We start from the raw sequence: 72,089 nt of genomic DNA on the forward strand, positions 1-72,089 counted from the left end.
TGCAAATTCCACAAAAAGAGAGTTTCAAATCTGCTCTCTCTGAAGATAGGTTCCACTCCGTGAGCTGAATACACACAACACTAAGAAGTTACTGAGAATTCCTCTGTCTAGTATTATATGAAGGAATCCCGTTTCCAACGAAGGCCTCAAAGAGGTCCAAATATCCGCTACCAGACTTCACAAACAGAGTGTTTCCTAACTGCTCTATGAAAAGGAAGGTTAAACTCTGTGAGCTGAACGCACAAATCATTAAGTTGTTTCAGAGAATGATTCCGTCTAGTTTTTATACGAAGATATTTCCTTTTCCACCATTGGCCTCAAATCGCTTGAAATCTGCAATTGCAAAATCCACAAAAAGAGAGTTTCAAACCTGCTCTGTCTAAAGAAAGGTTCAACTCTGTGAGCTGCATACACACAACACAAAGAAGTCACTGAGAATTCTTCTGTCTTGCATTATATAAAGAAATCCCGTTTCCAACGAAGGGTTAAAAGAAGTCCAAATATCCAGTTGCAGACTTTACAAACAGAGTGTTTTCGAACTGCTCTATGAAAAGAAAGGTTAAACTCTGTCAGGTGGATGCACACATCACAAAGTAGTTTCTGAGAATGATTCTGTCTAGTTTTTAAACGAAGATATTTCCTTTTCTGTCATTGACCTCAATTCGCTTGAAATCTCCACATGTAAATTCCACAAAACGAGTGTTGCAAATCTGCTCTGCCTAAAGGAAGGTTCAGCTCTGTGGGTTGAATACACACACACAAAGAAGTTACTGAGAATTCTTCTGTCTAGCATTTTATGAAGAAATCCCGTTTCCAACGAAGGCCTTCAAAGAGGTCCAAATATCCACTTGCAGACTTTACAAAGAGAGTGCTTCCAAACTGCTCTGTGAAAAGAAACGTTAAACTCTGTCTGCTGAAGGCACACATCACAAACTAGTTTCTGAAAATGATTCTGTCCAGTTTTTAAACGAAGATATTTCCTTTTCCGTCATTGGCCTCAAATCGCTTGAAATCTCCACATGTAATTTCCACAAAAAGAGAGTTTCAAATCTACTCTCTCTAAAGAAAGTTTCAACTCTGTGAGTTGAATACACACACACAAGGAAGTTACTGAGAATTCTTCGGTCTTGCATTATATGAAGAAATCCCGTTTCCAACGAAGGCCTCGTACAGGTCCAAATATCCGCTGCCAGACTTTACAAACAGAGTGTTTCCTAACCGCTCTATGAAAAGGAAGGTTAAACTGTGAGCTCAACGCAGAAATCATTAAGTTGTTTCAGAGAATGATTCCGTCTAGTTTTTATACGAAGGTATTTCCTCTTCAAACACTGGCCTCAAATCGCTTGAAATCTCCAATTGCAAAATCCACAAAAAGAGAGTTTCAAATCTGCTCTCTCTAAAGAAATGCTCCACTCTTTGAGTTGAATACACACAACACTAAGAAGTTACTGAGAATTCTTCTGTCTAGCATTATATGAAGGAATCCCGTTTCCAACGAAGGCCTCAAAGAGGTCCAAATGTCCGCTTCCAGATTTTACAAACAGAGTGTTTCCCAACTGCTGTATGAAAAGGAAGGTTAAACTCTGTGAGCTGAATGCACAAATCATTAAGTTGTTTCAGAGAATGATTCCGTCTAGTTTTTAAAAGAAGATATTTCCTTTTCAACCTTTGGCCTCAAATCGCTTGAAATCTCCAATTGCAAAATCCAGAAAAAGGGAGTTTCAAATCTGCTCTGTCTAAAGAAAGGTTCAATTCTGTGAGCTGCATACACACAACACAAAGAAGTTACTGAGAACTCCTCTGTCTTGCATTATATGAAGAAATCCCGTTTCCAACGAAGGCCTCGTACAGGTCCAAATATCCACTTGCAGACTTTACAAACAGAGTGTTTTCAAACTGCTCTATGAAAAGAAAGGTTAAACTCTGTCAGGGGGATGCACAAATCACAAAGTAGTTTCTGAGAATGATTCTGTCTAGTTTTTAAACGGAGATATTTCCCTTTCTTCCATTGGCCTCAAATCGCTTGAAATCTCCAATTGCAAATTCCACAAAAAGAGAGTTTCAAATCTGCTCTCTCTGAAGATAGGTTCCACTCTGTGAGCTGAGTACACACAACACTAAGAAGTTACTGAGAATTCCTCTGTCTAGTATTATATGAAGGAATCCCGTTTCCAATGAAGGCCTCAAAGAGGTCCAAATATCCGCTACCAGACTTCACAAACAGAGTGTTTCCTAACTGCTCTATGAAAAGGAAGGTTAAACTCTGTGAGCTGAACGCACAAATCATTAAGTTGTTTCAGAGAATGATTCCGTCTAGTTTTTATACGAAGATATTTCCTTTTCAACCATTGGCCTCAAATCGCTTGAAATCTGCAATTGCAAAATCCACAAAAAGAGAGTTTCAAACCTGCTCTGTCTACAGAAAGGTTCAACTCTGTGAGCTGCATACACACAACACAAAGAAGTCACTGAGAATTCTTCTGTCTTGCATTATATAAAGAAATCCCGTTTCCAACGAAGGGTGAAAAGAAGTCCAAATATCCAGTTGCAGACTTTACAAACAGAGTGTTTTCGAACTGCTCTATGAAAAGAAAGGTTAAACTCTGTCAGGTGGATGCACACATCACAAAGTAGTTTCTGAGAATGATTCTGTCTAGTTTTTAAACGAAGATATTTCCTTTTTTGTCATTGACCTCAATTCGCTTGAAATCTCCACATGTAAATTCCACAAAACGAGTGTTGCAAATCTGCTCTGCCTAAAGGAAGGTTCAGCTCTGTGGGTTGAATACACACACACAAAGAAGTTACTGAGAATTCTTCTGTCTAGCATTTTATGAAGAAATCCCGTTTCCAACGAAGGCCTTCAAAGAGGTCCAAATATCCACTTGCAGACTTTACAAAGAGAGTGCTTCCAAACTGCTCTGTGAAAAGAAACGTTAAACTCTGTCTGCTGAAGGCACACATCACAAACTAGTTTCTGAAAATGATTCTGTCTAGTTTTTAAACGAAGATATTTCCTTTTCCGTCATTGGCCTCAAATCGCTTGAAATCTCCACATGTAATTTCCACAAAAAGAGAGTTTCAAATCTTCTCTCTCTAAAGAAAGGTTCAACTCTGTGAGTTGAATACACACACACAAGGAAGTTACTGAGAATTCTTCGGTCTTGCATTATATGAAGAAATCCCGTTTCCAACGAAGGCCTCGTACAGGTCCAAATATCCGCTTCCAGACTTTACAAACAGAGTGTTTCCTAACCGCTCTATGAAAAGGAAGGTTAAACTCTGTGAGCTGAACGCACAAATCATTAAGTTGTTTCAGAGAATGATTCCGTCTAGTTTTTATACGAAGGTATTTCCTCTTCAAACACTGGCCTCAAATCGCTTGAAATCTCCAATTGCAAAATCCACAAAAAGAGAGTTTCAAATCTGCTCTCTCTAAAGAAATGCTCCACTCTTTGAGTTGAATACACACAACACTAAGAAGCTACTGAGAATTCTTCTGTCTAGCATTATATGAAGGAATCCCGTTTCCAACGAAGGCCTCAAAGAGGTCCAAATGTCCGCTTCCAGATTTTACAAACAGAGTGTTTCCTAACTGCTGTATGAAAAGGAAGGTTAAACTCTGTGAGCTGAATGCACAAATCATTAAGTTGTTTCAGAGAATGATTCCGTCTGGTTTTTAAAAGAAGATATTTCCTTTTCAACCTTTGGCCTCAAATCGCTTGAAATCTCCAATTGCAAAATCCACAAAAAGAGAGTTTCAAATCTGCTCTGTCTAAAGAAAGGTTCAATTCTGTGAGCTGCATACACACAACACAAAGAAGTTACTGAGAACTCCTCTGTCTTGCATTATATGAAGAAATCCCGTTTCCAACGAAGGCCTCGTACAGGTCCAAATATCCACTAGCAGACTTTACAAACAGAGTGTTTTCAAACTGCTCTATGAAAAGAAAGGTTAAACTCTGTCAGGTGGATGCACAAATCACAAAGTAGTTTCTGAGAATGATTCTGTCTAGTTTTGAAACGGAGATATTTCCCTTTCTTCCATTGGCCTCAAATCGCTTGAAATCTCCAATTGCAAATTCCACAAAAAGAGAGTTTCAAATCTGCTCTCTCTGAAGATAGGTTCCACTCCGTGAGCTGAATACACACAACACTAAGAAGTTACTGAGAATTCCTCTGTCTAGTATTATATGAAGGAATCCCGTTTCCAACGAAGGCCTCAAAGAGGTCCAAATATCCGCTACCAGACTTCACAAACAGAGTGTTTCCTAACTGCTCTATGAAAAGGAAGGTTAAACTCTGTGAGCTGAATGCACAAATCATTAAGTTGTTTCAGAGAATGATTCCGTCTAGTTTTTATACGAAGATATTTCCTTTTCCACCATTGGCCTCAAATCGCTTGAAATCTGCAATTGCAAAATCCACAAAAAGAGAGTTTCAAACCTGCTCTGTCTAAAGAAAGGTTCAACTCTGTGAGCTGCATACACACAACACAAAGAAGTCACTGAGAATTCTTCTGTCTTGCATTATATAAAGAAATCCCGTTTCCAACGAAGGGTGAAAAGAAGTCCAAATATCCAGTTGCAGACTTTACAAACAGAGTGTTTTCGAACTGCTCTATGAAAAGAAAGGTTAAACTCTGTCAGGTGGATGCACACATCACAAAGTAGTTTCTGAGAATGATTCTGTCTAGTTTTTAAACGAAGATATTTCCTTTTCTGTCATTGACCTCAATTCGCTTGAAATCTCCACATGTAAATTCCACAAAACGAGTGTTGCAAATCTGCTCTGCCTAAAGGAAGGTTCAGCTCTGTGGGTTGAATACACACACACAAAGAAGTTACTGAGAATTCTTCTGTCTAGCATTTTATGAAGAAATCCCGTTTCCAACGAAGGCCTTCAAAGAGGTCCAAATATCCACTTGCAGACTTTACAAAGAGAGTGCTTCCAAACTGCTCTGTGAAAAGAAACGTTAAACTCTGTCTGCTGAAGGCACACATCACAAACTAGTTTCTGAAAATGATTCTGTCTAGTTTTTAAACGAAGATATTTCCTTTTCCGTCATTGGCCTCAAATCGCTTGAAATCTCCACATGTAATTTCCACAAAAAGAGAGTTTCAAATCTACTCTCTCTAAAGAAAGGTTCAACTCTGTGAGTTGAATACACACACACAAGGAAGTTACTGAGAATTCTTCGGTCTTGCATTATATGAAGAAATCCCGTTTCCAACGAAGGCCTCGTACAGGTCCAAATATCCGCTTCCAGACTTTACAAACAGAGTGTTTCCTAACCGCTCTATGAAAAGGAAGGTTAAACACTGTGAGATGAACGCACAAATCATTAAGTTGTTTCAGAGAATGATTCCGTCTAGTTTTTATGCGAAGGTATTTCCTCTTCAAACACTGGCCTCAAATCGCTTGAAATCTCCAATTGCAAAATCCACAAAAAGAGAGTTTCAAATCTGCTCTCTCTAAAGAAATGCTCCACTCTTTGAGTTGAATACACACAACACTAAGAAGTTACTGAGAATTCTTCTGTCTAGCATTATATGAAGGAATCCCGTTTCCAACGAAGGCCTCAAAGAGGTCCAAATGTCCGCTTCCAGATTTTACAAACAGAGTGTTTCCTAACTGCTGTATGAAAAGGAAGGTTAAACTCTGTGAGCTGAATGCACAAATCATTAAGTTGTTTCAGAGAATGATTCCGTCTGGTTTTTAAAAGAAGATATTTCCTTTTCAACCTTTGGCCTCAAATCGCTTGAAATCTCCAATTGCAAAATCCACAAAAAGAGAGTTTCAAATCTGCTCTGTCTAAAGAAAGGTTCAATTCTGTGAGCTGCATACACACAACACAAAGAAGTTACTGAGAACTCCTCTGTCTTGCATTATATGAAGAAATCCCGTTTCCAACGAAGGCCTCGTACAGGTCCAAATATCCACTTGCAGACTTTACAAACCGAGTGTTTTCAAACTGCTCTATGAAAAGAAAGGTTAAACTCTGTCAGGTGGATGCACAAATCACAAAGTAGTTTCTGAGAATGATTCTGTCTAGTTTTGAAACGGAGATATTTCCCTTTCTTCCATTGGCCTCAAATCGCTTGAAATCTCCAATTGCAAATTCCACAAAAAGAGAGTTTCAAATCTGCTCTCTCTGAAGATAGGTTCCACTCCGTGAGCTGAATACACACAACACTAAGAAGTTACTGAGAATTCCTCTGTCTAGTATTATATGAAGGAATCCCGTTTCCAACGAAGGCCTCAAAGAGGTCCAAGTATCCGCTACCAGACTTCACAAACAGAGTGTTTCCTAACTGCTCTATGAAAAGGAAGGTTAAACTCTGTGAGCTGAATGCACAAATCATTAAGTTGTTTCAAAGAATGATTCCGTCTAGTTTTTATACGAAGATATTTCCTTTTCCACCATTGGCCTCAAATCGCTTGAAATCTGCAATTGCAAAATCCACAAAAAGAGAGTTTCAAACCTGCTCTGTCTAAAGAAAGGTTCAACTCTGTGAGCTGCATACACACAACACAAAGAAGTCACTGAGAATTCTTCTGTCTTGCATTATATAAAGAAATCCCGTTTCCAACGAAGGGTTAAAAGAAGTCCAAATATCCAGTTGCAGACTTTACAAACAGAGTGTTTTCGAACTGCTCTATGAAAAGAAAGGTTAAACTCTGTCAGGTGGATGCACACATCACAAAGTAGTTTCTGAGAATGATTCTGTCTAGTTTTTAAACGAAGATATTTCCTTTTCTGTCATTGACCTCAATTCGCTTGAAATCTCCACATGTAAATTCCACAAAACGAGTGTTGCAAATCTGCTCTGCCTAAAGGAAGGTTCAGCTCTGTGGGTTGAATACACACACACAAAGAAGTTACTGAGAATTCTTCTGTCTAGCATTTTATGAAGAAATCCCGTTTCCAACGAAGGCCTTCAAAGAGGTCCAAATATCCACTTGCAGACTTTACAAAGAGAGTGCTTCCAAACTGCTCTGTGAAAAGAAACGTTAAACTCTGTCTGCTGAAGGCACACATCACAAACTAGTTTCTGAAAATGATTCTGTCTAGTTTTTAAACGAAGATATTTCCTTTTCCGTCATTGGCCTCAAATCGCTTGAAATCTCCACATGTAATTTCCACAAAAAGAGAGTTTCAAATCTACTCTCTCTAAAGAAAGGTTCAACTCTGTGAGTTGAATACACACACACAAGGAAGTTACTGAGAATTCTTCGGTCTTGCATTATATGAAGAAATCCCGTTTCCAACGAAGGCCTCGTACAGGTCCAAATATCCGCTGCCAGACTTTACAAACAGAGTGTTTCCTAACCGCTCTATGAAAAGGAAGGTTAAACTGTGAGCTCAACGCAGAAATCATTAAGTTGTTTCAGAGAATGATTCCGTCTAGTTTTTATACGAAGGTATTTCCTCTTCAAACACTGGCCTCAAATCGCTTGAAATCTCCAATTGCAAAATCCACAAAAAGAGAGTTTCAAATCTGCTCTCTCTAAAGAAATGCTCCACTCTTCGAGTTGAATACACACAACACTAAGAAGTTACTGAGAATTCTTCTGTCTAGCATTATATGAAGGAATCCCGTTTCCAACGAAGGCCTCAAAGAGGTCCAAATGTCCGCTTCCAGATTTTACAAACAGAGTGTTTCCCAACTGCTGTATGAAAAGGAAGGTTAAACTCTGTGAGCTGAATGCACAAATCATTAAGTTGTTTCAGAGAATGATTCCGTCTAGTTTTTAAAAGAAGATATTTCCTTTTCAACCTTTGGCCTCAAATCGCTTGAAATCTCCAATTGCAAAATCCAGAAAAAGGGAGTTTCAAATCTGCTCTGTCTAAAGAAAGGTTCAATTCTGTGAGCTGCATACACACAACACAAAGAAGTTACTGAGAACTCCTCTGTCTTGCATTATATGAAGAAATCCCGTTTCCAACGAAGGCCTCGTACAGGTCCAAATATCCACTTGCAGACTTTACAAACAGAGTGTTTTCAAACTGCTCTATGAAAAGAAAGGTTAAACTCTGTCAGGGGGATGCACAAATCACAAAGTAGTTTCTGAGAATGATTCTGTCTAGTTTTTAAACGGAGATATTTCCCTTTCTTCCATTGGCCTCAAATCGCTTGAAATCTCCAATTGCAAATTCCACAAAAAGAGAGTTTCAAATCTGCTCTCTCTGAAGATAGGTTCCACTCTGTGAGCTGAATACACACAACACTAAGATGTTACTGAGAATTCTTCTGTCTAGTATTATATGAAGGAATCCCGTTTCCAATGAAGGCCTCAAAGAGGTCCAAATATCCGCTACCAGACTTCACAAACAGAGTGTTTCCTAACTGCTCTATGAAAAGGAAGGTTAAACTCTGTGAGCTGAACGCACAAATCATTAAGTTGTTTCAGAGAATGATTCCGTCTAGTTTTTATACGAAGATATTTCCTTTTCAACCATTGGCCTCAAATCGCTTGAAATCTGCAATTGCAAAATCCACAAAAAGAGAGTTTCAAACCTGCTCTGTCTACAGAAAGGTTCAACTCTGTGAGCTGCATACACACAACACAAAGAAGTCACTGAGAATTCTTCTGTCTTGCATTATATAAAGAAATCCCGTTTCCAACGAAGGGTGAAAAGAAGTCCAAATATCCAGTTGCAGACTTTACAAACAGAGTGTTTTCGAACTGCTCTATGAAAAGAAAGGTTAAACTCTGTCAGGTGGATGCACACATCACAAAGTAGTTTCTGAGAATGATTCTGTCTAGTTTTTAAACGAAGATATTTCCTTTTCTGTCATTGACCTCAATTCGCTTGAAATCTCCACATGTAAATTCCACAAAACGAGTGTTGCAAATCTGCTCTGCCTAAAGGAAGGTTCAGCTCTGTGGGTTGAATACACACACACAAAGAAGTTACTGAGAATTCTTCTGTCTAGCATTTTATGAAGAAATCCCGTTTCCAACGAAGGCCTTCAAAGAGGTCCAAATATCCACTTGCAGACTTTACAAAGAGAGTGCTTCCAAACTGCTCTGTGAAAAGAAACGTTAAACTCTGTCTGCTGAAGGCACACATCACAAACTAGTTTCTGAAAATGATTCTGTCTAGTTTTTAAACGAAGATATTTCCTTTTCCGTCATTGGCCTCAAATCGCTTGAAATCTCCACATGTAATTTCCACAAAAAGAGAGTTTCAAATCTACTCTCTCTAAAGAAAGGTTCAACTCTGTGAGTTGAATACACACACACAAGGAAGTTACTGAGAATTCTTCGGTCTTGCATTATATGAAGAAATCCCGTTTCCAACGAAGGCCTCGTACAGGTCCAAATATCCGCTGCCAGACTTTACAAACAGAGTGTTTCCTAACCGCTCTATGAAAAGGAAGGTTAAACTGTGAGCTCAACGCAGAAATCATTAAGTTGTTTCAGAGAATGATTCCGTCTAGTTTTTATACGAAGGTATTTCCTCTTCAAACACTGGCCTCAAATCGCTTGAAATCTCCAATTGCAAAATCCACAAAAAGAGAGTTTCAAATCTGCTCTCTCTAAAGAAATGCTCCACTCTTTGAGTTGAATACACACAACACTAAGAAGTTACTGAGAATTCTTCTGTCTAGCATTATATGAAGGAATCCCGTTTCCAACGAAGGCCTCAAAGAGGTCCAAATGTCCACTTCCAGATTTTACAAACAGAGTGTTTCCCAACTGCTGTATGAAAAGGAAGGTTAAACTCTGTGAGCTGAATGCACAAATCATTAAGTTGTTTCAGAGAATGATTCCGTCTAGTTTTTAAAAGAAGATATTTCCTTTTCAACCTTTGGCCTCAAATCGCTTGAAATCTCCAATTGCAAAATCCAGAAAAAGGGAGTTTCAAATCTGCTCTGTCTAAAGAAAGGTTCAATTCTGTGAGCTGCATACACACAACACAAAGAAGTTACTGAGAACTCCTCTGTCTTGCATTATATGAAGAAATCCCGTTTCCAACGAAGGCCTCGTACAGGTCCAAATATCCACTTGCAGACTTTACAAACAGAGTGTTTTCAAACTGCTCTATGAAAAGAAAGGTTAAACTCTGTCAGGGGGATGCACAAATCACAAAGTAGTTTCTGAGAATGATTCTGTCTAGTTTTTAAACGGAGATATTTCCCTTTCTTCCATTGGCCTCAAATCGCTTGAAATCTCCAATTGCAAATTCCACAAAAAGAGAGTTTCAAATCTGCTCTCTCTGAAGATAGGTTCCACTCTGTGAGCTGAATACACACAACACTAAGAAGTTACTGAGAATTCTTCTGTCTAGTATTATATGAAGGAATCCCGTTTCCAATGAAGGCCTCAAAGAGGTCCAAATATCCGCTACCAGACTTCACAAACAGAGTGTTTCCTAACTGCTCTATGAAAAGGAAGGTTAAACTCTGTGAGCTGAACGCACAAATCATTAAGTTGTTTCAGAGAATGATTCCGTCTAGTTTTTATACGAAGATATTTCCTTTTCAACCATTGGCCTCAAATCGCTTGAAATCTGCAATTGCAAAATCCACAAAAAGAGAGTTTCAAACCTGCTCTGTCTACAGAAAGGTTCAACTCTGTGAGCTGCATACACACAACACAAAGAAGTCACTGAGAATTCTTCTGTCTTGCATTATATAAAGAAATCCCGTTTCCAACGAAGGGTGAAAAGAAGTCCAAATATCCAGTTGCAGACTTTACAAACAGAGTGTTTTCGAACTGCTCTATGAAAAGAAAGGTTAAACTCTGTCAGGTGGATGCACACATCACAAAGTAGTTTCTGAGAATGATTCTGTCTAGTTTTTAAACGAAGATATTTCCTTTTTTGTCATTGACCTCAATTCGCTTGAAATCTCCACATGTAAATTCCACAAAACGAGTGTTGCAAATCTGCTCTGCCTAAAGGAAGGTTCAGCTCTGTGGGTTGAATACACACACACAAAGAAGTTACTGAGAATTCTTCTGTCTAGCATTTTATGAAGAAATCCCGTTTCCAACGAAGGCCTTCAAAGAGGTCCAAATATCCACTTGCAGACTTTACAAAGAGAGTGCTTCCAAACTGCTCTGTGAAAAGAAACGTTAAACTCTGTCTGCTGAAGGCACACATCACAAACTAGTTTCTGAAAATGATTCTGTCTAGTTTTTAAACGAAGATATTTCCTTTTCCGTCATTGGCCTCAAATCGCTTGAAATCTCCACATGTAATTTCCACAAAAAGAGAGTTTCAAATCTTCTCTCTCTAAAGAAAGGTTCAACTCTGTGAGTTGAATACACACACACAAGGAAGTTACTGAGAATTCTTCGGTCTTGCATTATATGAAGAAATCCCGTTTCCAACGAAGGCCTCGTACAGGTCCAAATATCCGCTTCCAGACTTTACAAACAGAGTGTTTCCTAACCGCTCTATGAAAAGGAAGGTTAAACTCTGTGAGCTGAACGCACAAATCATTAAGTTGTTTCAGAGAATGATTCCGTCTAGTTTTTATACGAAGGTATTTCCTCTTCAAACACTGGCCTCAAATCGCTTGAAATCTCCAATTGCAAAATCCACAAAAAGAGAGTTTCAAATCTGCTCTCTCTAAAGAAATGCTCCACTCTTTGAGTTGAATACACACAACACTAAGAAGCTACTGAGAATTCTTCTGTCTAGCATTATATGAAGGAATCCCGTTTCCAACGAAGGCCTCAAAGAGGTCCAAATGTCCGCTTCCAGATTTTACAAACAGAGTGTTTCCTAACTGCTGTATGAAAAGGAAGGTTAAACTCTGTGAGCTGAATGCACAAATCATTAAGTTGTTTCAGAGAATGATTCCGTCTGGTTTTTAAAAGAAGATATTTGGCCTCAAATCGCTTGAAATCTCCAATTGCAAAATCCACAAAAAGAGAGTTTCAAATCTGCTCTGTCTAAAGAAAGGTTCAATTCTGTGAGCTGCATACACACAACACAAAGAAGTTACTGAGAACTCCTCTGTCTTGCATTATATGAAGAAATCCCGTTTCCAACGAAGGCCTCGTACAGGTCCAAATATCCACTAGCAGACTTTACAAACAGAGTGTTTTCAAACTGCTCTATGAAAAGAAAGGTTAAACTCTGTCAGGTGGATGCACAAATCACAAAGTAGTTTCTGAGAATGATTCTGTCTAGTTTTGAAACGGAGATATTTCCCTTTCTTCCATTGGCCTCAAATCGCTTGAAATCTCCAATTGCAAATTCCACAAAAAGAGAGTTTCAAATCTGCTCTCTCTGAAGATAGGTTCCACTCCGTGAGCTGAATACACACAACACTAAGAAGTTACTGAGAATTCCTCTGTCTAGTATTATATGAAGGAATCCCGTTTCCAACGAAGGCCTCAAAGAGGTCCAAATATCCGCTACCAGACTTCACAAACAGAGTGTTTCCTAACTGCTCTATGAAAAGGAAGGTTAAACTCTGTGAGCTGAACGCACAAATCATTAAGTTGTTTCAGAGAATGATTCCGTCTAGTTTTTATACGAAGATATTTCCTTTTCCACCATTGGCCTCAAATCGCTTGAAATCTGCAATTGCAAAATCCACAAAAAGAGAGTTTCAAACCTGCTCTGTCTAAAGAAAGGTTCAACTCTGTGAGCTGCATACACACAACACAAAGAAGTCACTGAGAATTCTTCTGTCTTGCATTATATAAAGAAATCCCGTTTCCAACGAAGGGTTAAAAGAAGTCCAAATATCCAGTTGCAGACTTTACAAACAGAGTGTTTTCGAACTGCTCTATGAAAAGAAAGGTTAAACTCTGTCAGGTGGATGCACACATCACAAAGTAGTTTCTGAGAATGATTCTGTCTAGTTTTTAAACGAAGATATTTCCTTTTCTGTCATTGACCTCAATTCGCTTGAAATCTCCACATGTAAATTCCACAAAACGAGTGTTGCAAATCTGCTCTGCCTAAAGGAAGGTTCAGCTCTGTGGGTTGAATACACACACACAAAGAAGTTACTGAGAATTCTTCTGTCTAGCATTTTATGAAGAAATCCCGTTTCCAACGAAGGCCTTCAAAGAGGTCCAAATATCCACTTGCAGACTTTACAAAGAGAGTGCTTCCAAACTGCTCTGTGAAAAGAAACGTTAAACTCTGTCTGCTGAAGGCACACATCACAAACTAGTTTCTGAAAATGATTCTGTCTAGTTTTTAAACGAAGATATTTCCTTTTCCGTCATTGGCCTCAAATCGCTTGAAATCTCCACATGTAATTTCCACAAAAAGAGAGTTTCAAATCTACTCTCTCTAAAGAAAGGTTCAACTCTGTGAGTTGAATACACACACACAAGGAAGTTACTGAGAATTCTTCGGTCTTGCATTATATGAAGAAATCCCGTTTCCAACGAAGGCCTCGTACAGGTCCAAATATCCGCTTCCAGACTTTACAAACAGAGTGTTTCCTAACCGCTCTATGAAAAGGAAGGTTAAACACTGTGAGATGAACGCACAAATCATTAAGTTGTTTCAGAGAATGATTCCGTCTAGTTTTTATGCGAAGGTATTTCCTCTTCAAACACTGGCCTCAAATCGCTTGAAATCTCCAATTGCAAAATCCACAAAAAGAGAGTTTCAAATCTGCTCTCTCTAAAGAAATGCTCCACTCTTTGAGTTGAATACACACAACACTAAGAAGTTACTGAGAATTCTTCTGTCTAGCATTATATGAAGGAATCCCGTTTCCAACGAAGGCCTCAAAGAGGTCCAAATGTCCGCTTCCAGATTTTACAAACAGAGTGTTTCCTAACTGCTGTATGAAAAGGAAGGTTAAACTCTGTGAGCTGAATGCACAAATCATTAAGTTGTTTCAGAGAATGATTCCGTCTGGTTTTTAAAAGAAGATATTTCCTTTTCAACCTTTGGCCTCAAATTGCTTGAAATCTCCAATTGCAAAATCCACAAAAAGAGAGTTTCAAATCTGCTCTGTCTAAAGAAAGGTTCAATTCTGTGAGCTGCATACACACAACACAAAGAAGTTACTGAGAACTCCTCTGTCTTGCATTATATGAAGAAATCCCGTTTCCAACGAAGGCCTCGTACAGGTCCAAATATCCACTTGCAGACTTTACAAACCGAGTGTTTTCAAACTGCTCTATGAAAAGAAAGGTTAAACTCTGTCAGGTGGATGCACAAATCACAAAGTAGTTTCTGAGAATGATTCTGTCTAGTTTTGAAACGGAGATATTTCCCTTTCTTCCATTGGCCTCAAATCGCTTGAAATCTCCAATTGCAAATTCCACAAAAAGAGAGTTTCAAATCTGCTCTCTCTGAAGATAGGTTCCACTCCGTGAGCTGAATACACACAACACTAAGAAGTTACTGAGAATTCCTCTGTCTAGTATTATATGAAGGAATCCCGTTTCCAACGAAGGCCTCAAAGAGGTCCAAGTATCCGCTACCAGACTTCACAAACAGAGTGTTTCCTAACTGCTCTATGAAAAGGAAGGTTAAACTCTGTGAGCTGAACGCACAAATCATTAAGTTGTTTCAGAGAATGATTCCGTCTAGTTTTTATACGAAGATATTTCCTTTTCCACCATTGGCCTCAAATCGCTTGAAATCTGCAATTGCAAAATCCACAAAAAGAGAGTTTCAAACCTGCTCTGTCTACAGAAAGGTTCAACTCTGTGAGCTGCATACACACAACACAAAGAAGTCACTGAGAATTCTTCTGTCTTGCATTATATAAAGAAATCCCGTTTCCAACGAAGGGTTAAAAGAAGTCCAAATATCCAGTTGCAGACTTTACAAACAGAGTGTTTTCGAACTGCTCTATGAAAAGAAAGGTTAAACTCTGTCAGGTGGATGCACACATCACAAAGTAGTTTCTGAGAATGATTCTGTCTAGATTTTAAACGAAGATATTTCCTTTTTTGTCATTGACCTCAATTCGCTTGAAATCTCCACATGTAAATTCCACAAAACGAGTGTTGCAAATCTGCTCTGCCTAAAGGAAGGTTCAGCTCTGTGGGTTGAATACACACACACAAAGAAGTTACTGAGAATTCTTCTGTCTAGCATTTTATGAAGAAATCCCGTTTCCAACGAAGGCCTTCAAAGAGGTCCAAATATCCACTTGCAGACTTTACAAAGAGAGTGCTTCCAAACTGCTCTGTGAAAAGAAACGTTAAACTCTGTCTGCTGAAGGCACACATCACAAACTAGTTTCTGAAAATGATTCTGTCTAGTTTTTAAACGAAGATATTTCCTTTTCCGTCATTGGCCTCAAATCGCTTGAAATCTCCACATGTAATTTCCACAAAAAGAGAGTTTCAAATCTTCTCTCTCTAAAGAAAGGTTCAACTCTGTGAGTTGAATACACACACACAAGGAAGTTACTGAGAATTCTTCGGTCTTGCATTATATGAAGAAATCCCGTTTCCAACGAAGGCCTCGTACAGGTCCAAATATCCGCTTCCAGACTTTACAAACAGAGTGTTTCCTAACCGCTCTATGAAAAGGAAGGTTAAACTCTGTGAGCTGAACGCACAAATCATTAAGTTGTTTCAGAGAATGATTCCGTCTAGTTTTTATACGAAGGTATTTCCTCTTCAAACACTGGCCTCAAATCGCTTGAAATCTCCAATTGCAAAATCCACAAAAAGAGAGTTTCAAATCTGCTCTCTCTAAAGAAATGCTCCACTCTTTGAGTTGAATACACACAACACTAAGAAGCTACTGAGAATTCTTCTGTCTAGCATTATATGAAGGAATCCCGTTTCCAACGAAGGCCTCAAAGAGGTCCAAATGTCCGCTTCCAGATTTTACAAACAGAGTGTTTCCTAACTGCTGTATGAAAAGGAAGGTTAAACTCTGTGAGCTGAATGCACAAATCATTAAGTTGTTTCAGAGAATGATTCCGTCTGGTTTTTAAAAGAAGATATTTCCTTTTCAACCTTTGGCCTCAAATCGCTTGAAATCTCCAATTGCAAAATCCACCAAAAGAGAGTTTCAAATCTGCTCTGTCTAAAGAAAGGTTCAATTCTGTGAGCTGCATACACACAACACAAAGAAGTTACTGAGAACTCCTCTGTCTTGCATTATATGAAGAAATCCCGTTTCCAACGAAGGCCTCGTACAGGTCCAAATATCCACTAGCAGACTTTACAAACAGAGTGTTTTCAAACTGCTCTATGAAAAGAAAGGTTAAACTCTGTCAGGTGGATGCACAAATCACAAAGTAGTTTCTGAGAATGATTCTGTCTAGTTTTGAAACGGAGATATTTCCCTTTCTTCCATTGGCCTCAAATCGCTTGAAATCTCCAATTGCAAATTCCACAAAAAGAGAGTTTCAAATCTGCTCTCTCTGAAGATAGGTTCCACTCCGTGAGCTGAATACACACAACACTAAGAAGTTACTGAGAATTCCTCTGTCTAGTATTATATGAAGGAATCCCGTTTCCAACGAAGGCCTCAAAGAGGTCCAAATATCCGCTACCAGACTTCACAAACAGAGTGTTTCCTAACTGCTCTATGAAAAGGAAGGTTAAACTCTGTGAGCTGAACGCACAAATCATTAAGTTGTTTCAGAGAATGATTCCGTCTAGTTTTTATACGAAGATATTTCCTTTTCCACCATTGGCCTCAAATCGCTTGAAATCTGCAATTGCAAAATCCACAAAAAGAGAGTTTCAAACCTGCTCTGTCTAAAGAAAGGTTCAACTCTGTGAGCTGCATACACACAACACAAAGAAGTCACTGAGAATTCTTCTGTCTTGCATTATATAAAGAAATCCCGTTTCCAACGAAGGGTTAAAAGAAGTCCAAATATCCAGTTGCAGACTTTACAAACAGAGTGTTTTCGAACTGCTCTATGAAAAGAAAGGTTAAACTCTGTCAGGTGGATGCACACATCACAAAGTAGTTTCTGAGAATGATTCTGTCTAGTTTTTAAACGAAGATATTTCCTTTTCTGTCATTGACCTCAATTCGCTTGAAATCTCCACATGTAAATTCCACAAAACGAGTGTTGCAAATCTGCTCTGCCTAAAGGAAGGTTCAGCTCTGTGGGTTGAATACACACACACAAAGAAGTTACTGAGAATTCTTCTGTCTAGCATTTTATGAAGAAATCCCGTTTCCAACGAAGGCCTTCAAAGAGGTCCAAATATCCACTTGCAGACTTTACAAAGAGAGTGCTTCCAAACTGCTCTGTGAAAAGAAACGTTAAACTCTGTCTGCTGAAGGCACACATCACAAACTAGTTTCTGAAAATGATTCTGTCTAGTTTTTAAACGAAGATATTTCCTTTTCCGTCATTGGCCTCAAATCGCTTGAAATCTCCACATGTAATTTCCACAAAAAGAGAGTTTCAAATCTACTCTCTCTAAAGAAAGGTTCAACTCTGTGAGTTGAATACACACACACAAGGAAGTTACTGAGAATTCTTCGGTCTTGCATTATATGAAGAAATCCCGTTTCCAACGAAGGCCTCGTACAGGTCCAAATATCCGCTGCCAGACTTTACAAACAGAGTGTTTCCTAACCGCTCTATGAAAAGGAAGGTTAAACTGTGAGCTCAACGCAGAAATCATTAAGTTGTTTCAGAGAATGATTCCGTCTAGTTTTTATACGAAGGTATTTCCTCTTCAAACACTGGCCTCAAATCGCTTGAAATCTCCAATTGCAAAATCCACAAAAAGAGAGTTTCAAATCTGCTCTCTCTAAAGAAATGCTCCACTCTTTGAGTTGAATACACACAACACTAAGAAGTTACTGAGAATTCTTCTGTCTAGCATTATATGAAGGAATCCCGTTTCCAACGAAGGCCTCAAAGAGGTCCAAATGTCCGCTTCCAGATTTTACAAACAGAGTGTTTCCCAACTGCTGTATGAAAAGGAAGGTTAAACTCTGTGAGCTGAATGCACAAATCATTAAGTTGTTTCAGAGAATGATTCCGTCTAGTTTTTAAAAGAAGATATTTCCTTTTCAACCTTTGGCCTCAAATCGCTTGAAATCTCCAATTGCAAAATCCAGAAAAAGGGAGTTTCAAATCTGCTCTGTCTAAAGAAAGGTTCAATTCTGTGAGCTGCATACACACAACACAAAGAAGTTACTGAGAACTCCTCTGTCTTGCATTATATGAAGAAATCCCGTTTCCAACGAAGGCCTCGTACAGGTCCAAATATCCACTTGCAGACTTTACAAACAGAGTGTTTTCAAACTGCTCTATGAAAAGAAAGGTTAAACTCTGTCAGGGGGATGCACAAATCACAAAGTAGTTTCTGAGAATGATTCTGTCTAGTTTTTAAACGGAGATATTTCCCTTTCTTCCATTGGCCTCAAATCGCTTGAAATCTCCAATTGCAAATTCCACAAAAAGAGAGTTTCAAATCTGCTCTCTCTGAAGATAGGTTCCACTCTGTGAGCTGAATACACACAACACTAAGAAGTTACTGAGAATTCTTCTGTCTAGTATTATATGAAGGAATCCCGTTTCCAATGAAGGCCTCAAAGAGGTCCAAATATCCGCTACCAGACTTCACAAACAGAGTGTTTCCTAACTGCTCTATGAAAAGGAAGGTTAAACTCTGTGAGCTGAACGCACAAATCATTAAGTTGTTTCAGAGAATGATTCCGTCTAGTTTTTATACGAAGATATTTCCTTTTCAACCATTGGCCTCAAATCGCTTGAAATCTGCAATTGCAAAATCCACAAAAAGAGAGTTTCAAACCTGCTCTGTCTACAGAAAGGTTCAACTCTGTGAGCTGCATACACACAACACAAAGAAGTCACTGAGAATTCTTCTGTCTTGCATTATATAAAGAAATCCCGTTTCCAACGAAGGGTGAAAAGAAGTCCAAATATCCAGTTGCAGACTTTACAAACAGAGTGTTTTCGAACTGCTCTATGAAAAGAAAGGTTAAACTCTGTCAGGTGGATGCACACATCACAAAGTAGTTTCTGAGAATGATTCTGTCTAGTTTTTAAACGAAGATATTTCCTTTTTTGTCATTGACCTCAATTCGCTTGAAATCTCCACATGTAAATTCCACAAAACGAGTGTTGCAAATCTGCTCTGCCTAAAGGAAGGTTCAGCTCTGTGGGTTGAATACACACACACAAAGAAGTTACTGAGAATTCTTCTGTCTAGCATTTTATGAAGAAATCCCGTTTCCAACGAAGGCCTTCAAAGAGGTCCAAATATCCACTTGCAGACTTTACAAAGAGAGTGCTTCCAAACTGCTCTGTGAAAAGAAACGTTAAACTCTGTCTGCTGAAGGCACACATCACAAACTAGTTTCTGAAAATGATTCTGTCTAGTTTTTAAACGAAGATATTTCCTTTTCCGTCATTGGCCTCAAATCGCTTGAAATCTCCACATGTAATTTCCACAAAAAGAGAGTTTCAAATCTTCTCTCTCTAAAGAAAGGTTCAACTCTGTGAGTTGAATACACACACACAAGGAAGTTACTGAGAATTCTTCGGTCTTGCATTATATGAAGAAATCCCGTTTCCAACGAAGGCCTCGTACAGGTCCAAATATCCGCTTCCAGACTTTACAAACAGAGTGTTTCCTAACCGCTCTATGAAAAGGAAGGTTAAACTCTGTGAGCTGAACGCACAAATCATTAAGTTGTTTCAGAGAATGATTCCGTCTAGTTTTTATACGAAGGTATTTCCTCTTCAAACACTGGCCTCAAATCGCTTGAAATCTCCAATTGCAAAATCCACAAAAAGAGAGTTTCAAATCTGCTCTCTCTAAAGAAATGCTCCACTCTTTGAGTTGAATACACACAACACTAAGAAGCTACTGAGAATTCTTCTGTCTAGCATTATATGAAGGAATCCCGTTTCCAACGAAGGCCTCAAAGAGGTCCAAATGTCCGCTTCCAGATTTTACAAACAGAGTGTTTCCTAACTGCTGTATGAAAAGGAAGGTTAAACTCTGTGAGCTGAATGCACAAATCATTAAGTTGTTTCAGAGAATGATTCCGTCTGGTTTTTAAAAGAAGATATTTCCTTTTCAACCTTTGGCCTCAAATCGCTTGAAATCTCCAATTGCAAAATCCACAAAAAGAGAGTTTCAAATCTGCTCTGTCTAAAGAAAGGTTCAATTCTGTGAGCTGCATACACACAACACAAAGAAGTTACTGAGAACTCCTCTGTCTTGCATTATATGAAGAAATCCCGTTTCCAACGAAGGCCTCGTACAGGTCCAAATATCCACTAGCAGACTTTACAAACAGAGTGTTTTCAAACTGCTCTATGAAAAGAAAGGTTAAACTCTGTCAGGTGGATGCACAAATCACAAAGTAGTTTCTGAGAATGATTCTGTCTAGTTTTGAAACGGAGATATTTCCCTTTCTTCCATTGGCCTCAAATCGCTTGAAATCTCCAATTGCAAATTCCACAAAAAGAGAGTTTCAAATCTGCTCTCTCTGAAGATAGGTTCCACTCCGTGAGCTGAATACACACAACACTAAGAAGTTACTGAGAATTCCTCTGTCTAGTATTATATGAAGGAATCCCGTTTCCAACGAAGGCCTCAAAGAGGTCCAAATATCCGCTACCAGACTTCACAAACAGAGTGTTTCCTAACTGCTCTATGAAAAGGAAGGTTAAACTCTGTGAGCTGAACGCACAAATCATTAAGTTGTTTCAGAGAATGATTCCGTCTAGTTTTTATACGAAGATATTTCCTTTTCCACCATTGGCCTCAAATCGCTTGAAATCTGCAATTGCAAAATCCACAAAAAGAGAGTTTCAAACCTGCTCTGTCTAAAGAAAGGTTCAACTCTGTGAGCTGCATACACACAACACAAAGAAGTCACTGAGAATTCTTCTGTCTTGCATTATATAAAGAAATCCCGTTTCCAACGAAGGGTTAAAAGAAGTCCAAATATCCAGTTGCAGACTTTACAAACAGAGTGTTTTCGAACTGCTCTATGAAAAGAAAGGTTAAACTCTGTCAGGTGGATGCACACATCACAAAGTAGTTTCTGAGAATGATTCTGTCTAGTTTTTAAACGAAGATATTTCCTTTTCTGTCATTGACCTCAATTCGCTTGAAATCTCCACATGTAAATTCCACAAAACGAGTGTTGCAAATCTGCTCTGCCTAAAGGAAGGTTCAGCTCTGTGGGTTGAATACACACACACAAAGAAGTTACTGAGAATTCTTCTGTCTAGCATTTTATGAAGAAATCCCGTTTCCAACGAAGGCCTTCAAAGAGGTCCAAATATCCACTTGCAGACTTTACAAAGAGAGTGCTTCCAAACTGCTCTGTGAAAAGAAACGTTAAACTCTGTCTGCTGAAGGCACACATCACAAACTAGTTTCTGAAAATGATTCTGTCTAGTTTTTAAACGAAGATATTTCCTTTTCCGTCATTGGCCTCAAATCGCTTGAAATCTCCACATGTAATTTCCACAAAAAGAGAGTTTCAAATCTACTCTCTCTAAAGAAAGGTTCAACTCTGTGAGTTGAATACACACACACAAGGAAGTTACTGAGAATTCTTCGGTCTTGCATTATATGAAGAAATCCCGTTTCCAACGAAGGCCTCGTACAGGTCCAAATATCCGCTTCCAGACTTTACAAACAGAGTGTTTCCTAACCGCTCTATGAAAAGGAAGGTTAAACACTGTGAGATGAACGCACAAATCATTAAGTTGTTTCAGAGAATGATTCCGTCTAGTTTTTATGCGAAGGTATTTCCTCTTCAAACACTGGCCTCAAATCGCTTGAAATCTCCAATTGCAAAATCCACAAAAAGAGAGTTTCAAATCTGCTCTCTCTAAAGAAATGCTCCACTCTTTGAGTTGAATACACACAACACTAAGAAGTTACTGAGAATTCTTCTGTCTAGCATTATATGAAGGAATCCCGTTTCCAACGAAGGCCTCAAAGAGGTCCAAATGTCCGCTTCCAGATTTTACAAACAGAGTGTTTCCTAACTGCTGTATGAAAAGGAAGGTTAAACTCTGTGAGCTGAATGCACAAATCATTAAGTTGTTTCAGAGAATGATTCCGTCTGGTTTTTAAAAGAAGATATTTCCTTTTCAACCTTTGGCCTCAAATCGCTTGAAATCTCCAATTGCAAAATCCACAAAAAGAGAGTTTCAAATCTGCTCTGTCTAAAGAAAGGTTCAATTCTGTGAGCTGCATACACACAACACAAAGAAGTTACTGAGAACTCCTCTGTCTTTCATTATATGAAGAAATCCCGTTTCCAACGAAGGCCTCGTACAGGTCCAAATATCCACTTGCAGACTTTACAAACCGAGTGTTTTCAAACTGCTCTATGAAAAGAAAGGTTAAACTCTGTCAGGTGGATGCACAAATCACAAAGTAGTTTCTGAGAATGATTCTGTCTAGTTTTGAAACGGAGATATTTCCCTTTCTTCCATTGGCCTCAAATCGCTTGAAATCTCCAATTGCAAATTCCACAAAAAGAGAGTTTCAAATCTGCTCTCTCTGAAGATAGGTTCCACTCCGTGAGCTGAATACACACAACACTAAGAAGTTACTGAGAATTCCTCTGTCTAGTATTATATGAAGGAATCCCGTTTCCAACGAAGGCCTCAAAGAGGTCCAAGTATCCGCTACCAGACTTCACAAACAGAGTGTTTCCTAACTGCTCTATGAAAAGGAAGGTTAAACTCTGTGAGCTGAACGCACAAATCATTAAGTTGTTTCAGAGAATGATTCCGTCTAGTTTTTATACGAAGATATTTCCTTTTCCACCATTGGCCTCAAATCGCTTGAAATCTGCAATTGCAAAATCCACAAAAAGAGAGTTTCAAACCTGCTCTGTCTAAAGAAAGGTTCAACTCTGTGAGCTGCATACACACAACACAAAGAAGTCACTGAGAATTCTTCTGTCTTGCATTATATAAAGAAATCCCGTTTCCAACGAAGGGTTAAAAGAAGTCCAAATATCCAGTTGCAGACTTTACAAACAGAGTGTTTTCGAACTGCTCTATGAAAAGAAAGGTTAAACTCTGTCAGGTGGATGCACACATCACAAAGTAGTTTCTGAGAATGATTCTGTCTAGATTTTAAACGAAGATATTTCCTTTTCTGTCATTGACCTCAATTCGCTTGAAATCTCCACATGTAAATTCCACAAAACGAGTGTTGCAAATCTGCTCTGCCTAAAGGAAGGTTCAGCTCTGTGGGTTGAATACACACACACAAAGAAGTTACTGAGAATTCTTCTGTCTAGCATTTTATGAAGAAATCCCGTTTCCAACGAAGGCCTTCAAAGAGGTCCAAATATCCACTTGCAGACTTTACAAAGAGAGTGCTTCCAAACTGCTCTGTGAAAAGAAACGTTAAACTCTGTCTGCTGAAGGCACACATCACAAACTAGTTTCTGAAAATGATTCTGTCTAGTTTTTAAACGAAGATATTTCCTTTTCCGTCATTGGCCTCAAATCGCTTGAAATCTCCACATGTAATTTCCACAAAAAGAGAGTTTCAAATCTACTCTCTCTAAAGAAAGGTTCAACTCTGTGAGTTGAATACACACACACAAGGAAGTTACTGAGAATTCTTCGGTCTTGCATTATATGAAGAAATCCCGTTTCCAACGAAGGCCTCGTACAGGTCCAAATATCCGCTTCCAGACTTTACAAACAGAGTGTTTCCTAACCGCTCTATGAAAAGGAAGGTTAAACACTGTGAGATGAACGCACAAATCATTAAGTTGTTTCAGAGAATGATTCCGTCTAGTTTTTATGCGAAGGTATTTCCTCTTCAAACACTGGCCTCAAATCGCTTGAAATCTCCAATTGCAAAATCCACAAAAAGAGAGTTTCAAATCTGCTCTCTCTAAAGAAATGCTCCACTCTTTGAGTTGAATACACACAACACTAAGAAGTTACTGAGAATTCTTCTGTCTAGCATTATATGAAGGAATCCCGTTTCCAACGAAGGCCTCAAAGAGGTCCAAATGTCCGCTTCCAGATTTTACAAACAGAGTGTTTCCTAACTGCTATATGAAAAGGAAGGTTAAACTCTGTGAGCTGAATGCACAAATCATTAAGTTGTTTCAGAGAATGATTCCGTCTGGTTTTTAAAAGAAGATATTTCCTTTTCAACCTTTGGCCTCAAATCGCTTGAAATCTCCAATTGCAAAATCCACAAAAAGAGAGTTTCAAATCTGCTCTGTCTAAAGAAAGGTTCAATTCTGTGAGCTGCATACACACAACACAAAGAAGTTACTGAGAACTCCTCTGTCTTGCATTATATGAAGAAATCCCGTTTCCAACGAAGGCCTCGTACAGGTCCAAATATCCACTTGCAGACTTTACAAACCGAGTGTTTTCAAACTGCTCTATGAAAAGAAAGGTTAAACTCTGTCAGGTGGATGCACAAATCACAAAGTAGTTTCTGAGAATGATTCTGTCTAGTTTTGAAACGGAGATATTTCCCTTTCTTCCATTGGCCTCAAATCGCTTGAAATCTCCAATTGCAAATTCCACAAAAAGAGAGTTTCAAATCTGCTCTCTCTGAAGATAGGTTCCACTCCGTGAGCTGAATACACACAACACTAAGAAGTTACTGAGAATTCCTCTGTCTAGTATTATATGAAGGAATCCCGTTTCCAACGAAGGCCTCAAAGAGGTCCAAGTATCCGCTACCAGACTTCACAAACAGAGTGTTTCCTAACTGCTCTATGAAAAGGAAGGTTAAACTCTGTGAGCTGAACGCACAAATCATTAAGTTGTTTCAGAGAATGATTCCGTCTAGTTTTTATACGAAGATATTTCCTTTTCAACCATTGGCCTCAAATCGCTTGAAATCTGCAATTGCAAAATCCACAAAAAGAGAGTTTCAAACCTGCTCTGTCTACAGAAAGGTTCAACTCTGTGAGCTGCATACACACAACACAAAGAAGTCACTGAGAATTCTTCTGTCTTGCATTATATAAAGAAATCCCGTTTCCAACGAAGGGTGAAAAGAAGTCCAAATATCCAGTTGCAGACTTTACAAACAGAGTGTTTTCGAACTGCTCTATGAAAAGAAAGGTTAAACTCTGTCAGGTGGATGCACACATCACAAAGTAGTTTCTGAGAATGATTCTGTCTAGTTTTTAAACGAAGATATTTCCTTTTTTGTCATTGACCTCAATTCGCTTGAAATCTCCACATGTAAATTCCACAAAACGAGTGTTGCAAATCTGCTCTGCCTAAAGGAAGGTTCAGCTCTGTGGGTTGAATACACACACACAAAGAAGTTACTGAGAATTCTTCTGTCTAGCATTTTATGAAGAAATCCCGTTTCCAACGAAGGCCTTCAAAGAGGTCCAAATATCCACTTGCAGACTTTACAAAGAGAGTGCTTCCAAACTGCTCTGTGAAAAGAAACGTTAAACTCTGTCTGCTGAAGGCACACATCACAAACTAGTTTCTGAAAATGATTCTGTCTAGTTTTTAAACGAAGATATTTCCTTTTCCGTCATTGGCCTCAAATCGCTTGAAATCTCCACATGTAATTTCCACAAAAAGAGAGTGTCAAATCTTCTCTCTCTAAAGAAAGGTTCAACTCTGTGAGTTGAATACACACACACAAGGAAGTTACTGAGAATTCTTCGGTCTTGCATTATATGAAGAAATCCCGTTTCCAACGAAGGCCTCGTACAGGTCCAAATATCCGCTTCCAGACTTTACAAACAGAGTGTTTCCTAACCGCTCTATGAAAAGGAAGGTTAAACTCTGTGAGCTGAACGCACAAATCATTAAGTTGTTTCAGAGAATGATTCCGTCTAGTTTTTATACGAAGGTATTTCCTCTTCAAACACTGGCCTCAAATCGCTTGAAATCTCCAATTGCAAAATCCACAAAAAGAGAGTTTCAAATCTGCTCTCTCTAAAGAAATGCTCCACTCTTTGAGTTGAATACACACAACACTAAGAAGCTACTGAGAATTCTTCTGTCTAGCATTATATGAAGGAATCCCGTTTCCAACGAAGGCCTCAAAGAGGTCCAAATGTCCGCTTCCAGATTTTACAAACAGAGTGTTTCCTAACTGCTGTATGAAAAGGAAGGTTAAACTCTGTGAGCTGAATGCACAAATCATTAAGTTGTTTCAGAGAATGATTCCGTCTGGTTTTTAAAAGAAGATATTTCCTTTTCAACCTTTGGCCTCAAATCGCTTGAAATCTCCAATTGCAAAATCCACAAAAAGAGAGTTTCAAATCTGCTCTGTCTAAAGAAAGGTTCAATTCTGTGAGCTGCATACACACAACACAAAGAAGTTACTGAGAACTCCTCTGTCTTGCATTATATGAAGAAATCCCGTTTCCAACGAAGGCCTCGTACAGGTCCAAATATCCACTAGCAGACTTTACAAACAGAGTGTTTTCAAACTGCTCTATGAAAAGAAAGGTTAAACTCTGTCAGGTGGATGCACAAATCACAAAGTAGTTTCTGAGAATGATTCTGTCTAGTTTTGAAACGGAGATATTTCCCTTTCTTCCATTGGCCTCAAATCGCTTGAAATCTCCAATTGCAAATTCCACAAAAAGAGAGTTTCAAATCTGCTCTCTCTGAAGATAGGTTCCACTCCGTGAGCTGAATACACACAACACTAAGAAGTTACTGAGAATTCCTCTGTCTAGTATTATATGAAGGAATCCCGTTTCCAACGAAGGCCTCAAAGAGGTCCAAGTATCCGCTACCAGACTTCACAAACAGAGTGTTTCCTAACTGCTCTATGAAAAGGAAGGTTAAACTCTGTGAGCTGAACGCACAAATCATTAAGTTGTTTCAGAGAATGATTCCGTCTAGTTTTTATACGAAGATATTTCCTTTTCCACCATTGGCCTCAAATCGCTTGAAATCTGCAATTGCAAAATCCACAAAAAGAGAGTTTCAAACCTGCTCTGTCTAAAGAAAGGTTCAACTCTGTGAGCTGCATACACACAACACAAAGAAGTCACTGAGAATTCTTCTGTCTTGCATTATATAAAGAAATCCCGTTTCCAACGAAGGGTTAAAAGAAGTCCAAATATCCAGTTGCAGACTTTACAAACAGAGTGTTTTCGAACTGCTCTATGAAAAGAAAGGTTAAACTCTGTCAGGTGGATGCACACATCACAAAGTAGTTTCTGAGAATGATTCTGTCTAGTTTTTAAACGAAGATATTTCCTTTTCTGTCATTGACCTCAATTCGCTTGAAATCTCCACATGTAAATTCCACAAAACGAGTGTTGCAAATCTGCTCTGCCTAAAGGAAGGTTCAGCTCTGTGGGTTGAATACACACACACAAAGAAGTTACTGAGAATTCTTCTGTCTAGCATTTTATGAAGAAATCCCGTTTCCAACGAAGGCCTTCAAAGAGGTCCAAATATCCACTTGCAGACTTTACAAAGAGAGTGCTTCCAAACTGCTCTGTGAAAAGAAACGTTAAACTCTGTCTGCTGAAGGCACACATCACAAACTAGTTTCTGAAAATGATTCTGTCTAGTTTTTAAACGAAGATATTTCCTTTTCCGTCATTGGCCTCAAATCGCTTGAAATCTCCACATGTAATTTCCACAAAAAGAGAGTTTCAAATCTACTCTCTCTAAAGAAAGGTTCAACTCTGTGAGTTGAATACACACACACAAGGAAGTTACTGAGAATTCTTCGGTCTTGCATTATATGAAGAAATCCCGTTTCCAACGAAGGCCTCGTACAGGTCCAAATATCCGCTTCCAGACTTTACAAACAGAGTGTTTCCTAACCGCTCTATGAAAAGGAAGGTTAAACACTGTGAGATGAACGCACAAATCATTAAGTTGTTTCAGAGAATGATTCCGTCTAGTTTTTATGCGAAGGTATTTCCTCTTCAAACACTGGCCTCAAATCGCTTGAAATCTCCAATTGCAAAATCCACAAAAAGAGAGTTTCAAATCTGCTCTCTCTAAAGAAATGCTCCACTCTTTGAGTTGAATACACACAACACTAAGAAGTTACTGAGAATTCTTCTGTCTAGCATTATATGAAGGAATCCCGTTTCCAACGAAGGCCTCAAAGAGGTCCAAATGTCCGCTTCCAGATTTTACAAACAGAGTGTTTCCTAACTGCTGTATGAAAAGGAAGGTTAAACTCTGTGAGCTGAATGCACAAATCATTAAGTTGTTTCAGAGAATGATTCCGTCTGGTTTTTAAAAGAAGATATTTCCTTTTCAACCTTTGGCCTCAAATCGCTTGAAATCTCCAATTGCAAAATCCACAAAAAGAGAGTTTCAAATCTGCTCTGTCTAAAGAAAGGTTCAATTCTGTGAGCTGCATACACACAACACAAAGAAGTTACTGAGAACTCCTCTGTCTTTCATTATATGAAGAAATCCCGTTTCCAACGAAGGCCTCGTACAGGTCCAAATATCCACTTGCAGACTTTACAAACCGAGTGTTTTCAAACTGCTCTATGAAAAGAAAGGTTAAACTCTGTCAGGTGGATGCACAAATCACAAAGTAGTTTCTGAGAATGATTCTGTCTAGTTTTGAAACGGAGATATTTCCCTTTCTTCCATTGGCCTCAAATCGCTTGAAATCTCCAATTGCAAATTCCACAAAAAGAGAGTTTCAAATCTGCTCTCTCTGAAGATAGGTTCCACTCCGTGAGCTGAATACACACAACACTAAGAAGTTACTGAGAATTCCTCTGTCTAGTATTATATGAAGGAATCCCGTTTCCAACGAAGGCCTCAAAGAGGTCCAAGTATCCGCTACCAGACTTCACAAACAGAGTGTTTCCTAACTGCTCTATGAAAAGGAAGGTTAAACTCTGTGAGCTGAACGCACAAATCATTAAGTTGTTTCAGAGAATGATTCCGTCTAGTTTTTATACGAAGATATTTCCTTTTCCACCATTGGCCTCAAATCGCTTGAAATCTGCAATTGCAAAATCCACAAAAAGAGAGTTTCAAACCTGCTCTGTCTAAAGAAAGGTTCAACTCTGTGAGCTGCATACACACAACACAAAGAAGTCACTGAGAATTCTTCTGTCTTGCATTATATAAAGAAATCCCGTTTCCAACGAAGGGTTAAAAGAAGTCCAAATATCCAGTTGCAGACTTTACAAACAGAGTGTTTTCGAACTGCTCTATGAAAAGAAAGGTTAAACTCTGTCAGGTGGATGCACACATCACAAAGTAGTTTCTGAGAATGATTCTGTCTAGATTTTAAACGAAGATATTTCCTTTTCTGTCATTGACCTCAATTCGCTTGAAATCTCCACATGTAAATTCCACAAAACGAGTGTTGCAAATCTGCTCTGCCTAAAGGAAGGTTCAGCTCTGTGGGTTGAATACACACACACAAAGAAGTTACTGAGAATTCTTCTGTCTAGCATTTTATGAAGAAATCCCGTTTCCAACGAAGGCCTTCAAAGAGGTCCAAATATCCACTTGCAGACTTTACAAAGAGAGTGCTTCCAAACTGCTCTGTGAAAAGAAACGTTAAACTCTGTCTGCTGAAGGCACACATCACAAACTAGTTTCTGAAAATGATTCTGTCTAGTTTTTAAACGAAGATATTTCCTTTTCCGTCATTGGCCTCAAATCGCTTGAAATCTCCACATGTAATTTCCACAAAAAGAGAGTTTCAAATCTACTCTCTCTAAAGAAAGGTTCAACTCTGTGAGTTGAATACACACACACAAGGAAGTTACTGAGAATTCTTCGGTCTTGCATTATATGAAGAAATCCCGTTTCCAACGAAGGCCTCGTACAGGTCCAAATATCCGCTTCCAGACTTTACAAACAGAGTGTTTCCTAACCGCTCTATGAAAAGGAAGGTTAAACACTGTGAGATGAACGCACAAATCATTAAGTTGTTTCAGAGAATGATTCCGTCTAGTTTTTATGCGAAGGTATTTCCTCTTCAAACACTGGCCTCAAATCGCTTGAAATCTCCAATTGCAAAATCCACAAAAAGAGAGTTTCAAATCTGCTCTCTCTAAAGAAATGCTCCACTCTTTGAGTTGAATACACACAACACTAAGAAGTTACTGAGAATTCTTCTGTCTAGCATTATATGAAGGAATCCCGTTTCCAACGAAGGCCTCAAAGAGGTCCAAATGTCCGCTTCCAGATTTTACAAACAGAGTGTTTCCTAACTGCTGTATGAAAAGGAAGGTTAAACTCTGTGAGCTGAATGCACAAATCATTAAGTTGTTTCAGAGAATGATTCCGTCTGGTTTTTAAAAGAAGATATTTCCTTTTCAACCTTTGGCCTCAAATCGCTTGAAATCTCCAATTGCAAAATCCACAAAAAGAGAGTTTCAAATCTGCTCTGTCTAAAGAAAGGTTCAATTCTGTGAGCTGCATACACACAACACAAAGAAGTTACTGAGAACTCCTCTGTCTTGCATTATATGAAGAAATCCCGTTTCCAACGAAGGCCTCGTACAGGTCCAAATATCCACTAGCAGACTTTACAAACCGAGTGTTTTCAAACTGCTCTATGAAAAGAAAGGTTAAACTCTGTCAGGTGGATGCACAAATCACAAAGTAGTTTCTGAGAATGATTCTGTCTAGTTTTGAAACGGAGATATTTCCCTTTCTTCCATTGGCCTCAAATCGCTTGAAATCTCCAATTGCAAATTCCACAAAAAGAGAGTTTCAAATCTGCTCTCTCTGAAGATAGGTTCCACTCCGTGAGCTGAATACACACAACACTAAGAAGTTACTGAGAATTCCTCTGTCTAGTATTATATGAAGGAATCCCGTTTCCAACGAAGGCCTCAAAGAGGTCCAAGTATCCGCTACCAGACTTCACAAACAGAGTGTTTCCTAACTGCTCTATGAAAAGGAAGGTTAAACTCTGTGAGCTGAACGCACAAATCATTAAGTTGTTTCAGAGAATGATTCCGTCTAGTTTTTATACGAAGATATTTCCTTTTCCACCATTGGCCTCAAATCGCTTGAAATCTGCAATTGCAAAATCCACAAAAAGAGAGTTTCAAACCTGCTCTGTCTAAAGAAAGGTTCAACTCTGTGAGCTGCATACACACAACACAAAGAAGTCACTGAGAATTCTTCTGTCTTGCATTATATAAAGAATTCCCGTTTCCAACGAAGGGTGAAAAGAAGTCCAAATATCCAGTTGCAGACTTTACAAACAGAGTGTTTTCGAACTGCTCTATGAAAAGAAAGGTTAAACTCTGTCAGGTGGATGCACACATCACAAAGTAGTTTCTGAGAATGATTCTGTCTAGTTTTTAAACGAAGATATTTCCTTTTCTGTCATTGACCTCAATTCGCTTGAAATCTCCACATGTAAATTCCACAAAACGAGTGTTGCAAATCTGCTCTGCCTAAAGGAAGGTTCAGCTCTGTGGGTTGAATACACACACACAAAGAAGTTACTGAGAATTCTTCTGTCTAGCATTTTATGAAGAAATCCCGTTTCCAACGAAGGCCTTCAAAGAGGTCCAAATATCCACTTGCAGACTTTACAAAGAGAGTGCTTCCAAACTGCTCTGTGAAAAGAAACGTTAAACTCTGTCTGCTGAAGGCACACATCACAAACTAGTTTCTGAAAATGATTCTGTCTAGTTTTTAAACGAAGATATTTCCTTTTCCGTCATTGGCCTCAAATCGCTTGAAATCTCCACATGTAATTTCCACAAAAAGAGAGTGTCAAATCTTCTCTCTCTAAAGAAAGGTTCAACTCTGTGAGTTGAATACACACACACAAGGAAGTTACTGAGAATTCTTCGGTCTTGCATTATATGAAGAAATCCCGTTTCCAACGAAGGCCTCGTACAGGTCCAAATATCCGCTTCCAGACTTTACAAACAGAGTGTTTCCTAACCGCTCTATGAAAAGGAAGGTTAAGCTCTGTGAGCTGAACGCACAAATCATTAAGTTGTTTCAGAGAATGATTCCGTCTAGTTTTTATACGAAGGTATTTCCTCTTCAAACACTGGCCTCAAATCGCTTGAAATCTCCAATTGCAAAATCCACAAAAAGAGAGTTTCAAATCTGCTCTCTCTAAAGAAATGCTCCACTCTTTGAGTTGAATACACACAACACTAAGAAGCTACTGAGAATTCTTCTGTCTAGCATTATATGAAGGAATCCCGTTTCCAACGAAGGCCTCAAAGAGGTCCAAATGTCCGCTTCCAGATTTTACAAACAGAGTGTTTCCTAACTGCTGTATGAAAAGGAAGGTTAAACTCTGTGAGCTGAATGCACAAATCATTAAGTTGTTTCAGAGAATGATTCCGTCTGGTTTTTAAAAGAAGATATTTCCTTTTCAACCTTTGGCCTCAAATCGCTTGAAATCTCCAATTGCAAAATCCACAAAAAGAGAGTTTCAAATCTGCTCTGTCTAAAGAAAGGTTCAATTCTGTGAGCTGCATACACACAACACAAAGAAGTTACTGAGAACTCCTCTGTCTTGCATTATATGAAGAAATCCCGTTTCCAACGAAGGCCTCGTACAGGTCCAAATATCCACTAGCAGACTTTACAAACCGAGTGTTTTCAAACTGCTCTATGAAAAGAAAGGTTAAACTCTGTCAGGTGGATGCACAAATCACAAAGTAGTTTCTGAGAATGATTCTGTCTAGTTTTGAAACGGAGATATTTCCCTTTCTTCCATTGGCCTCAAATCGCTTGAAATCTCCAATTGCAAATTCCACAAAAAGAGAGTTTCAAATCTGCTCTCTCTGAAGATAGGTTCCACTCCGTGAGCTGAATACACACAACACTAAGAAGTTACTGAGAATTCCTCTGTCTAGTATTATATGAAGGAATCCCGTTTCCAACGAAGGCCTCAAAGAGGTCCAAGTATCCGCTACCAGACTTCACAAACAGAGTGTTTCCTAACTGCTCTATGAAAAGGAAGGTTAAACTCTGTGAGCTGAACGCACAAATCATTAAGTTGTTTCAGAGAATGATTCCGTCTAGTTTTTATACGAAGATATTTCCTTTTCCACCATTGGCCTCAAATCGCTTGAAATCTGCAATTGCAAAATCCACAAAAAGAGAGTTTCAAACCTGCTCTGTCTAAAGAAAGGTTCAACTCTGTGAGCTGCATACACACAACACAAAGAAGTCACTGAGAATTCTTCTGTCTTGCATTATATAAAGAAATCCCGTTTCCAACGAAGGGTGAAAAGAAGTCCAAATATCCAGTTGCAGACTTTACAAACAGAGTGTTTTCGAACTGCTCTATGAAAAGAAAGGTTAAACTCTGTCAGGTGGATGCACACATCACAAAGTAGTTTCTGAGAATGATTCTGTCTAGTTTTTAAACGAAGATATTTCCTTTTCTGTCATTGACCTCAATTCGCTTGAAATCTCCACATGTAAATTCCACAAGACGAGTGTTGCAAATCTGCTCTGCCTAAAGGAAGGTTCAGCTCTGTGGGTTGAATACACACACACAAAGAAGTTACTGAGAATTCTTCTGTCTAGCATTTTATGAAGAAATCCCGTTTCCAACGAAGGCCTTCAAAGAGGTCCAAATATCCACTTGCAGACTTTACAAAGAGAGTGCTTCCAAACTGCTCTGTGAAAAGAAACGTTAAACTCTGTCTGCTGAAGGCACACATCACAAACTAGTTTCTGAAAATGATTCTGTCTAGTTTTTAAACGAAGATATTTCCTTTTCCGTCATTGGCCTCAAATCGCTTGAAATCTCCACATGTAATTTCCACAAAAAGAGAGTTTCAAATCTACTCTCTCTAAAGAAAGGTTCAACTCTGTGAGTTGAATACACACACACAAGGAAGTTACTGAGAATTCTTCGGTCTTGCATTATATGAAGAAATCCCGTTTCCAACGAAGGCCTCGTACAGGTCCAAATATCCGCTTCCAGACTTTACAAACAGAGTGTTTCCTAACCGCTCTATGAAAAGGAAGGTTAAACACTGTGAGATGAACGCACAAATCATTAAGTTGTTTCAGAGAATGATTCCGTCTAGTTTTTATGCGAAGGTATTTCCTCTTCAAACACTGGCCTCAAATCGCTTGAAATCTCCAATTGCAAAATCCACAAAAAGAGAGTTTCAAATCTGCTCTCTCTAAAGAAATGCTCCACTCTTTGAGTTGAATACACACAACACTAAGAAGTTACTGAGAATTCTTCTGTCTAGCATTATATGAAGGAATCCCGTTTCCAACGAAGGCCTCAAAGAGGTCCAAATGTCCGCTTCCAGATTTTACAAACAGAGTGTTTCCTAACTGCTGTATGAAAAGGAAGGTTAAACTCTGTGAGCTGAATGCACAAATCATTAAGTTGTTTCAGAGAATGATTCCGTCTGGTTTTTAAAAGAAGATATTTCCTTTTCAACCTTTGGCCTCAAATCGCTTGAAATCTCCAATTGCAAAATCCACAAAAAGAGAGTTTCAAATCTGCTCTGTCTAAAGAAAGGTTCAATTCTGTGAGCTGCATACACACAACACAAAGAAGTTACTGAGAACTCCTCTGTCTTTCATTATATGAAGAAATCCCGTTTCCAACGAAGGCCTCGTACAGGTCCAAATATCCACTTGCAGACTTTACAAACCGAGTGTTTTCAAACTGCTCTATGAAAAGAAAGGTTAAACTCTGTCAGGTGGATGCACAAATCACAAAGTAGTTTCTGAGAATGATTCTGTCTAGTTTTGAAACGGAGATATTTCCCTTTCTTCCATTGGCCTCAAATCGCTTGAAATCTCCAATTGCAAATTCCACAAAAAGAGAGTTTCAAATCTGCTCTCTCTGAAGATAGGTTCCACTCCGTGAGCTGAATACACACAACACTAAGAAGTTACTGAGAATTCCTCTGTCTAGTATTATATGAAGGAATCCCGTTTCCAACGAAGGCCTCAAAGAGGTCCAAGTATCCGCTACCAGACTTCACAAACAGAGTGTTTCCTAACTGCTCTATGAAAAGGAAGGTTAAACTCTGTGAGCTGAACGCACAAATCATTAAGTTGTTTCAGAGAATGATTCCGTCTAGTTTTTATACGAAGATATTTCCTTTTCCACCATTGGCCTCAAATCGCTTGAAATCTGCAATTGCAAAATCCACAAAAAGAGAGTTTCAAACCTGCTCTGTCTAAAGAAAGGTTCAACTCTGTGAGCTGCATACACACAACACAAAGAAGTCACTGAGAATTCTTCTGTCTTGCATTATATAAAGAAATCCCGTTTCCAACGAAGGGTTAAAAGAAGTCCAAATATCCAGTTGCAGACTTTACAAACAGAGTGTTTTCGAACTGCTCTATGAAAAGAAAGGTTAAACTCTGTCAGGTGGATGCACACATCACAAAGTAGTTTCTGAGAATGATTCTGTCTAGTTTTTAAACGAAGATATTTCCTTTTCTGTCATTGACCTCAATTCGCTTGAAATCTCCACATGTAAATTCCACAAAACGAGTGTTGCAAATCTGCTCTGCCTAAAGGAAGGTTCAGCTCTGTGGGTTGAATACACACACACAAAGAAGTTACTGAGAATTCTTCTGTCTAGCATTTTATGAAGAAATCCCGTTTCCAACGAAGGCCTTCAAAGAGGTCCAAATATCCACTTGCAGACTTTACAAAGAGAGTGCTTCCAAACTGCTCTGTGAAAAGAAACGTTAAACTCTGTCTGCTGAAGGCACACATCACAAACTAGTTTCTGAAAATGATTCTGTCTAGTTTTTAAACGAAGATATTTCCTTTTCCGTCATTGGCCTCAAATCGCTTGAAATCTCCACATGTAATTTCCACAAAAAGAGAGTGTCAAATCTTCTCTCTCTAAAGAAAGGTTCAACTCTGTGAGTTGAATACACACACACAAGGAAGTTACTGAGAATTCTTCGGTCTTGCATTATATGAAGAAATCCCGTTTCCAAAGAAGGCCTCGTACATGTCCAAATATCCGCTTCCAGACTTTACAAACAGAGTGTTTCCTAACCGCTCTATGAAAAGGAAGGTTAAGCTCTGTGAGCTGAACGCACAAATCATTAAGTTGTTTCAGAGAATGATTCCGTCTAGTTTTTATGCGAAGGTATTTCCTCTTCAAACACTGGCCTCAAATCGCTTGAAATCTCCAATTGCAAAATCCACAAAAAGAGAGTTTCAAATCTGCTCTCTCTAAAGAAATGCTCCACTCTTTGAGTTGAATACACACAACACTAAGAAGTTACTGAGAATTCTTCTGTCTAGCATTATATGAAGGAATCCCGTTTCCAACGAAGGCCTCAAAGAGGTCCAAATGTCCGCTTCCAGATTTTACAAACAGAGTGTTTCCTAACTGCTGTATGAAAAGGAAGGTTAAACTCTGTGAGCTGAATGCACAAATCATTAAGTTGTTTCAGAGAATGATTCCGTCTGGTTTTTAAAAGAAGATATTTCCTTTTCAACCTTTGGCCTCAAATCGCTTGAAATCTCCAATTGCAAAATCCACAAAAAGAGAGTTTCAAATCTGCTCTGTCTAAAGAAAGGTTCAATTCTGTGAGCTGCATACACACAACACAAAGAAGTTACTGAGAACTCCTCTGTCTTGCATTATATGAAGAAATCCCGTTTCCAACGAAGGCCTCGTACAGGTCCAAATATCCACTTGCAGACTTTACAAACCGAGTGTTTTCAAACTGCTCTATGAAAAGAAAGGTTAAACTCTGTCAGGTGGATGCACAAATCACAAAGTAGTTTCTGAGAATGATTCTGTCTAGTTTTGAAACGGAGATATTTCCCTTTCTTCCATTGGCCTCAAATCGCTTGAAATCTCCAATTGCAAATTCCACAAAAAGAGAGTTTCAAATCTGCTCTCTCTGAAGATAGGTTCCACTCCGTGAGCTGAATACACACAACACTAAGAAGTTACTGAGAATTCCTCTGTCTAGTATTATATGAAGGAATCCCGTTTCCAACGAAGGCCTCAAAGAGGTCCAAGTATCCGCTACCAGACTTCACAAACAGAGTGTTTCCTAACTGCTCTATGAAAAGGAAGGTTAAACTCTGTGAGCTGAACGCACAAATCATTAAGTTGTTTCAGAGAATGATTCCGTCTAGTTTTTATACGAAGATATTTCCTTTTCCACCATTGGCCTCAAATCGCTTGAAATCTGCAATTGCAAAATCCACAAAAAGAGAGTTTCAAACCTGCTCTGTCTAAAGAAAGGTTCAACTCTGTGAGCTGCATACACACAACACAAAGAAGTCACTGAGAATTCTTCTGTCTTGCATTATATAAAGAAATCCCGTTTCCAACGAAGGGTTAAAAGAAGTCCAAATATCCAGTTGCAGACTTTACAAACAGAGTGTTTTCGAACTGCTCTATGAAAAGAAAGGTTAAACTCTGTCAGGTGGATGCACACATCACAAAGTAGTTTCTGAGAATGATTCTGTCTAGTTTTTAAACGAAGATATTTCCTTTTCTGTCATTGACCTCAATTCGCTTGAAATCTCCACATGTAAATTCCACAAAACGAGTGTTGCAAATCTGCTCTGCCTAAAGGAAGGTTCAGCTCTGTGGGTTGAATACACACACACAAAGAAGTTACTGAGAATTCTTCTGTCTAGCATTTTATGAAGAAATCCCGTTTCCAACGAAGGCCTTCAAAGAGGTCCAAATATCCACTTGCAGACTTTACAAAGAGAGTGCTTCCAAACTGCTCTGTGAAAAGAAACGTTAAACTCTGTCTGCTGAAGGCACACATCACAAACTAGTTTCTGAAAATGATTCTGTCTAGTTTTTAAACGAAGATATTTCCTTTTCCGTCATTGGCCTCAAATCCCTTGAAATCTCCACATGTAATTTCCACAAAAAGAGAGTTTCAAATCTACTCTCTCTAAAGAAAGGTTCAACTCTGTGAGTTGAATACACACACAAGGAAGTTACTGAGAATTCTTCGGTCTTGCATTATATGAAGAAATCCCGTTTCCAACGAAGGCCTCGTACAGGTCCAAATATCCGCTTCCAGACTTTACAAACAGAGTGTTTCCTAACCGCTCTATGAAAAGGAAGGTTAAACACTGTGAGATGAACGCACAAATCATTAAGTTGTTTCAGAGAATGATTCCGTCTAGTTTTTATGCGAAGGTATTTCCTCTTCAAACACTGGCCTCAAATCGCTTGAAATCTCCAATTGCAAAATCCACAAAAAGAGAGTTTCAAATCTGCTCTCTCTAAAGAAATGCTCCACTCTTTGAGTTGAATACACACAACACTAAGAAGTTACTGAGAATTCTTCTGTCTAGCATTATATGAAGGAATCCCGTTTCCAACGAAGGCCTCAAAGAGGTCCAAATGTCCGCTTCCAGATTTTACAAACAGAGTGTTTCCTAACTGCTGTATGAAAAGGAAGGTTAAACTCTGTGAGCTGAATGCACAAATCATTAAGTTGTTTCAGAGAATGATTCCGTCTGGTTTTTAAAAGAAGATATTTCCTTTTCAACCTTTGGCCTCAAATCGCTTGAAATCTCCAATTGCAAAATCCACAAAAAGAGAGTTTCAAATCTGCTCTGTCTAAAGAAAGGTTCAATTCTGTGAGCTGCATACACACAACACAAAGAAGTTACTGAGAACTCCTCTGTCTTTCATTATATGAAGAAATCCCGTTTCCAACGAAGGCCTCGTACAGGTCCAAATATCCACTTGCAGACTTTACAAACCGAGTGTTTTCAAACTGCTCTATGAAAAGAAAGGTTAAACTCTGTCAGGTGGATGCACAAATCACAAAGTAGTTTCTGAGAATGATTCTGTCTAGTTTTGAAACGGAGATATTTCCCTTTCTTCCATTGGCCTCAAATCGCTTGAAATCTCCAATTGCAAATTCCACAAAAAGAGAGTTTCAAATCTGCTCTCTCTGAAGATAGGTTCCACTCCGTGAGCTGAATACACACAACACTAAGAAGTTACTGAGAATTCCTCTGTCTAGTATTATATGAAGGAATCCCGTTTCCAACGAAGGCCTCAAAGAGGTCCAAGTATCCGCTACCAGACTTCACAAACAGAGTGTTTCCTAACTGCTCTATGAAAAGGAAGGTTAAACTCTGTGAGCTGAACGCACAAATCATTAAGTTGTTTCAGAGAATGATTCCGTCTAGTTTTTATACGAAGATATTTCCTTTTCCACCATTGGCCTCAAATCGCTTGAAATCTGCAATTGCAAAATCCACAAAAAGAGAGTTTCAAACCTGCTCTGTCTAAAGAAAGGTTCAACTCTGTGAGCTGCATACACACAACACAAAGAAGTCACTGAGAATTCTTCTGTCTTGCATTATATAAAGAAATCCCGTTTCCAACGAAGGGTGAAAAGAAGTCCAAATATCCAGTTGCAGACTTTACAAACAGAGTGTTTTCGAACTGCTCTATGAAAAGAAAGGTTAAACTCTGTCAGGTGGATGCACACATCACAAAGTAGTTTCTGAGAATGATTCTGTCTAGTTTTTAAACGAAGATATTTCCTTTTCTGTCATTGACCTCAATTCGCTTGAAATCTCCACATGTAAATTCCACAAAACGAGTGTTGCAAATCTGCTCTGCCTAAAGGAAGGTTCAGCTCTGTGGGTTGAATACACACACACAAAGAAGTTACTGAGAATTCTTCTGTCTAGCATTTTATGAAGAAATCCCGTTTCCAACGAAGGCCTTCAAAGAGGTCCAAATATCCACTTGCAGACTTTACAAAGAGAGTGCTTCCAAACTGCTCTGTGAAAAGAAACGTTAAACTCTGTCTGCTGAAGGCACACATCACAAACTAGTTTCTGAAAATGATTCTGTCTAGTTTTTAAACGAAGATATTTCCTTTTCCGTCATTGGCCTCAAATCGCTTGAAATCTCCACATGTAATTTCCACAAAAAGAGAGTTTCAAATCTACTCTCTCTAAAGAAAGGTTCAACTCTGTGAGTTGAATACACACACACAAGGAAGTTACTGAGAATTCTTCGGTCTTGCATTATATGAAGAAATCCCGTTTCCAACGAAGGCCTCGTACAGGTCCAAATATCCGCTTCCAGACTTTACAAACAGAGTGTTTCCTAACCGCTCTATGAAAAGGAAGGTTAAACACTGTGAGATGAACGCACAAATCATTAAGTTGTTTCAGAGAATGATTCCGTCTAGTTTTTATGCGAAGGTATTTCCTCTTCAAACACTGGCCTCAAATCGCTTGAAATCTCCAATTGCAAAATCCACAAAAAGAGAGTTTCAAATCTGCTCTCTCTAAAGAAATGCTCCACTCTTTGAGTTGAATACACACAACACTAAGAAGTTACTGAGAATTCTTCTGTCTAGCATTATATGAAGGAATCCCGTTTCCAACGAAGGCCTCAAAGAGGTCCAAATGTCCGCTTCCAGATTTTACAAACAGAGTGTTTCCTAACTGCTGTATGAAAAGGAAGGTTAAACTCTGTGAGCTGAATGCACAAATCATTAAGTTGTTTCAGAGAATGATTCCGTCTGGTTTTTAAAAGAAGATATTTCCTTTTCAACCTTTGGCCTCAAATCGCTTGAAATCTCCAATTGCAAAATCCACAAAAAGAGAGTTTCAAATCTGCTCTGTCTAAAGAAAGGTTCAATTCTGTGAGCTGCATACACACAACACAAAGAAGTTACTGAGAACTCCTCTGTCTTGCATTATATGAAGAAATCCCGTTTCCAACGAAGGCCTCGTACAGGTCCAAATATCCACTAGCAGACTTTACAAACCGAGTGTTTTCAAACTGCTCTATGAAAAGAAAGGTTAAACTCTGTCAGGTGGATGCACAAATCACAAAGTAGTTTCTGAGAATGATTCTGTCTAGTTTTGAAACGGAGATATTTCCCTTTCTTCCATTGGCCTCAAATCGCTTGAAATCTCCAATTGCAAATTCCACAAAAAGAGAGTTTCAAATCTGCTCTCTCTGAAGATAGGTTCCACTCCGTGAGCTGAATACACACAACACTAAGAAGTTACTGAGAATTCCTCTGTCTAGTATTATATGAAGGAATCCCGTTTCCAATGAAGGCCTCAAAGAGGTCCAAGTATCCGCTACCAGACTTCACAAACAGAGTGTTTCCTAACTGCTCTATGAAAAGGAAGGTTAAACTCTGTGAGCTGAACGCACAAATCATTAAGTTGTTTCAAAGAATGATTCCGTCTAGTTTTTATACGAAGATATTTCCTTTTCCACCATTGGCCTCAAATCGCTTGAAATCTGCAATTGCAAAATCCACAAAAAGAGAGTTTCAAATCTGCTCTGTCTAAAGAAAGGTTCAATTCTGTGAGCTGCATACACACAACACAAAGAAGTTACTGAGAACTCCTCTGTCTTGCATTATATGAAGAAATCCCGTTTCCAACGAAGGCCTCGTACAGGTCCAAATATCCACTTGCAGACTTTACAAACCGAGTGTTTTCAAACTGCTCTATGAAAAGAAAGGTTAAACTCTGTCAGGTGGATGCACAAATCACAAAGTAGTTTCTGAGAATGATTCTGTCTAGTTTTGAAACGGAGATATTTCCCTTTCTTCCATTGGCCTCAAATCGCTTGAAATCTCCAATTGCAAATTCCACAAAAAGAGAGTTTCAAATCTGCTCTCTCTGAAGATAGGTTCCACTCCGTGAGCTGAATACACACAACACTAAGAAGTTACTGAGAATTCCTCTGTCTAGTATTATATGAAGGAATCCCGTTTCCAACGAAGGCCTCAAAGAGGTCCAAGTATCCGCTACCAGACTTCACAAACAGAGTGTTTCCTAACTGCTCTATGAAAAGGAAGGTTAAACTCTGTGAGCTGAACGCACAAATCATTAAGTTGTTTCAGAGAATGATTCCGTCTAGTTTTTATACGAAGATATTTCCTTTTCCACCATTGGCCTCAAATCGCTTGAAATCTGCAATTGCAAAATCCACAAAAAGAGAGTTTCAAACCTGCTCTGTCTAAAGAAAGGTTCAACTCTGTGAGCTGCATACACACAACACAAAGAAGTCACTGAGAATTCTTCTGTCTTGCATTATATAAAGAAATCCCGTTTCCAACGAAGGGTGAAAAGAAGTCCAAATATCCAGTTGCAGACTTTACAAACAGAGTGTTTTCGAACTGCTCTATGAAAAGAAAGGTTAAACTCTGTCAGGTGGATGCACACATCACAAAGTAGTTTCTGAGAATGATTCTGTCTAGTTTTTAAACGAAGATATTTCCTTTTCTGTCATTGACCTCAATTCGCTTGAAATCTCCACATGTAAATTCCACAAAACGAGTGTTGCAAATCTGCTCTGCCTAAAGGAAGGTTCAGCTCTGTGGGTTGAATACACACACACAAAGAAGTTACTGAGAATTCTTCTGTCTAGCATTTTATGAAGAAATCCCGTTTCCAACGAAGGCCTTCAAAGAGGTCCAAATATCCACTTGCAGACTTTACAAAGAGAGTGCTTCCAAACTGCTCTGTGAAAAGAAACGTTAAACTCTGTCTGCTGAAGGCACACATCACAAACTAGTTTCTGAAAATGATTCTGTCTAGTTTTTAAACGAAGATATTTCCTTTTCCGTCATTGGCCTCAAATCGCTTGAAATCTCCACATGTAATTTCCACAAAAAGAGAGTTTCAAATCTACTCTCTCTAAAGAAAGGTTCAACTCTGTGAGTTGAATACACACACACAAGGAAGTTACTGAGAATTCTTCGGTCTTGCATTATATGAAGAAATCCCGTTTCCAACGAAGGCCTCGTACAGGTCCAAATATCCGCTTCCAGACTTTACAAACAGAGTGTTTCCTAACCGCTCTATGAAAAGGAAGGTTAAACACTGTGAGATGAACGCACAAATCATTAAGTTGTTTCAGAGAATGATTCCGTCTAGTTTTTATGCGAAGGTATTTCCTCTTCAAACACTGGCCTCAAATCGCTTGAAATCTCCAATTGCAAAATCCACAAAAAGAGAGTTTCAAATCTGCTCTCTCTAAAGAAATGCTCCACTCTTTGAGTTGAATACACACAACACTAAGAAGTTACTGAGAATTCTTCTGTCTAGCATTATATGAAGGAATCCCGTTTCCAACGAAGGCCTCAAAGAGGTCCAAATGTCCGCTTCCAGATTTTACAAACAGAGTGTTTCCTAACTGCTGTATGAAAAGGAAGGTTAAACTCTGTGAGCTGAATGCACAAATCATTAAGTTGTTTCAGAGAATGATTCCGTCTGGTTTTTAAAAGAAGATATTTCCTTTTCAACCTTTGGCCTCAAATCGCTTGAAATCTCCAATTGCAAAATCCACAAAAAGAGAGTTTCAAATCTGCTCTGTCTAAAGAAAGGTTCAATTCTGTGAGCTGCATACACACAACACAAAGAAGTTACTGAGAACTCCTCTGTCTTGCATTATATGAAGAAATCCCGTTTCCAACGAAGGCCTCGTACAGGTCCAAATATCCACTTGCAGACTTTACAAACCGAGTGTTTTCAAACTGCTCTATGAAAAGAAAGGTTAAACTCTGTCAGGTGGATGCACAAATCACAAAGTAGTTTCTGAGAATGATTCTGTCTAGTTTTGAAACGGAGATATTTCCCTTTCTTCCATTGGCCTCAAATCGCTTGAAATCTCCAATTGCAAATTCCACAAAAAGAGAGTTTCAAATCTGCTCTCTCTGAAGATAGGTTCCACTCCGTGAGCTGAATACACACAACACTAAGAAGTTACTGAGAATTCCTCTGTCTAGTATTATATGAAGGAATCCCGTTTCCAACGAAGGCCTCAAAGAGGTCCAAGTATCCGCTACCAGACTTCACAAACAGAGTGTTTCCTAACTGCTCTATGAAAAGGAAGGTTAAACTCTGTGAGCTGAACGCACAAATCATTAAGTTGTTTCAGAGAATGATTCCGTCTAGTTTTTATACGAAGATATTTCCTTTTCCACCATTGGCCTCAAATCGCTTGAAATCTGCAATTGCAAAATCCACAAAAAGAGAGTTTCAAACCTGCTCTGTCTAAAGAAAGGTTCAACTCTGTGAGCTGCATACACACAACACAAAGAAGTCACTGAGAATTCTTCTGTCTTGCATTATATAAAGAAATCCCGTTTCCAACGAAGGGTTAAAAGAAGTCCAAATATCCAGTTGCAGACTTTACAAACAGAGTGTTTTCGAACTGCTCTATGAAAAGAAAGGTTAAACTCTGTCAGGTGGATGCACACATCACAAAGTAGTTTCTGAGAATGATTCTGTCTAGTTTTTAAACGAAGATATTTCCTTTTCTGTCATTGACCTCAATTCGCTTGAAATCTCCACATGTAAATTCCACAAAACGAGTGTTGCAAATCTGCTCTGCCTAAAGGAAGGTTCAGCTCTGTGGGTTGAATACACACACACAAAGAAGTTACTGAGAATTCTTCTGTCTAGCATTTTATGAAGAAATCCCGTTTCCAACGAAGGCCTTCAAAGAGGTCCAAATATCCACTTGCAGACTTTACAAAGAGAGTGCTTCCAAACTGCTCTGTGAAAAGAAACGTTAAACTCTGTCTGCTGAAGGCACACATCACAAACTAGTTTCTGAAAATGATTCTGTCTAGTTTTTAAACGAAGATATTTCCTTTTCCGTCATTGGCCTCAAATCGCTTGAAATCTCCACATGTAATTTCCACAAAAAGAGAGTTTCAAATCTACTCTCTCTAAAGAAAGGTTCAACTCTGTGAGTTGAATACACACACACAAGGAAGTTACTGAGAATTCTTCGGTCTTGCATTATATGAAGAAATCCCGTTTCCAACGAAGGCCTCGTACAGGTCCAAATATCCGCTTCCAGACTTTACAAACAGAGTGTTTCCTAACCGCTCTATGAAAAGGAAGGTTAAACACTGTGAGATGAACGCACAAATCATTAAGTTGTTTCAGAGAATGATTCCGTCTAGTTTTTATGCGAAGGTATTTCCTCTTCAAACACTGGCCTCAAATCGCTTGAAATCTCCAATTGCAAAATCCACAAAAAGAGAGTTTCAAATCTGCTCTCTCTAAAGAAATGCTCCACTCTTTGAGTTGAATACACACAACACTAAGAAGTTACTGAGAATTCTTCTGTCTAGCATTATATGAAGGAATCCCGTTTCCAACGAAGGCCTCAAAGAGGTCCAAATGTCCGCTTCCAGATTTTACAAACAGAGTGTTTCCTAACTGCTGTATGAAAAGGAAGGTTAAACTCTGTGAGCTGAATGCACAAATCATTAAGTTGTTTCAGAGAATGATTCCGTCTGGTTTTTAAAAGAAGATATTTCCTTTTCAACCTTTGGCCTCAAATCGCTTGAAATCTCCAATTGCAAAATCCACAAAAAGAGAGTTTCAAATCTGCTCTGTCTAAAGAAAGGTTCAATTCTGTGAGCTGCATACACACAACACAAAGAAGTTACTGAGAACTCCTCTGTCTTGCATTATATGAAGAAATCCCGTTTCCAACGAAGGCCTCGTACAGGTCCAAATATCCACTTGCAGACTTTACAAACCGAGTGTTTTCAAACTGCTCTATGAAAAGAAAGGTTAAACTCTGTCAGGTGGATGCACAAATCACAAAGTAGTTTCTGAGAATGATTCTGTCTAGTTTTGAAACGGAGATATTTCCCTTTCTTCCATTGGCCTCAAATCGCTTGAAATCTCCAATTGCAAATTCCACAAAAAGAGAGTTTCAAATCTGCTCTCTCTGAAGATAGGTTCCACTCCGTGAGCTGAATACACACAACACTAAGAAGTTACTGAGAATTCCTCTGTCTAGTATTATATGAAGGAATCCCGTTTCCAACGAAGGCCTCAAAGAGGTCCAAGTATCCGCTACCAGACTTCACAAACAGAGTGTTTCCTAACTGCTCTATGAAAAGGAAGGTTAAACTCTGTGAGCTGAACGCACAAATCATTAAGTTGTTTCAGAGAATGATTCCGTCTAGTTTTTATACGAAGATATTTCCTTTTCCACCATTGGCCTCAAATCGCTTGAAATCTGCAATTGCAAAATCCACAAAAAGAGAGTTTCAAACCTGCTCTGTCTAAAGAAAGGTTCAACTCTGTGAGCTGCATACACACAACACAAAGAAGTCACTGAGAATTCTTCTGTCTTGCATTATATAAAGAAATCCCGTTTCCAACGAAGGGTGAAAAGAAGTCCAAATATCCAGTTGCAGACTTTACAAACAGAGTGTTTTCGAACTGCTCTATGAAAAGAAAGGTTAAACTCTGTCAGGTGGATGCACACATCACAAAGTAGTTTCTGAGAATGATTCTGTCTAGTTTTTAAACGAAGATATTTCCTTTTCTGTCATTGACCTCAATTCGCTTGAAATCTCCACATGTAAATTCCACAAAACGAGTGTTGCAAATCTGCTCTGCCTAAAGGAAGGTTCAGCTCTGTGGGTTGAATACACACACACAAAGAAGTTACTGAGAATTCTTCTGTCTAGCATTTTATGAAGAAATCCCGTTTCCAACGAAGGCCTTCAAAGAGGTCCAAATATCCACTTGCAGACTTTACAAAGAGAGTGCTTCCAAACTGCTCTGTGAAAAGAAACGTTAAACTCTGTCTGCTGAAGGCACACATCACAAACTAGTTTCTGAAAATGATTCTGTCTAGTTTTTAAACGAAGATATTTCCTTTTCCGTCATTGGCCTCAAATCGCTTGAAATCTCCACATGTAATTTCCACAAAAAGAGAGTTTCAAATCTACTCTCTCTAAAGAAAGGTTCAACTCTGTGAGTTGAATACACACACACAAGGAAGTTACTGAGAATTCTTCGGTCTTGCATTATATGAAGAAATCCCGTTTCCAACGAAGGCCTCGTACAGGTCCAAATATCCGCTTCCAGACTTTACAAACAGAGTGTTTCCTAACCGCTCTATGAAAAGGAAGGTTAAACACTGTGAGATGAACGCACAAATCATTAAGTTGTTTCAGAGAATGATTCCGTCTAGTTTTTATGCGAAGGTATTTCCTCTTCAAACACTGGCCTCAAATCGCTTGAAATCTCCAATTGCAAAATCCACAAAAAGAGAGTTTCAAATCTGCTCTCTCTAAAGAAATGCTCCACTCTTTGAGTTGAATACACACAACACTAAGAAGCTACTGAGAATTCTTCTGTCTAGCATTATATGAAGGAATCCCGTTTCCAACGAAGGCCTCAAAGAGGTCCAAATGTCCGCTTCCAGATTTTACAAACAGAGTGTTTCCTAACTGCTGTATGAAAAGGAAGGTTAAACTCTGTGAGCTGAATGCACAAATCATTAAGTTGTTTCAGAGAATGATTCCGTCTGGTTTTTAAAAGAAGATATTTCCTTTTCAACCTTTGGCCTCAAATCGCTTGAAATCTCCAATTGCAAAATCCACAAAAAGAGAGTTTCAAATCTGCTCTGTCTAAAGAAAGGTTCAATTCTGTGAGCTGCATACACACAACACAAAGAAGTTACTGAGAACTCCTCTGTCTTGCATTATATGAAGAAATCCCGTTTCCAACGAAGGCCTCGTACAGGTCCAAATATCCACTAGCAGACTTTACAAACCGAGTGTTTTCAAACTGCTCTATGAAAAGAAAGGTTAAACTCTGTCAGGTGGATGCACAAATCACAAAGTAGTTTCTGAGAATGATTCTGTCTAGTTTTGAAACGGAGATATTTCCCTTTCTTCCATTGGCCTCAAATCGCTTGAAATCTCCAATTGCAAATTCCACAAAAAGAGAGTTTCAAATCTGCTCTCTCTGAAGATAGGTTCCACTCCGTGAGCTGAATACACACAACACTAAGAAGTTACTGAGAATTCCTCTGTCTAGTATTATATGAAGGAATCCCGTTTCCAACGAAGGCCTCAAAGAGGTCCAAGTATCCGCAACCAGACTTCACAAACAGAGTGTTTCCTAACTGCTCTATGAAAAGGAAGGTTAAACTCTGTGAGCTGAACGCACAAATCATTAAGTTGTTTCAGAGAATGATTCCGTCTAGTTTTTATACGAAGATATTTCCTTTTCCACCATTGGCCTCAAATCGCTTGAAATCTGCAATTGCAAAATCCACAAAAAGAGAGTTTCAAACCTGCTCTGTCTAAAGAAAGGTTCAACTCTGTGAGCTGCATACACACAACACAAAGAAGTCACTGAGAATTCTTCTGTCTTGCATTATATAAAGAAATCCCGTTTCCAACGAAGGGTTAAAAGAAGTCCAAATATCCAGTTGCAGACTTTACAAACAGAGTGTTTTCGAACTGCTCTATGAAAAGAAAGGTTAAACTCTGTCAGGTGGATGCACACATCACAAAGTAGTTTCTGAGAATGATTCTGTCTAGTTTTTAAACGAAGATATTTCCTTTTCTGTCATTGACCTCAATTCGCTTGAAATCTCCACATGTAAATTCCACAAAACGAGTGTTGCAAATCTGCTCTGCCTAAAGGAAGGTTCAGCTCTGTGGGTTGAATACACACACACAAAGAAGTTACTGAGAATTCTTCTGTCTAGCATTTTATGAAGAAATCCCGTTTCCAACGAAGGCCTTCAAAGAGGTCCAAATATCCACTTGCAGACTTTACAAAGAGAGTGCTTCCAAACTGCTCTGTGAAAAGAAACGTTAAACTCTGTCTGCTGAAGGCACACATCACAAACTAGTTTCTGAAAATGATTCTGTCTAGTTTTTAAACGAAGATATTTCCTTTTCCGTCATTGGCCTCAAATCGCTTGAAATCTCCACATGTAATTTCCACAAAAAGAGAGTTTCAAATCTTCTCTCTCTAAAGAAAGGTTCAACTCTGTGAGTTGAATACACACACACAAGGAAGTTACTGAGAATTCTTCGGTCTTGCATTATATGAAGAAATCCCGTTTCCAACGAAGGCCTCGTACAGGTCCAAATATCCGCTTCCAGACTTTACAAACAGAGTGTTTCCTAACCGCTCTATGAAAAGGAAGGTTAAACTCTGTGAGCTGAACGCACAAATCATTAAGTTGTTTCAGAGAATGATTCCGTCTAGTTTTTATACGAAGGTATTTCCTCTTCAAACACTGGCCTCAAATCGCTTGAAATCTCCAATTGCAAAATCCACAAAAAGAGAGTTTCAAATCTGCTCTCTCTAAAGAAATGCTCCACTCTTTGAGTTGAATACACACAACACTAAGAAGCTACTGAGAATTCTTCTGTCTAGCATTATATGAAGGAATCCCGTTTCCAACGAAGGCCTCAAAGAGGTCCAAATGTCCGCTTCCAGATTTTACAAACAGAGTGTTTCCTAACTGCTGTATGAAAAGGAAGGTTAAACTCTGTGAGCTGAATGCACAAATCATTAAGTTGTTTCAGAGAATGATTCCGTCTGGTTTTTAAAAGAAGATATTTCCTTTTCAACCTTTGGCCTCAAATCGCTTGAAATCTCCAATTGCAAAATCCACAAAAAGAGAGTTTCAAATCTGCTCTGTCTAAAGAAAGGTTCAATTCTGTGAGCTGCATACACACAACACAAAGAAGTTACTGAGAACTCCTCTGTCTTGCATTATATGAAGAAATCCCGTTTCCAACGAAGGCCTCGTACAGGTCCAAATATCCACTAGCAGACTTTACAAACAGAGTGTTTTCAAACTGCTCTATGAAAAGAAAGGTTAAACTCTGTCAGGTGGATGCACAAATCACAAAGTAGTTTCTGAGAATGATTCTGTCTAGTTTTGAAACGGAGATATTTCCCTTTCTTCCATTGGCCTCAAATCGCTTGAAATCTCCAATTGCAAATTCCACAAAAAGAGAGTTTCAAATCTGCTCTCTCTGAAGATAGGTTCCACTCCGTGAGCTGAATACACACAACACTAAGAAGTTACTGAGAATTCCTCTGTCTAGTATTATATGAAGGAATCCCGTTTCCAACGAAGGCCTCAAAGAGGTCCAAGTATCCGCTACCAGACTTCACAAACAGAGTGTTTCCTAACTGCTCTATGAAAAGGAAGGTTAAACTCTGTGAGCTGAACGCACAAATCATTAAGTTGTTTCAGAGAATGATTCCGTCTAGTTTTTATACGAAGATATTTCCTTTTCCACCATTGGCCTCAAATCGCTTGAAATCTGCAATTGCAAAATCCACAAAAAGAGAGTTTCAAACCTGCTCTGTCTAAAGAAAGGTTCAACTCTGTGAGCTGCATACACACAACACAAAGAAGTCACTGAGAATTCTTCTGTCTTGCATTATATAAAGAAATCCCGTTTCCAACGAAGGGTGAAAAGAAGTCCAAATATCCAGTTGCAGACTTTACAAACAGAGTGTTTTCGAACTGCTCTATGAAAAGAAAGGTTAAACTCTGTCAGGTGGATGCACACATCACAAAGTAGTTTCTGAGAATGATTCTGTCTAGTTTTTAAACGAAGATATTTCCTTTTCTGTCATTGACCTCAATTCGCTTGAAATCTCCACATGTAAATTCCACAAAACGAGTGTTGCAAATCTGCTCTGCCTAAAGGAAGGTTCAGCTCTGTGGGTTGAATACACACACACAAAGAAGTTACTGAGAATTCTTCTGTCTAGCATTTTATGAAGAAATCCCGTTTCCAACGAAGGCCTTCAAAGAGGTCCAAATATCCACTTGCAGACTTTACAAAGAGAGTGCTTCCAAACTGCTCTGTGAAAAGAAACGTTAAACTCTGTCTGCTGAAGGCACACATCACAAACTAGTTTCTGAAAATGATTCTGTCTAGTTTTTAAACGAAGATATTTCCTTTTCCGTCATTGGCCTCAAATCGCTTGAAATCTCCACATGTAATTTCCACAAAAAGAGAGTTTCAAATCTACTCTCTCTAAAGAAAGGTTCAACTCTGTGAGTTGAATACACACACACAAGGAAGTTACTGAGAATTCTTCGGTCTTGCATTATATGAAGAAATCCCGTTTCCAACGAAGGCCTCGTACAGGTCCAAATATCCGCTTCCAGACTTTACAAACAGAGTGTTTCCTAACCGCTCTATGAAAAGGAAGGTTAAACACTGTGAGATGAACGCACAAATCATTAAGTTGTTTCAGAGAATGATTCCGTCTAGTTTTTATGCGAAGGTATTTCCTCTTCAAACACTGGCCTCAAATCGCTTGAAATCTCCAATTGCAAAATCCACAAAAAGAGAGTTTCAAATCTGCTCTCTCTAAAGAAATGCTCCACTCTTTGAGTTGAATACACACAACACTAAGAAGTTACTGAGAATTCTTCTGTCTAGCATTATATGAAGGAATCCCGTTTCCAACGAAGGCCTCAAAGAGGTCCAAATGTCCGCTTCCAGATTTTACAAACAGAGTGTTTCCTAACTGCTGTATGAAAAGGAAGGTTAAACTCTGTGAGCTGAATGCACAAATCATTAAGTTGTTTCAGAGAATGATTCCGTCTGGTTTTTAAAAGAAGATATTTCCTTTTCAACCTTTGGCCTCAAATCGCTTGAAATCTCCAATTGCAAAATCCACAAAAAGAGAGTTTCAAATCTGCTCTGTCTAAAGAAAGGTTCAATTCTGTGAGCTGCATACACACAACACAAAGAAGTTACTGAGAACTCCTCTGTCTTGCATTATATGAAGAAATCCCGTTTCCAACGAAGGCCTCGTACAGGTCCAAATATCCACTAGCAGACTTTACAAACCGAGTGTTTTCAAACTGCTCTATGAAAAGAAAGGTTAAACTCTGTCAGGTGGATGCACAAATCACAAAGTAGTTTCTGAGAATGATTCTGTCTAGTTTTGAAACGGAGATATTTCCCTTTCTTCCATTGGCCTCAAATCGCTTGAAATCTCCAATTGCAAATTCCACAAAAAGAGAGTTTCAAATCTGCTCTCTCTGAAGATAGGTTCCACTCCGTGAGCTGAATACACACAACACTAAGAAGTTACTGAGAATTCCTCTGTCTAGTATTATATGAAGGAATCCCGTTTCCAATGAAGGCCTCAAAGAGGTCCAAGTATCCGCTACCAGACTTCACAAACAGAGTGTTTCCTAACTGCTCTATGAAAAGGAAGGTTAAACTCTGTGAGCTGAACGCACAAATCATTAAGTTGTTTCAAAGAATGATTCCGTCTAGTTTTTATACGAAGATATTTCCTTTTCCACCATTGGCCTCAAATCGCTTGAAATCTGCAATTGCAAAATCCACAAAAAGAGAGTTTCAAATCTGCTCTGTCTAAAGAAAGGTTCAATTCTGTGAGCTGCATACACACAACACAAAGAAGTTACTGAGAACTCCTCTGTCTTGCATTATATGAAGAAATCCCGTTTCCAACGAAGGCCTCGTACAGGTCCAAATATCCACTTGCAGACTTTACAAACCGAGTGTTTTCAAACTGCTCTATGAAAAGAAAGGTTAAACTCTGTCAGGTGGATGCACAAATCACAAAGTAGTTTCTGAGAATGATTCTGTCTAGTTTTGAAACGGAGATATTTCCCTTTCTTCCATTGGCCTCAAATCGCTTGAAATCTCCAATTGCAAATTCCACAAAAAGAGAGTTTCAAATCTGCTCTCTCTGAAGATAGGTTCCACTCCGTGAGCTGAATACACACAACACTAAGAAGTTACTGAGAATTCCTCTGTCTAGTATTATATGAAGGAATCCCGTTTCCAACGAAGGCCTCAAAGAGGTCCAAGTATCCGCTACCAGACTTCACAAACAGAGTGTTTCCTAACTGCTCTATGAAAAGGAAGGTTAAACTCTGTGAGCTGAACGCACAAATCATTAAGTTGTTTCAGAGAATGATTCCGTCTAGTTTTTATACGAAGATATTTCCTTTTCCACCATTGGCCTCAAATCGCTTGAAATCTGCAATTGCAAAATCCACAAAAAGAGAGTTTCAAACCTGCTCTGTCTAAAGAAAGGTTCAACTCTGTGAGCTGCATACACACAACACAAAGAAGTCACTGAGAATTCTTCTGTCTTGCATTATATAAAGAAATCCCGTTTCCAACGAAGGGTTAAAAGAAGTCCAAATATCCAGTTGCAGACTTTACAAACAGAGTGTTTTCGAACTGCTCTATGAAAAGAAAGGTTAAACTCTGTCAGGTGGATGCACACATCACAAAGTAGTTTCTGAGAATGATTCTGTCTAGTTTTTAAACGAAGATATTTCCTTTTCTGTCATTGACCTCAATTCGCTTGAAATCTCCACATGTAAATTCCACAAAACGAGTGTTGCAAATCTGCTCTGCCTAAAGGAAGGTTCAGCTCTGTGGGTTGAATACACACACACAAAGAAGTTACTGAGAATTCTTCTGTCTAGCATTTTATGAAGAAATCCCGTTTCCAACGAAGGCCTTCAAAGAGGTCCAAATATCCACTTGCAGACTTTACAAAGAGAGTGCTTCCAAACTGCTCTGTGAAAAGAAACGTTAAACTCTGTCTGCTGAAGGCACACATCACAAACTAGTTTCTGAAAATGATTCTGTCTAGTTTTTAAACGAAGATATTTCCTTTTCCGTCATTGGCCTCAAATCGCTTGAAATCTCCACATGTAATTTCCACAAAAAGAGAGTTTCAAATCTACTCTCTCTAAAGAAAGGTTCAACTCTGTGAGTTGAATACACACACACAAGGAAGTTACTGAGAATTCTTCGGTCTTGCATTATATGAAGAAATCCCGTTTCCAACGAAGGCCTCGTACAGGTCCAAATATCCGCTTCCAGACTTTACAAACAGAGTGTTTCCTAACCGCTCTATGAAAAGGAAGGTTAAACACTGTGAGATGAACGCACAAATCATTAAGTTGTTTCAGAGAATGATTCCGTCTAGTTTTTATGCGAAGGTATTTCCTCTTCAAACACTGGCCTCAAATCGCTTGAAATCTCCAATTGCAAAATCCACAAAAAGAGAGTTTCAAATCTGCTCTCTCTAAAGAAATGCTCCACTCTTTGAGTTGAATACACACAACACTAAGAAGTTACTGAGAATTCTTCTGTCTAGCATTATATGAAGGAATCCCGTTTCCAACGAAGGCCTCAAAGAGGTCCAAATGTCCGCTTCCAGATTTTACAAACAGAGTGTTTCCTAACTGCTGTATGAAAAGGAAGGTTAAACTCTGTGAGCTGAATGCACAAATCATTAAGTTGTTTCAGAGAATGATTCCGTCTGGTTTTTAAAAGAAGATATTTCCTTTTCAACCTTTGGCCTCAAATCGCTTGAAATCTCCAATTGCAAAATCCACAAAAAGAGAGTTTCAAATCTGCTCTGTCTAAAGAAAGGTTCAATTCTGTGAGCTGCATACACACAACACAAAGAAGTTACTGAGAACTCCTCTGTCTTGCATTATATGAAGAAATCCCGTTTCCAACGAAGGCCTCGTACAGGTCCAAATATCCACTTGCAGACTTTACAAACCGAGTGTTTTCAAACTGCTCTATGAAAAGAAAGGTTAAACTCTGTCAGGTGGATGCACAAATCACAAAGTAGTTTCTGAGAATGATTCTGTCTAGTTTTGAAACGGAGATATTTCCCTTTCTTCCATTGGCCTCAAATCGCTTGAAATCTCCAATTGCAAATTCCACAAAAAGAGAGTTTCAAATCTGCTCTCTCTGAAGATAGGTTCCACTCCGTGAGCTGAATACACACAACACTAAGAAGTTACTGAGAATTCCTCTGTCTAGTATTATATGAAGGAATCCCGTTTCCAACGAAGGCCTCAAAGAGGTCCAAGTATCCGCTACCAGACTTCACAAACAGAGTGTTTCCTAACTGCTCTATGAAAAGGAAGGTTAAACTCTGTGAGCTGAACGCACAAATCATTAAGTTGTTTCAGAGAATGATTCCGTCTAGTTTTTATACGAAGATATTTCCTTTTCCACCATTGGCCTCAAATCGCTTGAAATCTGCAATTGCAAAATCCACAAAAAGAGAGTTTCAAACCTGCTCTGTCTAAAGAAAGGTTCAACTCTGTGAGCTGCATACACACAACACAAAGAAGTCACTGAGAATTCTTCTGTCTTGCATTATATAAAGAAATCCCGTTTCCAACGAAGGGTTAAAAGAAGTCCAAATATCCAGTTGCAGACTTTACAAACAGAGTGTTTTCGAACTGCTCTATGAAAAGAAAGGTTAAACTCTGTCAGGTGGATGCACACATCACAAAGTAGTTTCTGAGAATGATTCTGTCTAGTTTTTAAACGAAGATATTTCCTTTTCTGTCATTGACCTCAATTCGCTTGAAATCTCCACATGTAAATTCCACAAAACGAGTGTTGCAAATCTGCTCTGCCTAAAGGAAGGTTCAGCTCTGTGGGTTGAATACACACACACAAAGAAGTTACTGAGAATTCTTCTGTCTAGCATTTTATGAAGAAATCCCGTTTCCAACGAAGGCCTTCAAAGAGGTCCAAATATCCACTTGCAGACTTTACAAAGAGAGTGCTTCCAAACTGCTCTGTGAAAAGAAACGTTAAACTCTGTCTGCTGAAGGCACACATCACAAACTAGTTTCTGAAAATGATTCTGTCTAGTTTTTAAACGAAGATATTTCCTTTTCCGTCATTGGCCTCAAATCGCTTGAAATCTCCACATGTAATTTCCACAAAAAGAGAGTTTCAAATCTACTCTCTCTAAAGAAAGGTTCAACTCTGTGAGTTGAATACACACACACAAGGAAGTTACTGAGAATTCTTCGGTCTTGCATTATATGAAGAAATCCCGTTTCCAACGAAGGCCTCGTACAGGTCCAAATATCCGCTTCCAGACTTTACAAACAGAGTGTTTCCTAACCGCTCTATGAAAAGGAAGGTTAAACACTGTGAGATGAACGCACAAATCATTAAGTTGTTTCAGAGAATGATTCCGTCTAGTTTTTATGCGAAGGTATTTCCTCTTCAAACACTGGCCTCAAATCGCTTGAAATCTCCAATTGCAAAATCCACAAAAAGAGAGTTTCAAATCTGCTCTCTCTAAAGAAATGCTCCACTCTTTGAGTTGAATACACACAACACTAAGAAGTTACTGAGAATTCTTCTGTCTAGCATTATATGAAGGAATCCCGTTTCCAACGAAGGCCTCAAAGAGGTCCAAATGTCCGCTTCCAGATTTTACAAACAGAGTGTTTCCTAACTGCTGTATGAAAAGGAAGGTTAAACTCTGTGAGCTGAATGCACAAATCATTAAGTTGTTTCAGAGAATGATTCCGTCTGGTTTTTAAAAGAAGATATTTCCTTTTCAACCTTTGGCCTCAAATCGCTTGAAATCTCCAATTGCAAAATCCACAAAAAGAGAGTTTCAAATCTGCTCTGTCTAAAGAAAGGTTCAATTCTGTGAGCTGCATACACACAACACAAAGAAGTTACTGAGAACTCCTCTGTCTTGCATTATATGAAGAAATCCCGTTTCCAACGAAGGCCTCGTACAGGTCCAAATATCCACTTGCAGACTTTACAAACCGAGTGTTTTCAAACTGCTCTATGAAAAGAAAGGTTAAACTCTGTCAGGTGGATGCACAAATCACAAAGTAGTTTCTGAGAATGATTCTGTCTAGTTTTGAAACGGAGATATTTCCCTTTCTTCCATTGGCCTCAAATCGCTTGAAATCTCCAATTGCAAATTCCACAAAAAGAGAGTTTCAAATCTGCTCTCTCTGAAGATAGGTTCCACTCCGTGAGCTGAATACACACAACACTAAGAAGTTACTGAGAATTCCTCTGTCTAGTATTATATGAAGGAATCCCGTTTCCAACGAAGGCCTCAAAGAGGTCCAAGTATCCGCTACCAGACTTCACAAACAGAGTGTTTCCTAACTGCTCTATGAAAAGGAAGGTTAAACTCTGTGAGCTGAACGCACAAATCATTAAGTTGTTTCAGAGAATGATTCCGTCTAGTTTTTATACGAAGATATTTCCTTTTCCACCATTGGCCTCAAATCGCTTGAAATCTGCAATTGCAAAATCCACAAAAAGAGAGTTTCAAACCTGCTCTGTCTAAAGAAAGGTTCAACTCTGTGAGCTGCATACACACAACACAAAGAAGTCACTGAGAATTCTTCTGTCTTGCATTATATAAAGAAATCCCGTTTCCAACGAAGGGTTAAAAGAAGTCCAAATATCCAGTTGCAGACTTTACAAACAGAGTGTTTTCGAACTGCTCTATGAAAAGAAAGGTTAAACTCTGTCAGGTGGATGCACACATCACAAAGTAGTTTCTGAGAATGATTCTGTCTAGTTTTTAAACGAAGATATTTCCTTTTCTGTCATTGACCTCAATTCGCTTGAAATCTCCACATGTAAATTCCACAAAACGAGTGTTGCAAATCTGCTCTGCCTAAAGGAAGGTTCAGCTCTGTGGGTTGAATACACACACACAAAGAAGTTACTGAGAATTCTTCTGTCTAGCATTTTATGAAGAAATCCCGTTTCCAACGAAGGCCTTCAAAGAGGTCCAAATATCCACTTGCAGACTTTACAAAGAGAGTGCTTCCAAACTGCTCTGTGAAAAGAAACGTTAAACTCTGTCTGCTGAAGGCACACATCACAAACTAGTTTCTGAAAATGATTCTGTCTAGTTTTTAAACGAAGATATTTCCTTTTCCGTCATTGGCCTCAAATCGCTTGAAATCTCCACATGTAATTTCCACAAAAAGAGAGTTTCAAATCTACTCTCTCTAAAGAAAGGTTCAACTCTGTGAGTTGAATACACACACACAAGGAAGTTACTGAGAATTCTTCGGTCTTGCATTATATGAAGAAATCCCGTTTCCAACGAAGGCCTCGTACAGGTCCAAATATCCGCTTCCAGACTTTACAAACAGAGTGTTTCCTAACCGCTCTATGAAAAGGAAGGTTAAACACTGTGAGATGAACGCACAAATCATTAAGTTGTTTCAGAGAATGATTCCGTCTAGTTTTTATGCGAAGGTATTTCCTCTTCAAACACTGGCCTCAAATCGCTTGAAATCTCCAATTGCAAAATCCACAAAAAGAGAGTTTCAAATCTGCTCTCTCTAAAGAAATGCTCCACTCTTTGAGTTGAATACACACAACACTAAGAAGTTACTGAGAATTCTTCTGTCTAGCATTATATGAAGGAATCCCGTTTCCAACGAAGGCCTCAAAGAGGTCCAAATGTCCGCTTCCAGATTTTACAAACAGAGTGTTTCCTAACTGCTGTATGAAAAGGAAGGTTAAACTCTGTGAGCTGAATGCACAAATCATTAAGTTGTTTCAGAGAATGATTCCGTCTGGTTTTTAAAAGAAGATATTTCCTTTTCAACCTTTGGCCTCAAATCGCTTGAAATCTCCAATTGCAAAATCCACAAAAAGAGAGTTTCAAATCTGCTCTGTCTAAAGAAAGGTTCAATTCTGTGAGCTGCATACACACAACACAAAGAAGTTACTGAGAACTCCTCTGTCTTGCATTATATGAAGAAATCCCGTTTCCAACGAAGGCCTCGTACAGGTCCAAATATCCACTAGCAGACTTTACAAACAGAGTGTTTTCAAACTGCTCTATGAAAAGAAAGGTTAAACTCTGTCAGGTGGATGCACAAATCACAAAGTAGTTTCTGAGAATGATTCTGTCTAGTTTTGAAACGGAGATATTTCCCTTTCTTCCATTGGCCTCAAATCGCTTGAAATCTCCAATTGCAAATTCCACAAAAAGAGAGTTTCAAATCTGCTCTCTCTGAAGATAGGTTCCACTCCGTGAGCTGAATACACACAACACTAAGAAGTTACTGAGAATTCCTCTGTCTAGTATTATATGAAGGAATCCCGTTTCCAACGAAGGCCTCAAAGAGGTCCAAGTATCCGCTACCAGACTTCACAAACAGAGTGTTTCCTAACTGCTCTATGAAAAGGAAGGTTAAACTCTGTGAGCTGAACGCACAAATCATTAAGTTGTTTCAAAGAATGATTCCGTGTAGTTTTTATACGAAGATATTTCCTTTTCCACCATTGGCCTCAAATCGCTTGAAATCTGCAATTGCAAAATCCACAAAAAGAGAGTTTCAAACCTGCTCTGTCTAAAGAAAGGTTCAACTCTGTGAGCTGCATACACACAACACAAAGAAGTCACTGAGAATTCTTCTGTCTTGCATTATATAAAGAAATCCCGTTTCCAACGAAGGGTTAAAAGAAGTCCAAATATCCAGTTGCAGACTTTACAAACAGAGTGTTTTCGAACTGCTCTATGAAAAGAAAGGTTAAACTCTGTCAGGTGGATGCACACATCACAAAGTAGTTTCTGAGAATGATTCTGTCTAGTTTTTAAACGAAGATATTTCCTTTTCTGTCATTGACCTCAATTCGCTTGAAATCTCCACATGTAAATTCCACAAAACGAGTGTTGCAAATCTGCTCTGCCTAAAGGAAGGTTCAGCTCTGTGGGTTGAATACACACACACAAAGAAGTTACTGAGAATTCTTCTGTCTAGCATTTTATGAAGAAATCCCGTTTCCAACGAAGGCCTTCAAAGAGGTCCAAATATCCACTTGCAGACTTTACAAAGAGAGTGCTTCCAAACTGCTCTGTGAAAAGAAACGTTAAACTCTGTCTGCTGAAGGCACACATCACAAACTAGTTTCTGAAAATGATTCTGTCTAGTTTTTAAACGAAGATATTTCCTTTTCCGTCATTGGCCTCAAATCGCTTGAAATCTCCACATGTAATTTCCACAAAAAGAGAGTTTCAAATCTTCTCTCTCTAAAGAAAGGTTCAACTCTGTGAGTTGAATACACACACACAAGGAAGTTACTGAGAATTCTTCGGTCTTGCATTATATGAAGAAATCCCGTTTCCAACGAAGGCCTCGTACAGGTCCAAATATCCGCTTCCAGACTTTACAAACAGAGTGTTTCCTAACCGCTCTATGAAAAGGAAGGTTAAACACTGTGAGATGAACGCACAAATCATTAAGTTGTTTCAGAGAATGATTCCGTCTAGTTTTTATGCGAAGGTATTTCCTCTTCAAACACTGGCCTCAAATCGCTTGAAATCTCCAATTGCAAAATCCACAAAAAGAGAGTTTCAAATCTGCTCTCTCTAAAGAAATGCTCCACTCTTTGAGTTGAATACACACAACACTAAGAAGCTACTGAGAATTCTTCTGTCTAGCATTATATGAAGGAATCCCGTTTCCAACGAAGGCCTCAAAGAGGTCCAAATGTCCGCTTCCAGATTTTACAAACAGAGTGTTTCCTAACTGCTGTATGAAAAGGAAGGTTAAACTCTGTGAGCTGAATGCACAAATCATTAAGTTGTTTCAGAGAATGATTCCGTCTGGTTTTTAAAAGAAGATATTTCCTTTTCAACCTTTGGCCTCAAATCGCTTGAAATCTCCAATTGCAAAATCCACAAAAAGAGAGTTTCAAATCTGCTCTGTCTAAAGAAAGGTTCAATTCTGTGAGCTGCATACACACAACACAAAGAAGTTACTGAGAACTCCTCTGTCTTGCATTATATGAAGAAATCCCGTTTCCAACGAAGGCCTCGTACAGGTCCAAATATCCACTAGCAGACTTTACAAACCGAGTGTTTTCAAACTGCTCTATGAAAAGAAAGGTTAAACTCTGTCAGGTGGATGCACAAATCACAAAGTAGTTTCTGAGAATGATTCTGTCTAGTTTTGAAACGGAGATATTTCCCTTTCTTCCATTGGCCTCAAATCGCTTGAAATCTCCAATTGCAAATTCCACAAAAAGAGAGTTTCAAATCTGCTCTCTCTGAAGATAGGTTCCACTCCGTGAGCTGAATACACACAACACTAAGAAGTTACTGAGAATTCCTCTGTCTAGTATTATATGAAGGAATCCCGTTTCCAACGAAGGCCTCAAAGAGGTCCAAGTATCCGCTACCAGACTTCACAAACAGAGTGTTTCCTAACTGCTCTATGAAAAGGAAGGTTAAACTCTGTGAGCTGAACGCACAAATCATTAAGTTGTTTCAGAGAATGATTCCGTCTAGTTTTTATACGAAGATATTTCCTTTTCCACCATTGGCCTCAAATCGCTTGAAATCTGCAATTGCAAAATCCACAAAAAGAGAGTTTCAAACCTGCTCTGTCTAAAGAAAGGTTCAACTCTGTGAGCTGCATACACACAACACAAAGAAGTCACTGAGAATTCTTCTGTCTTGCATTATATAAAGAAATCCCGTTTCCAACGAAGGGTTAAAAGAAGTCCAAATATCCAGTTGCAGACTTTACAAACAGAGTGTTTTCGAACTGCTCTATGAAAAGAAAGGTTAAACTCTGTCAGGTGGATGCACACATCACAAAGTAGTTTCTGAGAATGATTCTGTCTAGTTTTTAAACGAAGATATTTCCTTTTCTGTCATTGACCTCAATTCGCTTGAAATCTCCACATGTAAATTCCACAAAACGAGTGTTGCAAATCTGCTCTGCCTAAAGGAAGGTTCAGCTCTGTGGGTTGAATACACACACACAAAGAAGTTACTGAGAATTCTTCTGTCTAGCATTTTATGAAGAAATCCCGTTTCCAACGAAGGCCTTCAAAGAGGTCCAAATATCCACTTGCAGACTTTACAAAGAGAGTGCTTCCAAACTGCTCTGTGAAAAGAAACGTTAAACTCTGTCTGCTGAAGGCACACATCACAAACTAGTTTCTGAAAATGATTCTGTCTAGTTTTTAAACGAAGATATTTCCTTTTCCGTCATTGGCCTCAAATCGCTTGAAATCTCCACATGTAATTTCCACAAAAAGAGAGTTTCAAATCTTCTCTCTCTAAAGAAAGGTTCAACTCTGTGAGTTGAATACACACACACAAGGAAGTTACTGAGAATTCTTCGGTCTTGCATTATATGAAGAAATCCCGTTTCCAACGAAGGCCTCGTACAGGTCCAAATATCCGCTTCCAGACTTTACAAACAGAGTGTTTCCTAACCGCTCTATGAAAAGGAAGGTTAAACTCTGTGAGCTGAACGCACAAATCATTAAGTTGTTTCAGAGAATGATTCCGTCTAGTTTTTATACGAAGGTATTTCCTCTTCAAACACTGGCCTCAAATCGCTTGAAATCTCCAATTGCAAAATCCACAAAAAGAGAGTTTCAAATCTGCTCTCTCTAAAGAAATGCTCCACTCTTTGAGTTGAATACACACAGCACTAAGAAGCTACTGAGAATTCTTCTGTCTAGCATTATATGAAGGAATCCCGTTTCCAACGAAGGCCTCAAAGAGGTCCAAATGTCCGCTTCCAGATTTTACAAACAGAGTGTTTCCTAACTGCTGTATGAAAAGGAAGGTTAAACTCTGTGAGCTGAATGCACAAATCATTAAGTTGTTTCAGAGAATGATTCCGTCTGGTTTTTAAAAGAAGATATTTCCTTTTCAACCTTTGGCCTCAAATCGCTTGAAATCTCCAATTGCAAAATCCACAAAAAGAGAGTTTCAAATCTGCTCTGTCTAAAGAAAGGTTCAATTCTGTGAGCTGCATACACACAACACAAAGAAGTTACTGAGAACTCCTCTGTCTTGCATTATATGAAGAAATCCCGTTTCCAACGAAGGCCTCGTACAGGTCCAAATATCCACTAGCAGACTTTACAAACAGAGTGTTTTCAAACTGCTCTATGAAAAGAAAGGTTAAACTCTGTCAGGTGGATGCACAAATCACAAAGTAGTTTCTGAGAATGATTCTGTCTAGTTTTGAAACGGAGATATTTCCCTTTCTTCCATTGGCCTCAAATCGCTTGAAATCTCCAATTGCAAATTCCACAAAAAGAGAGTTTCAAATCTGCTCTCTCTGAAGATAGGTTCCACTCCGTGAGCTGAATACACACAACACTAAGAAGTTACTGAGAATTCCTCTGTCTAGTATTATATGAAGGAATCCCGTTTCCAACGAAGGCCTCAAAGAGGTCCAAGTATCCGCTACCAGACTTCACAAACAGAGTGTTTCCTAACTGCTCTATGAAAAGGAAGGTTAAACTCTGTGAGCTGAACGCACAAATCATTAAGTTGTTTCAGAGAATGATTCCGTCTAGTTTTTATACGAAGATATTTCCTTTTCCACCATTGGCCTCAAATCGCTTGAAATCTGCAATTGCAAAATCCACAAAAAGAGAGTTTCAAACCTGCTCTGTCTAAAGAAAGGTTCAACTCTGTGAGCTGCATACACACAACACAAAGAAGTCACTGAGAATTCTTCTGTCTTGCATTATATAAAGAAATCCCGTTTCCAACGAAGGGTGAAAAGAAGTCCAAATATCCAGTTGCAGACTTTACAAACAGAGTGTTTTCGAACTGCTCTATGAAAAGAAAGGTTAAACTCTGTCAGGTGGATGCACACATCACAAAGTAGTTTCTGAGAATGATTCTGTCTAGTTTTTAAACGAAGATATTTCCTTTTCTGTCATTGACCTCAATTCGCTTGAAATCTCCACATGTAAATTCCACAAAACGAGTGTTGCAAATCTGCTCTGCCTAAAGGAAGGTTCAGCTCTGTGGGTTGAATACACACACACAAAGAAGTTACTGAGAATTCTTCTGTCTAGCATTTTATGAAGAAATCCCGTTTCCAACGAAGGCCTTCAAAGAGGTCCAAATATCCACTTGCAGACTTTACAAAGAGAGTGCTTCCAAACTGCTCTGTGAAAAGAAACGTTAAACTCTGTCTGCTGAAGGCACACATCACAAACTAGTTTCTGAAAATGATTCTGTCTAGTTTTTAAACGAAGATATTTCCTTTTCCGTCATTGGCCTCAAATCGCTTGAAATCTCCACATGTAATTTCCACAAAAAGAGAGTTTCAAATCTACTCTCTCTAAAGAAAGGTTCAACTCTGTGAGTTGAATACACACACACAAGGAAGTTACTGAGAATTCTTCGGTCTTGCATTATATGAAGAAATCCCGTTTCCAACGAAGGCCTCGTACAGGTCCAAATATCCGCTTCCAGACTTTACAAACAGAGTGTTTCCTAACCGCTCTATGAAAAGGAAGGTTAAACACTGTGAGATGAACGCACAAATCATTAAGTTGTTTCAGAGAATGATTCCGTCTAGTTTTTATGCGAAGGTATTTCCTCTTCAAACACTGGCCTCAAATCGCTTGAAATCTCCAATTGCAAAATCCACAAAAAGAGAGTTTCAAATCTGCTCTCTCTAAAGAAATGCTCCACTCTTTGAGTTGAATACACACAACACTAAGAAGCTACTGAGAATTCTTCTGTCTAGCATTATATGAAGGAATCCCGTTTCCAACGAAGGCCTCAAAGAGGTCCAAATGTCCGCTTCCAGATTTTACAAACAGAGTGTTTCCTAACTGCTGTATGAAAAGGAAGGTTAAACTCTGTGAGCTGAATGCACAAATCATTAAGTTGTTTCAGAGAATGATTCCGTCTGGTTTTTAAAAGAAGATATTTCCTTTTCAACCTTTGGCCTCAAATCGCTTGAAATCTCCAATTGCAAAATCCACAAAAAGAGAGTTTCAAATCTGCTCTGTCTAAAGAAAGGTTCAATTCTGTGAGCTGCATACACACAACACAAAGAAGTTACTGAGAACTCCTCTGTCTTGCATTATATGAAGAAATCCCGTTTCCAACGAAGGCCTCGTACAGGTCCAAATATCCACTAGCAGACTTTACAAACCGAGTGTTTTCAAACTGCTCTATGAAAAGAAAGGTTAAACTCTGTCAGGTGGATGCACAAATCACAAAGTAGTTTCTGAGAATGATTCTGTCTAGTTTTGAAACGGAGATATTTCCCTTTCTTCCATTGGCCTCAAATCGCTTGAAATCTCCAATTGCAAATTCCACAAAAAGAGAGTTTCAAATCTGCTCTCTCTGAAGATAGGTTCCACTCCGTGAGCTGAATACACACAACACTAAGAAGTTACTGAGAATTCCTCTGTCTAGTATTATATGAAGGAATCCCGTTTCCAACGAAGGCCTCAAAGAGGTCCAAGTATCCGCAACCAGACTTCACAAACAGAGTGTTTCCTAACTGCTCTATGAAAAGGAAGGTTAAACTCTGTGAGCTGAACGCACAAATCATTAAGTTGTTTCAGAGAATGATTCCGTCTAGTTTTTATACGAAGATATTTCCTTTTCCACCATTGGCCTCAAATCGCTTGAAATCTGCAATTGCAAAATCCACAAAAAGAGAGTTTCAAACCTGCTCTGTCTAAAGAAAGGTTCAACTCTGTGAGCTGCATACACACAACACAAAGAAGTCACTGAGAATTCTTCTGTCTTGCATTATATAAAGAAATCCCGTTTCCAACGAAGGGTTAAAAGAAGTCCAAATATCCAGTTGCAGACTTTACAAACAGAGTGTTTTCGAACTGCTCTATGAAAAGAAAGGTTAAACTCTGTCAGGTGGATGCACACATCACAAAGTAGTTTCTGAGAATGATTCTGTCTAGTTTTTAAACGAAGATATTTCCTTTTCTGTCATTGACCTCAATTCGCTTGAAATCTCCACATGTAAATTCCACAAAACGAGTGTTGCAAATCTGCTCTGCCTAAAGGAAGGTTCAGCTCTGTGGGTTGAATACACACACACAAAGAAGTTACTGAGAATTCTTCTGTCTAGCATTTTATGAAGAAATCCCGTTTCCAACGAAGGCCTTCAAAGAGGTCCAAATATCCACTTGCAGACTTTACAAAGAGAGTGCTTCCAAACTGCTCTGTGAAAAGAAACGTTAAACTCTGTCTGCTGAAGGCACACATCACAAACTAGTTTCTGAAAATGATTCTGTCTAGTTTTTAAACGAAGATATTTCCTTTTCCGTCATTGGCCTCAAATCGCTTGAAATCTCCACATGTAATTTCCACAAAAAGAGAGTTTCAAATCTTCTCTCTCTAAAGAAAGGTTCAACTCTGTGAGTTGAATACACACACACAAGGAAGTTACTGAGAATTCTTCGGTCTTGCATTATATGAAGAAATCCCGTTTCCAACGAAGGCCTCGTACAGGTCCAAATATCCGCTTCCAGACTTTACAAACAGAGTGTTTCCTAACCGCTCTATGAAAAGGAAGGTTAAACTCTGTGAGCTGAACGCACAAATCATTAAGTTGTTTCAGAGAATGATTCCGTCTAGTTTTTATACGAAGGTATTTCCTCTTCAAACACTGGCCTCAAATCGCTTGAAATCTCCAATTGCAAAATCCACAAAAAGAGAGTTTCAAATCTGCTCTCTCTAAAGAAATGCTCCACTCTTTGAGTTGAATACACACAGCACTAAGAAGCTACTGAGAATTCTTCTGTCTAGCATTATATGAAGGAATCCCGTTTCCAACGAAGGCCTCAAAGAGGTCCAAATGTCCGCTTCCAGATTTTACAAACAGAGTGTTTCCTAACTGCTGTATGAAAAGGAAGGTTAAACTCTGTGAGCTGAATGCACAAATCATTAAGTTGTTTCAGAGAATGATTCCGTCTGGTTTTTAAAAGAAGATATTTCCTTTTCAACCTTTGGCCTCAAATCGCTTGAAATCTCCAATTGCAAAATCCACAAAAAGAGAGTTTCAAATCTGCTCTGTCTAAAGAAAGGTTCAATTCTGTGAGCTGCATACACACAACACAAAGAAGTTACTGAGAACTCCTCTGTCTTGCATTATATGAAGAAATCCCGTTTCCAACGAAGGCCTCGTACAGGTCCAAATATCCACTAGCAGACTTTACAAACAGAGTGTTTTCAAACTGCTCTATGAAAAGAAAGGTTAAACTCTGTCAGGTGGATGCACAAATCACAAAGTAGTTTCTGAGAATGATTCTGTCTAGTTTTGAAACGGAGATATTTCCCTTTCTTCCATTGGCCTCAAATCGCTTGAAATCTCCAATTGCAAATTCCACAAAAAGAGAGTTTCAAATCTGCTCTCTCTGAAGATAGGTTCCACTCCGTGAGCTGAATACACACAACACTAAGAAGTTACTGAGAATTCCTCTGTCTAGTATTATATGAAGGAATCCCGTTTCCAACGAAGGCCTCAAAGAGGTCCAAGTATCCGCTACCAGACTTCACAAACAGAGTGTTTCCTAACTGCTCTATGAAAAGGAAGGTTAAACTCTGTGAGCTGAACGCACAAATCATTAAGTTGTTTCAGAGAATGATTCCGTCTAGTTTTTATACGAAGATATTTCCTTTTCCACCATTGGCCTCAAATCGCTTGAAATCTGCAATTGCAAAATCCACAAAAAGAGAGTTTCAAACCTGCTCTGTCTAAAGAAAGGTTCAACTCTGTGAGCTGCATACACACAACACAAAGAAGTCACTGAGAATTCTTCTGTCTTGCATTATATAAAGAAATCCCGTTTCCAACGAAGGGTGAAAAGAAGTCCAAATATCCAGTTGCAGACTTTACAAACAGAGTGTTTTCGAACTGCTCTATGAAAAGAAAGGTTAAACTCTGTCAGGTGGATGCACACATCACAAAGTAGTTTCTGAGAATGATTCTGTCTAGTTTTTAAACGAAGATATTTCCTTTTCTGTCATTGACCTCAATTCGCTTGAAATCTCCACATGTAAATTCCACAAAACGAGTGTTGCAAATCTGCTCTGCCTAAAGGAAGGTTCAGCTCTGTGGGTTGAATACACACACACAAAGAAGTTACTGAGAATTCTTCTGTCTAGCATTTTATGAAGAAATCCCGTTTCCAACGAAGGCCTTCAAAGAGGTCCAAATATCCACTTGCAGACTTTACAAAGAGAGTGCTTCCAAACTGCTCTGTGAAAAGAAACGTTAAACTCTGTCTGCTGAAGGCACACATCACAAACTAGTTTCTGAAAATGATTCTGTCTAGTTTTTAAACGAAGATATTTCCTTTTCCGTCATTGGCCTCAAATCGCTTGAAATCTCCACATGTAATTTCCACAAAAAGAGAGTTTCAAATCTACTCTCTCTAAAGAAAGGTTCAACTCTGTGAGTTGAATACACACACACAAGGAAGTTACTGAGAATTCTTCGGTCTTGCATTATATGAAGAAATCCCGTTTCCAACGAAGGCCTCGTACAGGTCCAAATATCCGCTTCCAGACTTTACAAACAGAGTGTTTCCTAACCGCTCTATGAAAAGGAAGGTTAAACACTGTGAGATGAACGCACAAATCATTAAGTTGTTTCAGAGAATGATTCCGTCTAGTTTTTATGCGAAGGTATTTCCTCTTCAAACACTGGCCTCAAATCGCTTGAAATCTCCAATTGCAAAATCCACAAAAAGAGAGTTTCAAATCTGCTCTCTCTAAAGAAATGCTCCACTCTTTGAGTTGAATACACACAACACTAAGAAGTTACTGAGAATTCTTCTGTCTAGCATTATATGAAGGAATCCCGTTTCCAACGAAGGCCTCAAAGAGGTCCAAATGTCCGCTTCCAGATTTTACAAACAGAGTGTTTCCTAACTGCTGTATGAAAAGGAAGGTTAAACTCTGTGAGCTGAATGCACAAATCATTAAGTTGTTTCAGAGAATGATTCCGTCTGGTTTTTAAAAGAAGATATTTCCTTTTCAACCTTTGGCCTCAAATCGCTTGAAATCTCCAATTGCAAAATCCACAAAAAGAGAGTTTCAAATCTGCTCTGTCTAAAGAAAGGTTCAATTCTGTGAGCTGCATACACACAACACAAAGAAGTTACTGAGAACTCCTCTGTCTTGCATTATATGAAGAAATCCCGTTTCCAACGAAGGCCTCGTACAGGTCCAAATATCCACTAGCAGACTTTACAAACCGAGTGTTTTCAAACTGCTCTATGAAAAGAAAGGTTAAACTCTGTCAGGTGGATGCACAAATCACAAAGTAGTTTCTGAGAATGATTCTGTCTAGTTTTGAAACGGAGATATTTCCCTTTCTTCCATTGGCCTCAAATCGCTTGAAATCTCCAATTGCAAATTCCACAAAAAGAGAGTTTCAAATCTGCTCTCTCTGAAGATAGGTTCCACTCCGTGAGCTGAATACACACAACACTAAGAAGTTACTGAGAATTCCTCTGTCTAGTATTATATGAAGGAATCCCGTTTCCAACGAAGGCCTCAAAGAGGTCCAAGTATCCGCTACCAGACTTCACAAACAGAGTGTTTCCTAACTGCTCTATGAAAAGGAAGGTTAAACTCTGTGAGCTGAACGCACAAATCATTAAGTTGTTTCAGAGAATGATTCCGTCTAGTTTTTATACGAAGATATTTCCTTTTCCACCATTGGCCTCAAATCGCTTGAAATCTGCAATTGCAAAATCCACAAAAAGAGAGTTTCAAACCTGCTCTGTCTAAAGAAAGGTTCAACTCTGTGAGCTGCATACACACAACACAAAGAAGTCACTGAGAATTCTTCTGTCTTGCATTATATAAAGAAATCCCGTTTCCAACGAAGGGTGAAAAGAAGTCCAAATATCCAGTTGCAGACTTTACAAACAGAGTGTTTTCGAACTGCTCTATGAAAAGAAAGGTTAAACTCTGTCAGGTGGATGCACACATCACAAAGTAGTTTCTGAGAATGATTCTGTCTAGTTTTTAAACGAAGATATTTCCTTTTCTGTCATTGACCTCAATTCGCTTGAAATCTCCACATGTAAATTCCACAAAACGAGTGTTGCAAATCTGCTCTGCCTAAAGGAAGGTTCAGCTCTGTGGGTTGAATACACACACACAAAGAAGTTACTGAGAATTCTTCTGTCTAGCATTTTATGAAGAAATCCCGTTTCCAACGAAGGCCTTCAAAGAGGTCCAAATATCCACTTGCAGACTTTACAAAGAGAGTGCTTCCAAACTGCTCTGTGAAAAGAAACGTTAAACTCTGTCTGCTGAAGGCACACATCACAAACTAGTTTCTGAAAATGATTCTGTCTAGTTTTTAAACGAAGATATTTCCTTTTCCGTCATTGGCCTCAAATCGCTTGAAATCTCCACATGTAATTTCCACAAAAAGAGAGTTTCAAATCTTCTCTCTCTAAAGAAAGGTTCAACTCTGTGAGTTGAATACACACACACAAGGAAGTTACTGAGAATTCTTCGGTCTTGCATTATATGAAGAAATCCCGTTTCCAACGAAGGCCTCGTACAGGTCCAAATATCCGCTTCCAGACTTTACAAACAGAGTGTTTCCTAACCGCTCTATGAAAAGGAAGGTTAAACTCTGTGAGCTGAACGCACAAATCATTAAGTTGTTTCAGAGAATGATTCCGTCTAGTTTTTATACGAAGGTATTTCCTCTTCAAACACTGGCCTCAAATCGCTTGAAATCTCCAATTGCAAAATCCACAAAAAGAGAGTTTCAAATCTGCTCTCTCTAAAGAAATGCTCCACTCTTTGAGTTGAATACACACAGCACTAAGAAGCTACTGAGAATTCTTCTGTCTAGCATTATATGAAGGAATCCCGTTTCCAACGAAGGCCTCAAAGAGGTCCAAATGTCCGCTTCCAGATTTTACAAACAGAGTGTTTCCTAACTGCTGTATGAAAAGGAAGGTTAAACTCTGTGAGCTGAATGCACAAATCATTAAGTTGTTTCAGAGAATGATTCCGTCTGGTTTTTAAAAGAAGATATTTCCTTTTCAACCTTTGGCCTCAAATCGCTTGAAATCTCCAATTGCAAAATCCACAAAAAGAGAGTTTCAAATCTGCTCTGTCTAAAGAAAGGTTCAATTCTGTGAGCTGCATACACACAACACAAAGAAGTTACTGAGAACTCCTCTGTCTTGCATTATATGAAGAAATCCCGTTTCCAACGAAGGCCTCGTACAGGTCCAAATATCCACTAGCAGACTTTACAAACAGAGTGTTTTCAAACTGCTCTATGAAAAGAAAGGTTAAACTCTGTCAGGTGGATGCACAAATCACAAAGTAGTTTCTGAGAATGATTCTGTCTAGTTTTGAAACGGAGATATTTCCCTTTCTTCCATTGGCCTCAAATCGCTTGAAATCTCCAATTGCAAATTCCACAAAAAGAGAGTTTCAAATCTGCTCTCTCTGAAGATAGGTTCCACTCCGTGAGCTGAATACACACAACACTAAGAAGTTACTGAGAATTCCTCTGTCTAGTATTATATGAAGGAATCCCGTTTCCAACGAAGGCCTCAAAGAGGTCCAAGTATCCGCTACCAGACTTCACAAACAGAGTGTTTCCTAACTGCTCTATGAAAAGGAAGGTTAAACTCTGTGAGCTGAACGCACAAATCATTAAGTTGTTTCAGAGAATGATTCCGTCTAGTTTTTATACGAAGATATTTCCTTTTCCACCATTGGCCTCAAATCGCTTGAAATCTGCAATTGCAAAATCCACAAAAAGAGAGTTTCAAACCTGCTCTGTCTAAAGAAAGGTTCAACTCTGTGAGCTGCATACACACAACACAAAGAAGTCACTGAGAATTCTTCTGTCTTGCATTATATAAAGAAATCCCGTTTCCAACGAAGGGTGAAAAGAAGTCCAAATATCCAGTTGCAGACTTTACAAACAGAGTGTTTTCGAACTGCTCTATGAAAAGAAAGGTTAAACTCTGTCAGGTGGATGCACACATCACAAAGTAGTTTCTGAGAATGATTCTGTCTAGTTTTTAAACGAAGATATTTCCTTTTCTGTCATTGACCTCAATTCGCTTGAAATCTCCACATGTAAATTCCACAAAACGAGTGTTGCAAATCTGCTCTGCCTAAAGGAAGGTTCAGCTCTGTGGGTTGAATACACACACACAAAGAAGTTACTGAGAATTCTTCTGTCTAGCATTTTATGAAGAAATCCCGTTTCCAACGAAGGCCTTCAAAGAGGTCCAAATATCCACTTGCAGACTTTACAAAGAGAGTGCTTCCAAACTGCTCTGTGAAAAGAAACGTTAAACTCTGTCTGCTGAAGGCACACATCACAAACTAGTTTCTGAAAATGATTCTGTCTAGTTTTTAAACGAAGATATTTCCTTTTCCGTCATTGGCCTCAAATCGCTTGAAATCTCCACATGTAATTTCCACAAAAAGAGAGTTTCAAATCTACTCTCTCTAAAGAAAGGTTCAACTCTGTGAGTTGAATACACACACACAAGGAAGTTACTGAGAATTCTTCGGTCTTGCATTATATGAAGAAATCCCGTTTCCAACGAAGGCCTCGTACAGGTCCAAATATCCGCTTCCAGACTTTACAAACAGAGTGTTTCCTAACCGCTCTATGAAAAGGAAGGTTAAACACTGTGAGATGAACGCACAAATCATTAAGTTGTTTCAGAGAATGATTCCGTCTAGTTTTTATGCGAAGGTATTTCCTCTTCAAACACTGGCCTCAAATCGCTTGAAATCTCCAATTGCAAAATCCACAAAAAGAGAGTTTCAAATCTGCTCTCTCTAAAGAAATGCTCCACTCTTTGAGTTGA

This window comes from Pan troglodytes, chromosome 22, assembly GCF_028858775.2.
Source record: "Pan troglodytes isolate AG18354 chromosome 22, NHGRI_mPanTro3-v2.0_pri, whole genome shotgun sequence".
In the NCBI taxonomy this organism is placed as follows: Eukaryota; Metazoa; Chordata; class Mammalia; order Primates; family Hominidae; genus Pan; species Pan troglodytes.